A 68146-nucleotide genomic window follows, 5' to 3' on the forward strand; every position below is an offset into this window, starting at 1 on the left:
GGTCAGGAGTTCGAGACCAGCCTGGACAACATGATGAAACCTTGTCTCCACTAGAAATACAAAAATTAGCCCAGCATACTGGCGCACACCTGTAGTCCTATACTTGGGAGGCTGAGGCAGGAGAATTCCATGAGCCCAGGAAGCGGAAGTTGCAGTGAGCCAAGATCGCACCACTGCAACAGAGTGAGACTGGGTGACAGAGTGAGACTGTCTAAAAAACGGGGTGGGGGGGCGGGGCTCATGAATAAGAAAAGTCATTCCTATCAGTAGGAAATCCTAAAGGTTTGGGGTACTCTGTCAGGAACTAGGGACAAAGACCAAATATGTTTCTCATACTACAGATACCTTGTCAGTTTTATTCTGAATTTGGGGCCTGATCCTGAAAAAGAGCAACATTCTAAAGAGATGTCTGATCAGAATACAGTACCTGAGAACTCCAAGTAGCCATAGCCTTATCTATATTAATAACCAAAGTGACGATGCTTTCTGAAAACCACAAGATAAGGTAACATAACCTTAAGGATTTTAGCTCCTCTAGAAGTTAGGAGCCCTTACTATTGTTTTGTTTGCTGATTCTTCTATAGTTGTCTATAGCAGAAGCACTCAAATGCAGCATGTAAACATGAAAACTAGCAGAATTTTTTTTTTTTTTTACTTTTTAAGGTTTTAGATTTTTCTTTTTCCCTAGACTTCTCGGCAGAATGCAGACCTTTTAAAGAGTACACATTTAAGTTATGGGAGGTAAAACCTCTCAGCTTTCTACGTGGAAAGTGAATTCTGTTGGGGGTGGGTAGTGTGCCCCTGTAGTCCAAGCTACTTAGAAGGCTGAGGTGGGAGGATGGCTTGAGCCAAGGAGTTTGAGACCAGCATGGGCAACACAGCAAGGCCCTGCCTCCAAAGGAAAAAAAAAAAAAAAGACAGTAATTTTTTTTTTTTTTTTTTTTTTAAGGATTGACTAATTGACAGAGTCTCACTCTGTCACCCAGGCTGGAGTACAGTGGTGTAGTCATAGCTCACTGCAGCCTCGACATCCTGGACTCAAGCAATTTTCCTGACTCAGCCTACCAAGTAACTGGGACTATAGGCGTGCACCACCATGCTTCACTAATTTAAAAAAAAAACAATTGTTTTGTAGTGACAGGGTCTCTCTATGTTGCCCAGGCTGGTCTGAACTCCTGGCCTCAAGCGATCTTCTGGCCTCAGCCTCCCAAAGTACTAGGATTACAAGCATGAGCCACTGCACCGGACCAGGAATTTTTTAAATTGATACATAATAGAGGTACATATTTTCGGGGTACATGTCATAATTTTTTTTGTTGTTTTTGAGATAGAGTCTCACTCTGTTGACTAGGCTGGAGTACAGTGGCAGGATCATAGCTCACTGCAGCCTCAACCTCCTGAGTTCAAGTGATCCTTCTGCCTGAGCCACCCAAGCAGCTGGGACCACAGGTGCCCACCACCACGCCCGGCTAATTCGTTATTTTCTGCAGAGATGATGTCTTGCTATGTTTCCCAGGCTGCTCTCAAACTCCTGGGCTCAAGCAGTCCTCCCACCTCAGCCTTCGAAAGTGCTGGGATTACAGGTGTGAGCCACTGTGCCTGGCCTTCATGTGATAATTTAATGCATTCATATAATTTGTTTTCTTTGGAGGGTTTTTTTTTTGGTGGAGTTTTCGCTCTTGTCACCCAGGCTGGAGTGCAATGGGGCAATCTCGGCTCACTGCAACCTCTGCCTCCCAGGTTCAAGCGATTCTCATGCCTCAGCCTCCCGAGTAGCTGGGATTACAGGTACCCACCACCACGCCCAGCTAATTTTTTGTATTTTGAGACGGGGTTTCACCGTGTTGGCCAAGCTGGTCTCGAACTCCTGACCTCAGGTGATCCACCCACCTCAGCCTCCCAAAGTGCTGGGATTTCAGGCGTGAGCCACCGTGCCTGGCCCATTCATATAATTTGTAAAGATCAAATCAGTGTAATTGGTATATCCACCACCTTAGAAAGTAAATTCTTTATTGTCTTACATTGAGAAAAAACTGTATATTCAATGCAGTCTCAATATTTTTATTGATGAGCTACTAGTTTTCTTTATTGTACATATGTTTCTCTTTTTCTAAAAGGATTTATTTAATATACCTCAATATATACACATTTAAATATACGAATTTCAACATACACATACTAAATAATGATAGGGTGCATTAATTAAGCTTTTAACCTTAGTTTTAAAAATACAGTTACTCTTAAAAAGCTTATTATAAGACACTGTTAATTTTTACATCATAATTTAAATCTTATAACTACTGCCCAGAGCTTGGTTTCTAATAATACCATTCTCCAATATAAGAAACCAGAGGTCCTGGTGCAGCATCTACTCTGGCCCCTGGTCCCCTTGCTCCCTGCCCACCCAGGCCGCTTCCTCTGGTGCACACCTGGGGCCTCCATCCCAGAAGCGCAGGGCTTATTTTTCTGATTAAAGAAAATAAAAAGTGCGTGCCACCATTTTTTATAATAGCATCAGTGTTTATAATTTAAACAGAAAAAAAAAAAAAAACAAAAACAAAAAACCCAGAGCTCTTTGTAAAAATGACTGATTCCAAGGCTAGGGCAGGAAAAGTAAAAGATGAGCCTGGAATATCTTGTGGTGCCAGAAATTAAGTGCTCAAAGAGTGATGAGGACATATTGAAAGGATACAGGAGCCAACATGAAGGGACTCCCAGTAGCCAAATATTGGACAACGTGGGCAACAATGTATTAAGTACTACTAATGGATCATTCCCTATAGGATAAAATCAGAATCGCTGAGTTCATGATGATGTAAATAATTTCATAAAAACATAAATGAGGCCTGTAATCCCAGCACTTTGGGAGGCCGAGGCAGGCAGATCACGAGGTCAGGAGTTCGAGACCAGCCTGGCCAACATGGTGACACCCCATCTCTACTAAAATTATAAAAATTAGCCGGGCATGGTGGTGCATGCCTGTAATCCCAGCTACTCGGGAGGCTGAGGCAGGAGAATAGCTTGAACCCAGGAGACCGAGGTTGCAGTGAGCCGAGATTGCACCACTGCACTTGAGTCTGGACAACAAGAACGAGACTCCATCTCAAAAATGAATAAATAAATAAATACATGGGGAGAAGGGAATTCGCTTCATTGCAGTAACATCCCATCTAATAAATGAAGAAAGAATGATGATAATGGAAAAATCAACATTCAACAAACACTTCGGTAATAGTTATTTCAGGCAAGAATCATCAATGGAAATGATAAGCATGTGAGTTGATCGATTTGTTAGACTGGTTTAATCATTCCATGATGTAAATATGTATCAAAACATCACATTGCACCCCATAAATATATATACAATGATTTGTCAAAATAAAATTGAAAAAAATGAATTTTCATGGAAAATAACAGTGAACATAGATATAAAGATTAGGGAGTAACTTCTGGCTTCAAATATTAAAAATACGAGTGCAAAAGACTTATGGGAAAATAAAAAATAAAAGTAAAAAAATATTTAAAATACTTTCTAGTAAACTACCTGGTACACAGTAGAGTTCTAAATGTAGAAAGGATTCTACATGTAATTGGGATTACAGGTGTAAAGGATTCTAAATGTAATGATTAAAGGTGCATTCCAAAAAATACAAAACAACAAAAACAAAAATGGCCCATTCCATTGTTTCTCAATTTCTCCTCTCAAATGCATGACCTCAGCTTCAGAATTCAACTTTGTTATAATTCACTTCTTCCTTTTTTTTTTTTTTTTTTTTTTTTTGAAACAGAGTCTCACTCTGTCGCCCAGGCTGGAGTGCAGTCGTGCAGTGGTGCGATCTCAGCTCACTGCAACCTCTGCCTCCCGGGTTCAAACAATTCTCCTGCCTCAGCCTCCCAAGTAGCTGGGATTACAGACATGTGCCACCATGCCTGGCTAATTTTTTGTATTTTTAGTAGAGACGGAGCATTACCATGTTGGCCAGGCTGGTCTCAAACTCCTGAGCTAAGATGATCTGCCTGCCTTGGCCTCCCAAAGTGCTAGGATTACAGGAATGAGCCACTGTGCCCGGCCTATAATTCACTTCTTAAATTGAAAAGTATACACACAAAAAGACTCATCAATGGATGCGAAAATTAGTGGGTCAAAGTTTGATGAGGAACAGAATATTTATACAGTTTCAAACTGTCATTCCTCATATTAATTACAAAGGGAAAAATAGTATGTTTATAGTGAAGAGATCTGGCAGAGGCTGTCTTGAGAAAGTAATCCAGATTAACATCATCATTAATGAAATAAATTGACATCTTGGGCCTCCTAATATGAAGCACTGTGAAGGACAGGCGCACCATTACTACTGTTGTATTTCTGGCCCAAAATGAAACACATGAAATTTTGTTTTGTTTGTTTGTTTGTTTGTTTTGTTTTCTTTTTTAGACAGAGTCTCTCTCTGTCACCCAGGTTGGAGTGCAGTGGCACGATCTCGGCTCACTGCAACCTCCATCTCCTGGGTTCAAGCAATTCTCCTGCCTCAGCCTCCTGAGTAGCTGGGATTACAGACATGTGCCACCATGCCTGGCTAATTTTTTGTATTTTTAGTAGAGATGGGGCTTTACCATGTTGGCCAGGCTGGTCTCGAACTCCTGACCTCAGTTTATCTTCCTGCCTCGGCCTCCCAAAGTGCTGGGATTACAGGCATGAGCCACCGCACCCGGCCCATTTACACTGGATGTTAACAACACTGAAGAAGGATAAACTGAAAAGTCTGAGAGCGAGCGAGCGTGAGAACTCATGAGCAAGAAGAAATAGGGAAGTTCAGAAGGAGGATCAGGAAGGTGGCGTTCCAGAAGCCAAAGAAACAGATTCAAGATCAAAGTGGTAAATTATATCAAATGCAATAGAAAGGACAGTTATATAAGGCCAAAAAAATGTCCACTAGATTTGGCAAGAAAGCAGTCACGCAGTCAATGGTGTCTTTTGCCAACAGTTTTTGTACAATGGTGGGTGCAGAAGACAGATCCCAGATAGTTTGAGGAGAAAATGGAAAATGAGGAATTGGATAGAGCAAGTAAGTATGGACAACTCAAAAAGCTAGCTGTAACCAGAGGAAGATGCATCATCAAGGGAGGGCTTTAAACATGTTCATTTATTCAATTATTTGTTTACTTATTTATTTTTAGGATAGGAAAAACTTGAGTCTGTTTACAAGCCTAAGGGGAAAAGAAGGAAGGATAAACAAAAGCTATGGGAGAATAAAAGCAGCATTTGATAGAGGCAAGTACCAAAGGTGATGGAATGCAGGGCACAGATGGATCTCCTGGCCAGAGAAGGGACTCCTCACCCCTGGGCCTGGAGGAAAGCGGGGAAGAAGCAGTGTAGATGTGGATGGAAAGAAATGGATGTGGTTCATAATTGAATCCTTCAATCTCTTCATAAACTAATGGGTCAAGTCTATTTTTCTACAGTGAGGATGGTGGAGGTTGAATGGGGATGCATGTTTACATTACTTTTTAAAAAGTCCTCATACCTGTAATCCCAGCACTTTGGGAGACTGAGGCAGGAGGATCACTTGAGCCCAGGAGTTCAAGACCAGCTTGGGTAACACAGTGAGAACCCTGTCTCTATAATTTTTTTTTTTTTTTTGAGATGGAGTTTCCCTCTTGTTGCCCAGGCTGGCGTGCAATGGTGCAATCTTGGCTCACTGCAACCTCTGCCTCCCGGGTTCAAGCAATTCTCCTGCCTCAGCCTCCCGAGTAGCTGGGATTACAGGCATGCGCCATCACGCCTGGCTAATTTTGTATTTTTAGTAGAGACAGGGTTTCTCCACGCTCGGCCTCCCAAAGTGCTGGGATTACAGGCATGAGCCACTGCGCCTGGCCCTCTATAAAAATTTTTTAAAAACTTAGCCAGGCATGGTGGCACCCTCCTATAGTTTCAGCCACTCAGGAGGCTGAGGTGGGAGGCACATGAGCCCAGGAGGTTGAGGCTGCAGTGAGCTATGATTGTTCCACTGTACTCCAGCCTGGGCGACCGAGCAAGACCATGTCTTGAAAGAAAGAGAGAGGGGAGGTGGGGGGAGGGAGGGGGGAGGGGGAGGGAGGGAGAAAGGGGAAAAAGGGAGGGAGAGAGGGAGGAAAGGAAAGAGGGAGGGAGGGAGGAAGGAAGGAAGGGAGGGAGGGAGGGAGGGAGGGAGGGAGGGAAGGTCATGGTTTGGTCCAGGCATGGTGATTCACACCTGGTAATCCCAACACGTTTGGAGGCCAAGGTGGAAGGATCCCTTGAGGCCAGGAGTACAAGACCAGCCTGGGCAACATAGCAAGACCCTGTCTCCAAAAAAAAAAAAAAATTAGCTGGGCTAATTGGGATCACTTGAGCCCAGGATGTCGAGGCTGCAGTGAAGTGAGCTATCATGCCCACTGCACTCCAGCCTGGGTAACAGAGCAAGACCCTGTCTCAAAACATTTTTGCCTTTTTTAACCTTTTTTTTTTTCCTTCAGGGAGGTATGGCCTTAGACTGTTCAGAACATTACTGGTGGGAATAACAAAGGGAGGTGACCAAGGATTTATACAGGACCGTGGAGGGGCGTTTAGAGCCAAGTTGAGATCTGAGCCCATGAATCTGTACCAGTCTCCATGGTTGTGGGGTTTTCTCCAGCAGTACTCAGCAGCCTAGTATATGGATAGAGAAAACGGGGTGTGTTTTGAGCCAGGGTATGGCTTAGCCATCTTGGCAGAGCTGAATCGTAGGGTTACAAACGGCTTCCAGGAGTCGGGGAGAGTGATTCAGGTGGGATTCAAACAGAGCTGGTAAGTAAAGGAAGCCAGGAACAGGGTGGGAGACCATAGAATTGGAGATCTCCTTGAATCTGAAACACAATTAGGGTGGCTAGAGGGAACCGGAGAGGAAGCAAATTGCAGTCAGAGATTAGGATACTACAGTTAAAGGGCTGCCATGAGCAGCACTGGAAAGCATCCCTGTACCTTATACAACTGTAGGAGGCTATACAGTCTAGTTTCCCTGAGACAGTCCCAGTTTACATGTTGTTCTAACATTTTGTCTAATTTAGCATTTGTCCCAAACTTCATTTTCTAACAAAGTTTAAGTATTAATAGTTGCATTTAAATAAGCCAGGATGAGTCTATTGGGCCACCATATTTTTATTTTTAGAGACAGCGTCTTGCTCTGTTGCCCAAGCTAGAGTGCAGTGGTGCAATCACTGTAACCTAGAATTCCTGGGCTCAAGCAATCCTCCCACCTCAACCTCCCAAGCAGCTAAGACTACAGGCACGCACCACCATGCGTGGCTATTTTTTAATGTTTTGTAGAGACAAGGTCTTGCCATGTTGCCCACTCTGGTCTGGAATTCCTGGCCTCAAGCGATCCTCTCACCTCGGCCTCCCAAAGTGTTGGGATTACAGGGGTGAGCCACCTTGCCTAGCCTAGGACCACAACTTTTTAATTCCAACTTCTGCCTTGGTCTCATCTACTAGCTTGTGAGATGCATATACAGAGAACCAAGTTCTCACTTTAACACAGGGTTAAACCTAAAAGACAACCAGTGATAACCCTTCTCCCTTTTTCTAATCTTTTCCAAATACAATATAACTAACTCGCTCAAGGATAGCATGTAGGGTGTCCACTGATAACAAAGCAAGTGCAATCAGGCAGTAGGGGTTAGGGACAACGAACTCATTTTATTCCCAGGTGGGAGTAAGAGGAATATTCACCATTGTGCGCCTTGCTGAATAAGTGGTGTACCAGCCAGCTGTCCCCATGCCAAAGCCTGCAAGATACAGGAAGCTGCCAGGCCACCAGTTAGTAGGTCAGTAGATGCAGGAAATTATACATTTACATGTCTGTAAAATATATTCAGGAAATAAAGGCAGAGGAGTCCTGCCTTAGAACATATATTGAGTAGTCTGAATACTTTTGGTATAATGGTTATTCATTATACAGTGTGTATCTACAACTCATGTTTTTTATTATTATTATTATTATTTTTCTAAGATGGGATTTCACTCTCCACCCAGGGTGGAATGCAATGGTATCATCTCAACTCACTGCAACCTCTGCCTCCTGAGTTTAAGTTATTCTCCTGTCTCAGCCTCCCGAGTAGCTGGGATTACAGGTGCCCGCCACCACGCCCAGCTAATTTTCATATTTTTAGTAGAGACGGGGTTTCACCATGTTGGCCAGGCTGATCTCAAACTCCTGACCTCAGGTGATCCGCCCACCTTGGCCTCCCAAAGTGCTGGGATTATAGGCGCGAGCCACCAGGCCCAGCCCAACTCATGTTTATAATAATGTTTTTGGTTTTTTTTTCTAGAAACAGAGTCTCACGTTGTTGCCCAGGCTGGTCTCGAACTCCTGGCCTCAAGGGATCCTACTGCCTTGGCCTCCCAACGCTGGGATTACAGGTGTGAGCCACTGTGCCTGGCCTATTTTATTGTTTGGTAATGCTTTTGTAAATTTTGCAATCAATTTCTCCAGCATATAAGTTCGAAAACTAAAGTGCGTAATTAATGAAAAAGTAAATACTGAATCTGTTTCTCAAGAAAGTTGATGATAAATGTATAACATGCATAAATCATTTGTCCACATTTATCAACCACTCACAGGGCACAATGATGTCACTGACCACATGAAAATCAGAAGACATAAATCTGCAGAGAAAGCATCAGCATCTACCTCAAAGGTTTGTAGTTCGTTGTTTTTTGTTGTTATTGTTTGTTTGTTTTGTTTTTTTGAGACAGAGTCTCCTACTGTCGCCCAGGCTGGAGTGCAGTGGCACGATCCCAGCTCACTGCAACCTCTGCCTCCCAGATTCAAGCGATTCTCCTGCCCCAGCCTCCCAAGTACCTGGGATTACAGGTGCCTGCCACCATGCCAAGCTAATTTTTTGTATTTTTAGTAGAGATGGGGTTTCACCATGTTGGCCAGGCTGGTCTCAAACTCCTGACCTCGTGATTCACCCGCCTTGGCCTCCCAAAGTGCTGGGATTACAGGCGTGAGCCACCATGCCAGGCCAGTTTGTAGTTATTTTAAGACTGTGGCCAAAGATGATTTGACGAGGTACAGCCGCAGAGAGGTATTTACATACTGCTCTGTGAAGAACTTTTGTTTAGATCAAATGACTTATTTAGATCAAAATTCATTGGCTCATTTTCCATTTTATGTTGCCTTGTACATGACAAAAAGTGAAGCACTACTTGTAATGAGTAGCTCTATTAGCAGAACTTCACTATCTTTAGATGGTTCCAATAGAAAGTCAGTTGTATTAGTCGGGGTTCTCCACAAAAACAGAAGCAACAGGATGTACCTAGATCTATCTTGATCTATCTATATATCTATATGTGGGGTTGGGAGAGATTCATTTATTTTAAGGAATTGGCTCACGCAATTGTGGAGGCTTGCTGAGTCCAAAATCTGATGGTGTAGGCCTGCAGTCTGAAAACTCAGGGAGGAGTTGCAGTTCCAATCCAAAGGCAATGTGCTGGAGAATGCCTTCTTGATCAGGGGAGCATTCTTGATCAGGGGAGGTCAGTGTTTGTTCTATTAAAACCTTTAGCTGATGAGGCCCACTCACAATATGGAGGGTGACATGCTTTACTCAAAATCCACCGATTTAAATATTAATCTCATACAAAAAACACCTTCACAGAAACATCCAGAAGAATGTTTGACCAAATATATGGGCCAAGTTGACATATAAAATTAACCATCACGGCCAGTCGTGGTGGCTTACGCCTATAATCCCAGCACTTTGGGAGGCCGAGGCAGGCAGATCACGAGGTCAGGAGTTCAAGACCAGCCTGCCCAACACGGTGAAACCCCATCTCTACTGAAAATACAAAAATTAGCCCGACGTGGTGGCACGCACCTGTAATTCCAGCTACTCAGGAGGCTGAGGCAGGAGAATCGCTTGGACTCGGGAGGTGGAGGTGGCTGTGAACCAAGATCGTGCCATTGCACTCCAGCCTAGGTGACAGGGTGAGACTTTGTCTCAAAAAAAAAAAAAAAAGAAAAGAAAAAAATTAACCATCATGTTGGTTAATTCCAATTATGGTTCAATTTTACACCCCATTTATGGAATAAAAGTAAAGTTTATGGAGGCCAGGCACGGTGGCTCATGTCTGTAATCCCAGCACTTTGGGAGGCCGAGGCAGGCAGATCACCTGAGGTCAGGAGATCAAGACCATTCTGGCTAACCCGATGAAACCCCGTCTCTACTAAATACAAAAAAAATCAGCCAGGCGTGGTGGCAGGCACCTGTAGTCCCAGCTACTCAGGAGGCTGAGGCAGGAGAATGGCGTGAACCCAGGAGGCAGAGCTTTCAGTGAGCCAAGATCACACCACTGCACTCCAACCTGGGCGACGGAGTGAGACTCCGTATCAAAAAAAAAAAAAAAAAAAGAAAAAAAAAAAGAAAGTAAAGCTTATGGAAAGCTATTCTGATGAAAGTGAAACATCTGACATTATTGAGAAAACCATTATTAACTCATTAAAAAATTAAACATTTAGTATAAATATTTCTGTGATGATTTTTTTCATAGAAATACAAATTTTGGAGGAGAACAGCACCATGGTTAAAAACAGACATCTTAATAAATAAATTTCTAGAGAAGAAATATAGTTAGACTTGGTTGTGGCACACAAATAATTCATAATTGTGTTCAAACAAGTCGATTACAAAATTGTTTCTGGCCAGGTGCAGTGGTTCATGCCTGTAATTCCAGCACTTTGGGAGGCCAAGGCAGGCAGATCACCTGAGGTCAGGAGTTCGAGACTAGCCTGACCAATATGGTGAAACCCTGTCTCTACTAAAGATACAAAAATTAGCCGGGCGTGGTGGCATGCAACTGTAGTCCCAGCTACTTGGGAGGCTGAGAAAGGAGAATTGCTTGAACCCAGAAGGCAGAGGTTGCAGTGAGCTGAGATCACACCACTGGACTCCAGCCTGTGTGACAGAGCTAGACTCCGTCTCAGAAAAAAAAAAAAAAATTGTTTCTGGAAAGGCATCGGGAAGAGGAATCTTAGGTTACACTCATGCTTTCCTTATTTCTTCCTGCATGCAGATATTCCAGTAAAGAACAGTGACATACCTAGCATATAGGACGTCCAGAGTAGATAATTTTTTAACATTTTTCACCTCTATGACAAAATTGTTTTCAGTAATAATCATATAATAATTAGGAATAATTATTTTCTTGCTTTTGTCTGTAGTGGGAAAACAATATTTTAAAAGAATACATTTCCACTTTAAATATAGTGTCCAAATTCAGTAAACCATTTCATATGTGAACCAGATTTTCACTTACCAAGAAAAAGTCTTACATCTTGCAGATTGCAGTGTTTGCTGTTTTCCATTTTAAATACAAAAAAAAAGTCCAAATTGTCACATGGAACGACAAGATTGAAAGAACAGTACTGTTTGTCTGTACAATCATCTGGCTATCATTATTTGTTTCAAATCCACTGTTAAAATACAGGAGTATCTGGTACTGGAGGGTTTGGAGAAAGGAACTGCAAGCCAGAGGCAAGCTGGAAGGATTCTGAATTGTTGGGTACCTAATTTAGAAACAAATTTGAGTAGCTGAGTCCACGTGTGTCAGGGGCCGAATATATAACTGGAAGTTCTCTGAATTAACTTCTTGGTAGAACACAATGTTTGTTAAAAGGGTAAGGAAAATGTTCTAATATGATTTTCAAGTTCTATGCCAAATAGAAATACATTCATATATTCACCAAAAGATATGTACAAAATGTTCATAGTAGCATTATTTCTAATAGCCCGAACCTGGAAACTGCCCAAATGTCCATCAACAGGGTAATGGATAAGAAGTCTTAGAGGCAGGCTGGGCATGGTGGCTCACATCTGTAATCCCACCAATTTGGGAAGCCAAGATGGGCGGATCACCTGAGGTCAGGGGTTCGAGACCAGCCTAGCCAACATGGTGAAACCCCATATTCTACTAAAAATACAAACGTTAGCCAGGTCTGGTGGCACACGCCTGTAGTCCCAGCTACTCGGGAAGCTGAGGCAGGAGAATTGCTTGAACCTGGGAGGTGGAGGTTGCAGTGAGCTGAGAACATGCAACTGCACTCCAGCCTGGGCAGCAGAGCAAGACTCCATCTCAAAAAAAAAAAAAAAAAGTCTTTGAGGCTAGAAGAAAGTGAAGAACTGTTTAAGGCAAAATTATTGTGGAACACATAACATTGGTATCATCATGTATTGAGCCAAGCTCTATGCTAGGCACTTTTGCATATATTATTTTGTTCAATCTTCACCACACTCTGTGACAAAGATATTAACCTCATTTGACATATAAGAAACCAAGCACGCAGTGACCAAGGATCTTGCCCAAAGTCATAATGCTATAGTAGTTAGTGGGGAACCCAGGATTTGAACTCAGTCCAAAGCCCATATGCACCTTTTCCATTACAGCCTCCTGCCTCTCCAGGATAAAGAGGGAAGGCAGGGAAAGTAGGGAAGTATGGACTTCACAAATTCATACATGCTAAAATTGTAACAGCTACTGTTTCTTGAGCACCTATTATGTGGCAAATACCATATGAGATACTTTACATAAATGATTTTTACAATTCTCGTAAAACTATTCATGGCAGTAGTTATTATTCTCTCTCTCTCTCTTTTTTTTTTTTTTTTTTTTTTTTTTTGAGACAGGGTATTTCTCTGTTGCCCAGGCTGGAGTGCAGTGGCACGATCTTGGCTCACTGCAGCCTCGACCTTCTGGGCTCAAGCCATCCTCCCACCTCAGCCTCCCGAGTAGCTGGGGCTACAGGCACATGGCCACCAGGCCCAGCTAATTTTTCATTTCTGTGGAGACTGAGTCTCACCATGTTACCAAGGCTTATTATTCTCATTTTTTAGATGAAGAGACTGAGGTCCAGAGAAGCTCGATGACTTGCCTAGTTTTACAAATCTCCTGCCATCACATCCCCCTCAGCGTCCTTAATAAGAGGGAGGCCACCGACTATGTGCTGGGCACTGTGGTGGATGCTGGAGCTATAGGGTTGAGTATATAAGAAATGGTGTTGCCGGAGCAACGGTTGCTTGCTTACCTGACCTATCTGAGAATTAATTAGCAGGGGAACATATTTTTGTTTTCAGATTCAATATAGGAAATTGTGTAGGCAAAAATAAAGATCAGTAGTAGTAGCAGTAGTTCCAATTTGCTGACTGTGTACTGTCCTAAGTGCATATATATATACACACACACACGCATACCTATATTCCTCTAATACTCAAAATGATCCTGTTTATGTATTGTTAATATGCTCATTTTATTTTTAATTTTTATTTATTTTAAATTTATTTTTATTTTTATTTGTTTATTTTTGAGACGGAGTCTCATTCTGTCGCGGAGGCTGAAGTGCAGTGGCGCAATCTCGGCTCACTGCGACCTCCGCCTACCGGGTTCAAGTGATTCTCCTGCCTCAGCCTCCCGAGTAGCTGGGATTACAGGCGCCCGCCTCCTCGCCCAGCTAATTTTTGTATTTTTAGTAGAGATGGGGTTTCGCCATGTTGGCCAGGCTGGTCTCGTACTCCTGACCTCAGGTGATCCACCTGCCTCGGCCTCCCAAAGTGCTGGGATTACAGGCGTGAGCCACCGTGCCCGGCCAATATACTCATTTTAGTGAGGCAAAAATAGAGGCTCAGAGTCTGATTTGTACAAAGCTACAGAGCAGTTAAGTGTCCTCTCAGATGTGTACCCTGATATGGGTGACTAGGGCTCTAGGTCTCAACTGTCACAACCAGTTAAGAGTTTGGGGAAGCACTGGGCGAAGAGTCAGGAAAATGGAAGCCACAGGTAGTGCAAGGTCTTGGGAATGGGACGTCTGGTCCAAGGAGTCACGCGGTGACTGGAACCCGAAGAGCCGGCGCCCGGTTTATGGCCGCCATGAAGCAACGCGGACGGCGGTAGGTTTGGGAATCTGGGAGCCTTCTGCGTAGGAGACTGAGTGGGGAGGGAAGGGGGCTTCGCTGGGGGAGCCTCCGCTTCTTCTGGGAGAAAATTCCCACGGCTACCTAGGGAGCCTACAAACGGGTAGGCGCTGGCGTAGGCGCGTGGGCGGGGCCGGCGGGGCCGGGGGCGGGGCCTGCGGGGCTGGGCTGGGCGGGGCGAGGGCGGGGCCTGCTTCTCCTCAGCTTCAAGCGGCTGCGACGAGCCCTCGGGCGAACCTCTAGGCTTTCCCGCGCGGCGCCGCCTCTTGCTGAGCCTGCACCTCCTCTGCTCCGCCACCGGCTTCCTCCTCCTGAGCAGTCAGCCCGCGCGCCGGCCGGCTCCGTTATGGCGACCCGCAGCCCTGGCGTCGTGGTGAGCAGCTCGGCCCGCCGGCCCTGGCCGGTTCGGGCCCACGCGGCAGGTGGCGGCCGGGCCCTGAGGCGTGGGGTCCGCAGTGCGGGCTCGGGCTGCCGGGCCCAGGGAACCACGGAGGCGGGGGCGGCCACAGTTTCCCGGGTTCGGCTTCACGTCACGCGAGGGCGGCAGGGAGGACGGAATGGCGGGGTTTGGGGTGGGTCCCTCCTCGGGGGAGCCCTGGGAAAAGAGGGCTGCGTGTGGGAAGAGAAGGTGGAAATGGCGTTTTGGTTGACATGTGCCGCCTGCGAGCGTGCTGCGGGGAGGGGCCGAGGGCAGATTCGGGAATGATGGCGCGGGGTGGGGGCGTGGGGGCTTTCACGGGAGAGGCCCTTCCCTGGAAGTTTGGGGTGCGATGGTGAGGTTCTCGGAGGCGCCTCTGGAGGGGCCTCGGCACGGAAAGCGACCACCTGGGTGGGCGTGTGGGGACCGGGCTTTGCCTTTAGTTTTGCACACACTGTAGTTCATCTTTATGGAGATGCGCATGGCCTCATTGAAGCCCCACTACAGCTCTGGTAGCGGTAACCATGCGTATTTGACACACACGAAGGAACTAGGGAAAAGGCATTAGGTCATTTCAAGCCAAAATTCACGTGTACTGGAATCCGGATTCCAGGCTGACCAATGCCCCAGGATATAGAAAATGAGAATCTGGTCCTTACCTTCAAGAACATTCTTAATTGTAATCAGCCTCTGGTATCTTGGCTCCACCCTCACTGGTTTTTTCTTGTTTGTTGAACCGGCCAAGCTGCTGGCCACCCTCCCCAACCGTTCTGATCATGCTTGCTAAAGTAGTCAAAACCCCTGCCAGTTAAATGCTTTAACCTGCTTTATTATGATTATTTTTGTTGTTTTGGCAATGACCTGGTTACCTGTTGATTGTTTCTCCTACTAAAACTTTTTAAGGGCAGGAATCACCACTGTAACTCTAGCACATAGTACAGTACTTGGCTTGTAAGAGGTCCTCGATGATGGTTTGTTGAATGAATACATTCAATGATTACCCACTTGAGCCCTAAGAAAGAAGCGATTCTATTTCATATTAGGCGTTGTAATGACTTAAGGTAAAGAGCAGTGCTATTAACGGAGTCTGACTGGGAATCCAGCTTGTTTGGGCTATTTACTAGTTGTGTGGCTGTGGGCAACTTACTTCACTTCTCTGGGCTTAAGTCATTTGATGTATATCTGAGGTGCTGGCTACCTCCTGGAGTTATTGAGAGGATTATAAGACAGTCTATGTGAATAAACAACCCTTGCATGGTCCCTGGCTGGGAATAGTAATAATAGCCATCATCATGTATACATACGTAGTCCTAATTAGTCTTCAAAACAGTCCTGTAGCAATGGTATGATTATTACCATTTTACAGATGAGGAACCTTTGAAGCCTCAGAGAGGCTAACAGACATACTGTAGGTCATACAGTTATTAAGGGAAGGAGCTCTGACTCGAACCTAGCTCTCTCTGGAGTAATACCAGTTAAAAACTAGGCTAATAATAGGTACTCAAAAAAATGGTAGTGGCTGTTGTTTTTATTCAGTTGCTGAGGAAAAAATGTTGATTTTTCGTCTCTAAGCATCAGCTTACTTAATTCTGCCAATTTCCTTTTTTTTGAGACAGGGTCTCACTCTGTCACCCAGGATGGAGTGCAGTGGCGCAATCACTGCTCACTGTAGCCTCGACTTCCTGGGCTCAGGTGATTCTCCCCGGGCTCAGGGGATTCTCCCACTTCAGCCTCCTGAGAAACTGGGACTACAGGTGTGCACCACCATCCCTGGTTAATATTTGTATTTTATTTTATTTATTTATTTATTTATTTATTTATTTATTTATTTATTTATTTATTTTGAGATGGAGTTTCGCTGTTGTTGCCCAGGCTGGAGTGCAGTGGCTTGATCTTGGCTCACTACAACCTCTGCCTCCCGGGTTCAAGCGATTCTCCTGCCTCATCCTCCTGAGTAGCTGGGATTACAGGTGCCTGCCACCATGCCTGGCTAATTTTTTGTATTTTTAATAGAGACGAGGTTTCACCATATTGGCCAGGCTAGTCTCGAACTCCTGATCTCAGGTGATCCACCTGCCTCGGCCTCCCAAAGTGCTGGGATTACAGGTGTGAGCCACCGCGCCCAGCCTAATATTTGTATTTTTTGTAGAGATGGTGTTTTGCCATGTTGTCCAGGCTGGTCTCAAACCCCTGATTTCAAGCTATCTGCCTGCCTCTGCTTCCCAAAGTGCTGGGATTACAGGCATGAGCCACCATGCCTGGCCTAGGTAGATGCTTTTAGCTTTGGGGTGTGATGCCTGCCCCAGTATACAGTGAATTTAATTATTGCTAGAGCTGGCTGTTAGTTTTCTTTGAACATAAGATACTCATTGTTTTTAGTTTGCAAATCCCTCTTCCTTTTTAAAAAATTTCCTTCCCTTAAATTGTTTGCATGTTAGCAATAACAAATGCTTAAATGGTGTTATGTGCTAGATACTCTTCTAAGCCCTATTACGTATATTAACTAATTTTTTAAATTATGCAAATCAGAGAGGTTAAGTAACTTGCCCAAGATTACCCAACAATACTAGGATTTGAACCTAAGTTTGTCTTACCCCAGATTCTGCTCTTACAATCTCTAAACTTTTAAGTTAGTAGTGATAATAGTAGATATTTATTGAATACTTAACTATGTTTTAGGCGTTGAAGTGAATATTTTGCAGGCATTATCTAATGTAAACACCCTAAAGTTACATAACAGGTACCCTTTAGGTAAATAAACACTAGTATGACCTTGGAGGCACAGATAGATGAAGTAACTTGCCCAATATCACTTACATGAAATTGGCCCTCAAATGTGTCTGATACAACCCATGCTGCTTGTAACTGTCATTTTAAACTGCCAGGGTAAACTTGGACACACTTGAGCTAAGAAAAAGCTTCTAGATTTTTGCAAATTAATGTAAAATATACTGTATGTGGATATAGTATCTTCTAAATTTCAGGGATGGTAGTCCTAGAAATGTAATCCCGCCCTAGCCGAGCTTACCCTGCCAATAATTTTTTACAGAATTGGTAAAATGGAGCACTTTTTTTTTGTCCTTGGCCACACTGTTATCAATAGGGTGTAGACTGACATCAGTCTGTAGGTGTAAACCAGAATTATTCTTTGTGACCACCAAGAAATAAAGCAGTTCAGTTCAGAGATTTCTTTCTGTGAATTTAGCACTGTGACCTGCATACTACAGGTCTACTTTGTTTTCTATCCAATGTTTATATCTGGGTATTGCAAAAGGTAGGAAAAGGACCAACCAGATCAGCAGAGAAGAGGTGCCTTGGAGTTCTCTTTTAGTTTTCTGCAATTCATTAGATAGTAACTAGTCTATGTCATTTTACTCCCCTGTAGTGAAGATATGTTGAAGATGTACTAGTATATTCTTCTACCTTTCTGTAATTTTATATTGTGTAGATTTGATAAAATTTATGTGTCAATCACCACCAGTAATATCAATATTGAGCCTCAATTCTTATTTTCCTGCCCAGTGGCTGCCAAATTACTAACATTTACAATAATTCACTACTACTGAGATAATTTACTTGTGATTCAATCACATACTTCAGATTGTTAGGGAACTACTGTCTTCTGCATTGTGCTTCTGATAACTGATAAGTATAATTTTTTTTTTATCCAGAGTGAGCATGTCTATTCTTCTGTGCACACTAATAAAAGGAAAAATTGTAATATTGAGTAAATTCATGTCCTTACACATATAGTAGTTATGAGCCCATGTCCCTAGAATGGGTAATAATTTTTCCCTCTCTTGGTTGAGTAGTCAGTAATGCTGATTTAATTCTTATAACAGCTTTATCCCTCAGAAGGGAAGGCAAGCAAGTTATATATGTAGTTTATTTGTAAGACTGATATGAAATTGGAAGATGAATCTACTATTAGCTTAAATTATTTTTACATTTAGGCTTATTGCATCAGCAACTCATAATTTTGGTTTTTTGTTATCCTGAGTTAACACAAATTATCCAAGGAGATGGCAGATCATCTGCTTTGAGGGTTTTTTTTTTTTATGAATTTTAATGTATCTGAATATAAAAGGTAAAAATATGCCAACTAGCAATTTCTGCCCATTCCAGAAGTTTGGAAATGTTATTGATTACTAGGAATAAAATAAAATGTGGTTTATCTATTGTTGTACCTCTTTTAATTCACATAGCTCATTTTTTTTTTTTTTTTTTTTTTTTTTTTTTTTTTTTTTTTGAGACGGAGTCTCGCTCTGTCGCCAGGCAGAAGTACAGTGGTGTGATCTCGGCTCACTCCAGCCACCAACTCCCTGGTTCAAGTGATTCTCCTGCCTCAGCCTCCCGAGTAGCCGGGATTACAGGCATGCGCCACCACGCCCAGCTAATTTTTGTAGAGACAGGGTTTCACCATATTGGCCAGGATGGTCTCCATCTCCTGACCTCGTCATATGCCTGCTTTGGCCTCCCAAAGTGCTGGGATTACAGATGTGAGCCACCGCGGCCAGCCCACATAGCTCGTTTTTAGACTCACTTCCATTAACTTTTGTTTGGACCCACGAACATTGTGTTTTTTTTTTTTTTTTTTTTTTGGAGATGGAGTTTCACTTTTGTTGCGCAGACTGTAGTGCAGTGGCGCAATCTCAGCTCACTGCAATCTCTGCCTCCCGGGTTCTAGCAATTCTCCCGCCTTAGCCTCCTGATAGCTGGAATTAAAGGCGCCCACCACCACACCCAGCTAATTTTTGTATTTTTAAGTAAAGACAGGGTTTTGCCATGTTGGGCAGGCCAGGGGTGATCTGCCCACCTCAGCCTCCCAAAGTGCTGGGATTACATGTGTGAGCCACCGCATCCAGCCAACATGTCTTTTTTTTTTTCTTTTTAACCACAAAGAGACGTAAGCAATCCTTGTCACAGATGATGAATTGATATTGCAAGTATTGTCTTAGCTTGGATTAATTTTTTTGCTTACTGTAATTTTAGATAATATAGCTTTGTAATTAGAAATTTTATGTGTAAACCACAAAAATGTTTACGTGAAGGCCATTATTACAGATGTGACATGCATAGTTATTAAGAATTTGTATGCTTACATGGGTCAGTCTGGCAAAAAATTACGAAGTTTTAAAAATTAAAAAAAAATTTGTAATGCCAGTTTTACTGGAAAGTAAAATTATTTCAGTAATTGATTATAGCAAAAGTATTGATTTTCATTCTAGACAAAAGTTAGAATGAAAGGTAATTTCTCAATACTCTTTCATATTAATAAAAGTACCTGTAGCAATTTTTATCATTCACAAGTATATCACAAGTAAGTTAGAATTTGAGAACTGTGTTCCAGATCTCTGAGGAGATGCAGTCAGATTTCTGAACTGTCTCGGCAAATGGTAAGCAACTTAGAGCTAGTAATTAATAACCTGTCCTTTGATTTCTAGTTCAGCCAGAAATGGCCATAATTGAGAAAGGCAGATCTGGAGAGTAACCACATTTTCATTCGCTTACCACTTCTAGGCCCCTCCAGAGCTCTCAAATATTTTGGGGTTGAGCCCTTCCCCAAAGCCATACAGGACCTTTTTTTGTGATCTGTTCTAGTCGTTTTTATGTTGGGTGCTTGTTATGGACTGAGCATTTATGTCCTCCCCCACCCCCCATATCTTTTTTGAAGTCCTAATCCCCCAGTGTGATGGTATTTGAAGACGGGGCCTTTGGAAGGTAATTACAGTTAGAAGTCAGGAGGGTCAGGCCCAGGTCTGATTGGGTTAGTGCCCTTATAAGAAAAGACACCAGACCGGGCGTGGTGGCTCACACCTGTAATCCCAGCACTTTGGGAGGCCAAGGTGGATGGATCATGAGGTCATGAGTTCGAGACCAGCCTGGCCAACATAGTGAAACCCTGTCTCTACTAAAAATATAAAAATTAGCTGGGTGTGGTAGCGGGCTCCTGTAATCCAAGGTACTCAGGAGGGTGAGGCACGAGAATCACTCGAACCTGGGAGGTGGAGGTTGCAGTGAGCCTAGATTGTGCTACTGCACTCCAGCCTGGGTGACAGAGCGAGACTCTGTCTCAAAAAAAAAAAAAAAAAAAGAAGAAGGAGAGACACCAGAGAGCTTACTAGAAGAGGTTGTGTGAGCACACAGTTAGAAGACCTACAAGCCAAAGAAGAGGCCTCAGATTGAAACTTACCTTGCAGGTACCTTAATTTTGGACTTCCCAGCCTCCAAAACTGTGAGAAATAAGTTTCTGTTAAGTCACTCAGTCTATGGTACTTTGTTATGGCAGCCTGAACAGGTAATAGTTCTTTCAGAAAGTGTTGATAATGACCACATGCAACACCAAGTCACAAATAAAAAAGAGATGTGACTTATATTCATACAGAAAGTTGGGCACTGCCGTTGCCTTGTTGGTTTAGAAGGCTGTGCTAGTTCAGTGGCAGAGAGGTGCTGGTCTCCTTTACTCAGTTTACAATCTAGGCAGTAGAATGTAATCACTGCTTTAAACTTGATATTGCTTATGGAGAGAATCATTGGTGCTGGGTAACTTTGGGTTCTAGGTTTACTTTTTGTGTATATATAACTGTGTTTGGTAAATCACAAGTTTGTGGGCTTGTCAAATTAGATTTTGGTACAGATGATGAGCTTTATTATGCTATACAGTTCTATGTATATATGCCTTTACCACTAGATTATAAGCTTTTTTTTTTTTTTTTTTTTTTTGAGATGGAGTCTCGCTCTGTCCCCTAGGCTGGAGTGGAGTGCAGTGGCACATTCTCGGCTCACTGCAGCCTCCACCTCCCAGGTTTAAGCGATTCTCCTGCCTCAGCCTCCCAAATAACTGGAACTATAGACGCGTGCCACCACACCCGGCTAATTTTTGTATTTTTTGTAGAGACAGAGTTTTGCCATGTTGGCCAGGCTGGTCTCGAACCTCTGGTCTCAGGTGATCCACCTGCCTCAGCCTCCCAAAGTGCTGGGATTTACAGGCACGAGCCACCACACCCAGCTATAAGCTCTTCAAGGGTTGTAAATTTATAATCATCCTTGTGCCCTCCTGCAAATTCTGTTGCACAGTGCCTTAATCAAGGTAGATGCTGAATGCATTTTTGTATAATTGAGTATGTTGCAATCCCCAACTCTTTCCAACTGTTCCTGTCAAAGCAGCCATTGGATTGTTAACTAATCCATATTAGATGGGGTTAATTAATATCAGATGGGACAAGTAAGGGCTAATAAGATTATAGGCCACCAAGTAGATTTATGTCTAGCTCTTATAGAGAGTGAGTTTATTGGACCTGTTTAATAGGAAGTTTTGGTGTTTGGGATGATTAAAACTGAAGTTCCTGTTTATTATACCTCTTTATATTATTTCATATCAGTGGTCCACATGCAAGTGAAGCTTCTGAGTCAGAGTTTGAGTTCTCTCTTAAACTACCATAACACTTTACCTGTATCTTTTTTTTTTTTTTTTTTTTTTTAAAAAACAGTGTCTCGCTCTGTCACTCAGGCTGGAGTGTAGTGGTATGATCTCGGCTCACGGCAGCTTCTGCCTCCTGGATTCAAGCAATTCTCCTGTCTCAGCCTCCCTAGTAGCTGGGATTACAGGCCTGTGCCACCATGCCTGGCTAATTTTTTTTTTTGTATTTTAAGTAGAGACGGGATTTTACCATGTTGGCCAGGCTGGTCTCGAACTTTTGACCTCAAGCAATCAACTCGCCTCGGCCTCCCAAAGTGCTGGGATTACAGGCATGAGCCACAGCGCCCAGCTGTCTTTTTTTTAAATAGCAGTTTAACACTGTTCACAGTTACTCATGTATATGTCATGCCATCTAGTACACTGTAAGTTCTATGAGGGTAGCTGTATCAAATTTATCTAACTTTCTCTTTATGCATGACATACTAAGTATTCAATAAATATTTGCATGTTAGTGATAAGGATATAGGTTCTGAATAGTGGGTCCTTACCATTTAAGAATTAGTATTTGATGGCCAGGCATGGTGGCTCACGCCTGTAATCCCAGCACTTCGGGAGGCCGAGGCGGGTGGATTATGAGGTCAGGAGATTGAGACCATCCTGGTTAACATGGTGAAACCCCGTCTTTACTAAAAAAATACAAAAAAAGTAGCCAGGCGTGGTGGCAAGCACCTGTAGTCCCAACTACTCAGGAGGCTGAGGCAGGAGAATGGTGTGAACCCAGGAGGCGGAGCTTGCAGTGAGCCGAGATTGCGCCACTGCACTCTAGCCTGGGCGACAGAGCGAGACTCTGTCTCAAAAAAAAACAAAGAATTAGTATTTGATATTTGATCATTAAATATGAATTAAGAGGACTTAGACTTTTTGTTAAATGTCAAGCTGGGAAAAGTTGTCATTTTAATGAATTGCCTCTTATTTAATTTCGTCTGATGATACATTTTGTTTTTATTTTGTAAAAAACTATTTTTTTTCATTTTAGAGACAGAGTCTTGCTGTGTTGCCCAGACTGGTCTGGAACTCCTGACCTCAAGCAATCCTCCTGCCTTAGCCTCCCAAAATGCTGGGATTACAGGCATGAGCCACCTCGCCCAGCCTTGTATTATGATACATTTTGAACAGCTACAAGTAGACGTAGTATAATGAACCTGCATGTACCCATTGCCAAGTTCTGACAACTGTCTGTCTATAGCCAGTTATGCATTTCTTAAATTAGAACCCTCAATATACCCAAATATTATATATATTTTATATATATATATTTTTTATATATATAATATTTTATATATATATATTTTTTATATATATATTTTATATATAATATATTTTTTATATATATATTTTATATATATATCTTTTTATATATATATATATATTTTATATATATATCTATTTTTATATATATAGATATATATCTTATATATTCTTTATATATATATTTTTTACTCTATATATAATATTTATCTATATAATCTCTTTTTTTTCTCTCTCTCTTTTCTCTCTCTCTCTTTTTTCTCTCTCTCTATTCTCTCTCTCTCTCTTTTTCTCTCTCTCTGCCGTTGTGCCTTCCTCCCCCCGTCTCTCAGTGCTGCAGTTTTCTGCTTTTTGTTTATGCCTTTTGGGAATGTTGTATTGACAATTTTTTTATGCTTAAAGTAAACCATAAATAAATCTTCCAAAAAAAAATCTAGGATGCAATAAAACAAACAAAACAACTTCTTGACATAAATGTGGTATGTAAATCTATTTTGATTGGAAATCAATTTGTTATATTGACAGAGATAGAATTCCTATTTTAGAATACATCTCTGCTGATCTGTCTGTATTCTTAGACTGCATATCTGGGATGAACTCTGGGCAGAATTCACATTGGCTTCGTTTGAAACAAACAAGACTTTTGAAATTCTTAGTCCATCTGCAGAACCTGTAGCCAGGCACTGAACCATTCTGATAGATGCAGTAGTCATTACAAGTGTATATTTCAAGGAGTTCTGGCTGGGTCCTAGTTTGTGCTTGTGGCAGAAGCAGTGAGTGACTGGGAGGAAGTTGGTGAGTAAGCTTCAAGGAAGAAGTCATTTTTAGTACTCTGGATCTTGCTGATTTTAAAGCACTACAAAATGGTGCATTTTCATTCTTGTCAAGTGATAACAGATACATTCTGATGAGCCTGAAATGAATACCTATTGTATCATTTTTATAATATCTAGCAAAGTTTGTATTTTCCCAAAACTTGAACTAAATTTCAGTTCATAAAATTTATTTAATTTATTTTATTTTATTTTATTATTTTTTTTGAGATGGAGTCTCGCTCTGTTGCCCAGGCTGGAGTGCAGTGGCATGATCTCGGCTCACTGCAAGCTCCGCCTCCCAGGTTCATGCCATTCTCCTGCCTCAACCTCCCAAGTAGCTGGGACTACAGGCGCCTGCCATCACGCCCGGCTAATTTTTTGTATTTTTAGTACAGATGGGGTTTCACCGTGTTGGCCAAGATGGTCTCGATCTCCTGACCTCATGATCCGCCCACCTCGGCCTCCCAAAGTGCTGGGATTACAGGCGTGAGCCACCGCGCCCGGCCAGTTCATAAAATTTATCAAATACTTACTTGTTGTAAAGTATTTCTGGAATGTTCATATAGGTGACACACAATTGTCCCATTTTCATTCTTTCTATAGTAAATATGTTCTGATATAATGTGAAGGTTTAGCAGATGCATCAGCATTTAATCCTAGAGGATCTGGCATAATCTTTTCCCCCAAGAATAGAAATTTTTTCTGCTTATGAAAGTAGTACGTTTGTTTAAAAACAAATCAATATTGACTTCTGCCCGCCGTGTAGCACTACGCCCCCACCTGGCCATGACCAGGGGCATGTCCTGGTCCACCTACCTGAAAATGTTTGAAGCCAGCCTCCTGGCCATGTGCACAGGGGCTGAAGTTGTCTCACAGGTATTACGGGCCAACCTGGCAATACATGAAGTTCCACCAAAGTCTGAGAACTCAGAACTGAGCTTTGGGGACTGAAAGAGAGACAACACAAACCTCAGACTTCTCAGCACTGGAAACCTCAAAATATAACTGAATTCCATAAATAAGATTTTAAGTCTTAAATATGTATTTTTAAATGTATTAAAAGTCAAGCTGCTTGTACTTAAGCACCTAATACAATGCTTAGGTTGTAAAAGGATGCTAAATAGGTACTAACTGATATGTTGAGATTTAATTACGGTTTGACCAGTATTTCTTGGAAATTGCCAAAGCTTATATCATCAGCTTCTTGAATGTGATTTGAAAGGTAATTTAGTGTTGAATATCAAGTGAGCTAGAGTATTTCATTCTTTCTGGTTTATTTATTCAAATAGACTTTGAATATAATTGTGAATGGGCATTATAAATTAATAAAAATGACATTGAAAATGAAAAAAAAAACAAATATTAAAGTGTAGAAAGTGACCAGGCGTGGTGGCTCACACCTGTAATCCAAGCACCTTGGGAGGCTGGGGCAGGAGGATCGCTTGATCCCAGGAGTTCGAGACCAGCCTGGGCAACATAGGGAGACTTCATCTCTAAAAAAAAAAAGAAAGATTTTTTTCAATTAAAGAATTTTAAAAAAGTGTAGAAAGTGTCAGGACCCCACTTCTTACCATTATTTGGTATATTTCTCTATACTCACCCACCCTTCCTCCTTTTTCCCTTCCTCCCTTCCCAATCTTTTTATCTTTGTATTCTGATTTTTTGTTTGTATATTTTGCTTTAATGTATCTGTTAAAAATTTCCCATACATTTTATATCTGTATATAAAAATGCATGCTGCCAAAGATAATTTATAAGAAAGTCCATTGAATTTTTTTTAAAAAGTAGTATATATTCATTGAAGAAAATGTAGAATATATAGCAAAGTAATAAAGAAGTAAATAAAATTGCTGTAACTCCTCTTTCAAAGATAATTGCTTTTATGATTTTGTTATATTTTTTTCTGTATATAGGTACATATATAGTATTTATAAAGCTGTAATCATAGTACATTTTCACATCACAGGTACCACATCAGTGTTACTAAATATTTTGTATGCCAGGGGCTAGACATACCAAGACAACCAATATGTGGTTCTACTTAAACAATATTAGAGTATCTTTTATGATGGTACTTCATGAGTTGACTGTAACAATCTTAGACTTCTAAGAGTTTGGGTTTTCAAATGATCACTTAGCTTTTTTGGGTGATTTTTCCCCCCTACTGTGAGATGAGAGAGGCTGTTTGGATTTGGGATTGGAGTAGGGGGGACAGCAGTTTTTCTTTTCTTTTTCCAGGTAGGGTATTGCTGTGTCACCCAGGCTGGAGTGCAGTGGTGTGATCTCAGCTCACTGCAACCTCCACCTCCTGGGCTCAGGTGATCCTCCTGCTTCAGCCTCCCCAGGCACGTGCCACATGCCTGGCTAGTTTTTGTATTTTTGGTAGAGATGGGGTTTCACCATGTTGGCCAGGCTGGTCTCTAACTCCTGACCTCAGATGATCCACCTACCAGGGTCTCCCAAAATACTGGGATTACAGGCATGAGCCACTGCATCAGCCAGCAGTTTTTCTTGTTTTGTTTTGTTTTGTTTTGTTTTTTGAGGTAGGGTCTTTGTTGCCCACGCTGGAGTGCAGTGTTGTGATCATAGCTCACTGCATTCTCAAACTCCTGGGCTCAAGTGATTCCTTCTGCCTCAGCCTCCCGAGTAGCTGGGACAACAGGTGTGCACCACCATGCCTGGCAAATTTTTAAAAAGTTTTTTGTAGGGATGGGGTCTTCCTACATTCCCCATGTCGGTCTCGAACTCCTGGCCTCAAGCAACTCTCCTGTCTCAGCCACCCAAAGCACTGGGATTACAAGTGTGAGCCACCACGCCACGCCAGTTTTTCCTGTTCTGTGTGATATTTTATCTTGTTAGACTGCAGTGTGTTAAAATTTTGTTTTACTAAATTTTCAAACATACTCAAAAGTGGAGAGAATAGTATAATGAATACCCATATATCATCACCCATGTTTAGAATATTATTAAATATTAAGATTTTGCTGCATTTGTCTTAGCTCTTTAAAATTTTTCTTTTTCTCTTTGTGACCTAAAGGAAATTCCATATCATATCACTTGACTTCTATATTCTTGACTAAGATGACTAAGACATATAGTTATGTGGTGGGTTTTTGTTTTTTTCTTTTTTTTTTTTTTTTTGAGACGAAATCTCACTCTTGTCCCCCAGGCCGGAGTGCAATGGCGTGATCTCAGCTCACTGCAACCTCTGCCTCCCGGGTACAAGCGATTCTCCTGCCTCAGCTTCCCAAGTAGCTGAGATTACAGGCGCCTGCCACCATGCCCGGCTAATTTTTGTATTTTTAGTAGAGACGGGGGTGTTCACCATGTTGGCCAGGCTGGTCTCAAACTCCTGACCTCAGGTGATCTGCCCGCCTCGGCCTCCCGAAGTGCTGGGATTACAGGCCTGAGCCACTGCGCCCGGCCTGTTTTTTTTGTTTGTTTGTTTTTGAGACAGAGTCTTGCTCTGTTTCCCAGGCTGGAGTGAAGTGATGCGTTATTCTTGGCTCACTGCAACCTTCATCTCCCAGGTTCAAGTGATTCTCCTGCCTCAGCCTCCCAAGTAGCTGGGACTTCAGGCATGTGTCACCACACCCGGCTAGGTTTTTTGTATTTTTAGTAAAGATGGGATTTTGCCATGTTGCCAAGGCTGGTCTCGAACTCCTGAGCTCAGGCAGTCTTGCCTGCCTCAGCCTCCCAAAGTGCTGGGATTACAGGTGCGAACCAACGTGCCTGGCCTGTTGTTTTCTTATATAATTCATTATCATACCTACAAAGTTAACAGTTACTAATACCATCTTATACCCAGATTTCTCTGATAGACTAAGGTTATTTTTTAACATCTAAATCCAATCAAATGTTTGTATCCCGTAATGCTCTCATTGAAACAGCTATATTTCTTTTTCAGATTAGTGATGATGAACCAGGTTATGACCTTGATTTATTTTGCATACCTAATCATTATGCTGAGGATTTGGAAAGGGTGTTTATTCCTCATGGACTAATTATGGACAGGTAAGTAAGATCTTAAAATGAGGTTTTTTACTTTTTCTTATGTTAATTTCGAATGTCAGCAACTGTTCTGAGTACTTGCTATTTGAACATAAACTAGGCCAACTTATTAAATAATAGATGCTTTCTATTGTTAAAATATTCTTTATTAAAAAAAGAGAGGAGGGCCTTACTAATTACTTAGTATCAGTTGTGGTATAGTGGGACTCTGTAGGGACCAGAACAAAGTAAACATTGAAGGGAGATGGAAGAAGGAACTCTAGCCAGAGTCTTGCATTTCTCAGTTCTAAACAGGATAATGGGCTGGGGCTGAATCACATGAAGGCAAGGTCAGATTTTTATTATCATGCACATCTAGCTTGAAAATTTTCCGTTAAGTCAATTAACAGTGAAAAACCTTACCTGGTATTGAATGCTTGCCTTGTATGTCTGGCTATTCTGTGTTTTTATTTTAAAATTATAATATCAAAATATTTGTGTTATATATTCTAACTATGCATATATACATTTATATTTTAACATATGAGTATAGTTTTAAATGTTATTGGACACTTTTAATATTAGTGCATCTAGAGCTATCTAATATATTTTAAAGGTTGCATAGCATTCCATCTTATGGAGATACCATAACTGATTTAACCAGTTCACTATTGATAGACACTATCTTGTTCTTACAGACTGTACTAGAGGAAACATTCTTTTACATGTTTGGTATTTGTTCAGCTTTATTCAAGTGAAAATTCTGGTCAAGGGGAAAGAGTTCATTGAATATTTCGGTATTGCCAAATTATCCTCTAAGAAATTGAATCATTTTATACTCCTGATGTTATATGAGAGTGCCTTTTTCCTCACAATTTGTCTTTTTTTTTTTTTTTTTTTTTAAAGACAAGGTCTCTGTTGCCCAGGCTGGAGTGCAGCAGAATGATCACAGCTCACTGCAGTCTCAACCTCCTGGGTTCAAGCGATCCTCCCACCTCAGCCTCCTGAGTAGCTGGGACTATAGGTGTGCGCCACCACTGCCAGCTACTACTTTTATTTTGTAGACACAGGGTTCGCCTTGTTATCCAGGCTGGTCTTGAACTCCTGGGTTCAAGTGATCTGGCCCACCTCAGCCTCCCAAAGTGCTGGGATTATAGGTGTGAGCCACTGGCCCAGTTTCTACAGTCTGTTTTAATATTGTATATTATCCAAGAAATTTCATTTAATCAGAACCTGCCAGTCTAATGGGTGAAAATGATATCTTCTTTTTATTTGTGTTAAAAAAAATTATGATAGTGGTATGCTTGGTTTTTTTGAAGGTATCAAATTTTTTACCTTATGAAACATGGGGGCAAAGGATGTGTTACTTGGAAGATTTTTTAAAATTTTTTAATGCATTTTTTTGAGACAAGGTCTTCCTTTGTTGTCCAGGCTGGAATGCAGTGGCACAATCACAGTTCACTCCAGCCTCAACATCCTGCAATAAAGTGATTTTCCCACCTCACCTCTCGAGTAGCTGGGACTGCAAGTACATGCTACCATGCCTGGCTAATTTCCAGGCTGGTGTGGAAGTTTAATGACTAAGAGGTGTTTGTTATAAAGTTTAATGTATGAAACTTTCTATTAAATTCCCGATTTTATTTCTGTAGGACTGAACGTCTTGCTCGAGATGTGATGAAGGAGATGGGAGGCCATCACATTGTAGCCCTCTGTGTGCTCAAGGGGGGCTATAAATTCTTTGCTGACCTGCTGGATTACATCAAAGCACTGAATAGAAATAGTGATAGATCCATTCCTATGACTGTAGATTTTATCAGACTGAAGAGCTATTGTGTGAGTATATTTAATATATGATTCTTTTTAATGGCAACAGTAGGTTTTCTTATATTTTCTTTGAATCTCTGCAAACCATACTGGCATTCATTTCACTTGGTTACAGTGAGATTTTTCTAACATATTCACTAGTAGTTTACATCAAAGCCAATACTGTCTTTTTTAAACTAGTCACCTTGGAGGATATGTACTTATTTTACAGGTATGTGTGTGTTTTTTTAATAAACTTCTTTTAGGAATTGCTGTTGGGACTTGGGATGCTGTTTTCACTATACATACTCACTAGTGGCAGATATCCACTCTTGAGCTACGTTGGTTTGGGGCGAGTCAAAAGTCCTTTGGAGCTAGGTTTGACAAATAAGGTGGGTCAACACTTGTTTCCTAGAAAGCACGTGGAGAGCTAGAGCATTGGCAAATTGAAGAAACCACTTTTTTTTTTTAAACACACTTAAGAAAGGGGAGTGCAGGTATACCCGAGAGAGTATGGGTATACCAGAAACCACTTTTGATCCACAGTCACTCTGCCTGTGTCACACAATTGAAATGCATCACAACATTGACACTGTGGATGAAACAAAATCAGTGTGATCTTTACAAGTGAATTTCATTCATAATTTGATAGTGCAGATGTTTGATTTTTATTAGATTATTGTTTCTGATTTTATGTTGGGTTGGTATTTTCTGTGAGTTACTGTTTTCCTTTAAAATAGGAATTTTTCATACTCTTCAAAGATTAGAACAAATGTCCAGCTTTTGCTGTTTCATGAATGAGTCTTGTCCATCTTTGTAGAAACTCGCCTTATGTTCACATTTTTACTGAGAATAAGACCATTTATCTACATTTAACCTTCAACCTCATCCTCTCCATTAATCATCTGTTTGAGTGACCCAAGTTTTTGACCTTTTCCATGTTTACATCAGTCCTGTAGGTGATTGGGCAGCCATTTAAGTATTATTATAGACATTTTCCCTATCCCATTAAAACCCTTTATGCCCATATATCATAACATGACTTCCTACCCATAAGCTCCTTTTAACTTGTTAAAGTCTTGCTTGAATTACTTGTTTAAACACAAAATTTAGACTTTTACTCAACAAAAGTTATTGATTGATTGGTTAATTGATGTTTTACACTAGGACTTCATTCTAGTCAGTATAGTTGCTGGAAGTATAACTGGCCAGCCTTTAATACATTGCTGCTTAGAGTCAAAGTGTGTTCATGGTATGATTTATCTTTTTGGTCTTCTATAGCCTCCTTCCCCATCCCCATCAGTCTTAATCAGTCTTGTTATGTTATGACTAATCTTTGGGGATTTGTGTAGAATGTTATTTTAGATAAGCAAAAACGAGCAAAAAAATTAGGGGAGTTTAACTTTAATATTTTCTTTTAAAAATCATTTTATAGTTATAAGAGCAATTTTGAGTGGTAGAAGCACTTTGACATTTTATTTCCATTTTCTACTTTTACTTTTTTTCCTGTTTTAGATCTTAGAGGATTATTAAGCAGAACTCCTCAATTGATAAAAAGCATGACATCTTAAACATAAGCAAAGCATATCTTTGGGTTAATTTTCACATAGAAAACAATTTATTTTATGTGAAATTCTATGTAGATATACTTTTTTTTAGTATTTATTCACATATTTATTTAATTAATTTATTTATTTATTTTATTTTATTTTTTGAAATGGAGTCTTGGTCCATCACCCAGGTTGGAGTGAAGTGGCATGATCTCGGCTCACTGCAAGCTCCGTCTCCTGGTTTCACGCCGTTCTCCTGCCTCAGCCTCCCACATAGCTGGGACTACAGGCGCCCGCCACCACGCCCAGCTAATTTTTTGTATTTTTAGTAGAGACGGGGTTTCACTGTGTTAGCCGGGATGGTCTTGATCTCCTGACCTCGTGATCCACCCTCCTTGGCCTCCCAAAGTGCTGGGATTACAGGCGTGAGCCACCGTGCCCGGCATTTTATTTTATTTTATTTTATTTTATTTATTTATTTATTTATTTATTTTTTGAGATGGAGTCTCGCTCCATTGCCCAGACTGGAGTGCAGTGGCGCAATCGTAGCTCACTGCAACCTCTGCCTCCCGGGTTCAAGCGATTCTCCTGTCTCAACCTCCTGAGTAGGTGGGACTACAGGTGCCTGCCACCATGCCTGGGTAATTTTTGTATTTTTAGTAGAGACGGAGTTTCACCTTGTTGGTCAGGCTGGTCTCGAACCCCTGACCTCAGGTGATCCACCCACCTCGGCCTCCCAAAGTGCTGGGATTATAGGGGTGAGCCACCGAGCCTGGCCGACATGTTAATTTTTTTAAAAAGGCTTTATTGGGGTATATTTTATATGATATAATAATCACATGTTTTAACGGTACAATTCCAAGCTTTTTAGTATATTTATAAGGCTATGCAAGGAAGATATACTATTAAACAGTAGAAATTGAGAAAACTCTTCTAATAATACCTCTTGATTTGGTGATGGCTCATGCCTGTAATCTCAGTGCTTTGGAAGGCCAAGACAGCAGAATTACAGGAGGCCAGGGGTTTGAGACCAGCCTGGGTATCAACACAGTGATACACTATCTCTACAAATAATAAAAATAAAAATATCTGTTGGTTTGAAGTAACTTTTTTTTTTTTTTTTAAAAAAAGACAAGATCTCATTCTGTCACCCAGGCTGGAATGCAGTAGCAAGATCACAGCTCACTGTGGCTTTGACCTTCTGGACTCAAGTGATTTTCCCACCTTAGCCTCCCGAGTAGCTGGGACTACAGGTGTGCACCACCATGACTGGCTAATTTTTTTTATGTTTGTAGAGATTGGGTCTTACTATGTTGCACAGACTGATCCCAAACTCCTGGGCTTAAGCAGTCTTCCCACCTCAGCCTCTAAAAGTGCTGGGATTACAGGCTTGAGTCACCATGCCCAGCTTGAAGTAACATTTCTACCCTGTTTAATAATTCAGCAGCTTGTCATGTAAGATATTCATATATGCATATAAAACATTAGGCAGCTTAATTTGGTAAAACTGTAAAATGGAAATTTTAAATTGTTTGCAGCATCAATAACATTGATGTTAGTATGATTTTTACATGCTGATCTTGACCGATTTGAAACAGTGAGTTAAAATCTGCTGATCCATACTAAATCCTAAAGAAATATTCTATGAACTATTAAATGTTTCCAGACTATATAAAGAAGCATTATGACATAAACACACCCATCTTTTTTTTTTTTTTGGAAATAAAAACTCCATTTTTCTTATTAAAGAAAACATGCTTATTAGAAAACATACGGCTGGGTACAGTGGCACACGTAATTCCAGTGCTTTGGGAGATCGAGGTGGGAGCGTCACTCAAGGCCAGGAGTTTGAGACCAGCCTAGGCAACATAATGAGACCTCATCTCTACACAAAAAGAATTAGTTGCGCATGGTGGCGTGTACCTGTAGTCCCAGCTACTTGGGAGGTAGAGGCAGGAGCATCCCTTGAGCCCAGGAGTCTGAGACTGCAGGAGTTTGAGACAGAGGGAGACCCTGTCTTAAAAAAATAAGAAAGAAAATACAACTGCAGAAAATTATAAAGGATTTCAGTCATTCCAAATATCACTGCCACTTTTTATTTAGAATATTCTAAAGAATTCTCTGTGTACACACACACATGCGTACTCTTTTTTTTTTTTTTTTTTTTTTTTTTTTTTTTTTTTTTTTTTTTAAACATCGTAATGTTTTTATTTCAAAAGTGTATAAAAATACCCAATACTAATGAGCATTTAGCATAAGTAAAACACAATTGTAAGGACTTTACATATGTTAACCTACATGATTCTTGCAAGAATTTTAGAAGATAGATACTATTATTTTCCACATTTTATAGATAAAGAAACTGACACCAAGCATGTAATATGCCTAAGATCATACAGCCAGTAAGTGAGAAAGCCAGAATTTGAGTCCAGGTATTTCACTCCAAAGCACACACTCCACCCCACTAAATACATGGCATCTATAGTGATGGGTATTTAACTTTCCCAGCTGGAAATAGCATAAAGTGTTTCAAATATCCAAGGAACCATGTTTTTTTTTTTTTTTTTTTTCCGGTTGAAAATACAACTGGTTATAACATTCGTTTTTTTCTGGAAGCAGATAGCCTTTGCCATGCCTTCCAGTTGGCACCTTGCCCCTTGCTAATGTGCATGGATGGGTGCCTTTTGCTTTGCAGCCTGCCAGTAGAACGTGACCTTGGCAGCCCGGTGTGCCAGCCAAGATTCCAGAAGAGCGAAAGTAGCTCTTAACTTCCTGAAGAAACTCTTTGAATCACCAACTATGCCTTGCCATATCCACATGGCACTATTTCACAAGGGGCACATAAGCTAATGACTCTAATTGGGACTCAGTTGTCTCTCTAATAAATTCTTTCCTTAATTTTGTGTTTTTCTATGGTTGGAATTTCCTAATGTCTAAAATATTCTTTTTTTTTTTTTTTTTTTTTTTTTTTTTTATTATACTTTAAGTTCTAGGGTACATGTGCATAACGTGCAGGTTTGTTACATATGTATACTTATGCCATGTTGGTGTGCTGCACCCATCAACTCGTCAGCACCCATCAATTCATCATTTATATCATGTATAACTCCCCAATGCAATCCCTCCCTCCTCCCCCCTCCCCCCTCCCCATGATAGACCCCAGTGTGTGATGTTCCCCTTCCCGAGTCCAAGTGATCTCATTGTTCAGTTCCCACCTATGAGTGAGAACATGCGGTGTTTGGTTTTCTCTTCTTGTGATAGTTTGCTAAGAATGATGGTTTCCAGCTGCATCCATGTCCCTACAAAGGACGCAAACTCATCCTTTTTTATGGCTGCATAGTATTCCATGGTGTATATGTGCCACATTTTCTTAATCCAGTCTGTCACAGATGGACATTTGGGTTGATTCCAAGTCTTTGCTATTGTGAATAGTGCCGCAATAAACATACGTGTACATGTGTCTTTGTAGTAGACTAATTTATAATCCTTTGGGTATATACCCAGTAGTGGGATGGCTGGGTCATATGGTACATCTAGTTCTAGATCCTTGAGGAATTGCCATACTGTTTTCCATAATGGTTGAACTAGTTTACAATCCCACCAACAGTGTAAAAGTGTTCCTATTTCTCCACATCCTCTCCAGCACCTGTTGTTTCCTGACTTCTTAATGATTGCCATTCTAACTGGTGTGAGATGGTATCTCATTGTGGTTTTGATTTGCATTTCTCTGATGGCCAGTGATGATGAGCATTTTTTCATGTGTCTGTTGGCTGTATGAATATCTTCTTTTGAGAAATGTCTGTTCATATCCTTTCCCCACTTTTTGATGGGGTTGTTTGTTTTTTTCTCGTATATTTGTTTGAGTTCTTTGTAGATTCTGGATATTAGCCCTTTGTCAGATGAGTAGGTTGCAAAAATTTTCTCCCATTCTGTAGGTTGCCTGTTCACTCTGATGGTAGTTTCTTTTGCTGTGCAAAAGCTCTTTAGTTTAATGAGATCCCATTTGTCAATTATGGCTTTTGCTGCCGTTGCTTTTGGTGTTTTAGACATGAAGTCCTTGCCCATGCCTATGTCCTGAATGGTACTACCTAGATTTTCTTCTAGGGTTTTTATGGTATTAGGTCTAACATTTAAGTCTCTAATCCATCTTGAATTAATCTTCGTATAAGGGGTAAGGAAAGGATCCAGTTTCAGCTTTCTACTTATGGCTAGCCAATTTTCCCAGCACCATTTATTAAATAGGGAATCCTTTCCCCATTTCTTGTTTCTCTCAGGTTTGTCAAAGATCAGATGGCTGTAGATGTGCGGTATTATTTCTGAGGACTCTGTTCTGTTCCATTGGTCTATATCTCTGTTTTGGTACCAGTACCATGCTGTTTTGGTTACTGTAGCCTTGTAGTATAGTTTGAAGTCAGGTAGCGTGATGCCTCCAGCTTTGTCCTTTTGACTTAGGATTGTCTTGGCAATGCGGGCTCTTTTTTGGTTCCATATGAACTTTAAAGCAGTTTTTTCCAATTCTGTGAAGAAAGTCATTGGTAGCTTGATGGGGATGGCATTGAATCTATAAATAACCTTGGGGAGTATGGCCATTTTCACGATATTGATTCTTCCTATCCATGAGCATGGTATGTTCTTCCATTTGTTTGTGTCCTCTTTGATTTCACTGAGCAGTGGTTTGTAGTTCTCCTTGAAGAGGTCCTTTACATCCCTTGTAAGCTTTAATAGCCTACCCACCAAAAAAAGTCCAGGACCAGATGGATTCACAGCTGAATTCTACCAGAGGTACAAGGAGGAGCTGGTACCATTCCTTCTGAAACTATTCCAATCAATAGAAAAAGAGGGAATCCTCCCTAACTCATTTTATGAGGCCAACATCATCCTGATACCAAAGCCTGGCAGAGACACAACAAAAAAAGAGAATTTTAGACCAATATCCCTGATGAACATTGATGCAAAAATCCTCAATAAAATACTGGCAAACCGGATTCAGCAGCACATCAAAAAGCTTATCCACCATGATCAAGTGGGCTTCATCCCTGGGATGCAAGGCTGGTTCAACATTCGCAAATCAATAAACGTAATCCAGCATATAAACAGAACCAAAGACAAGAACCACATGATTGTCTCAATAGATGCAGAAAAGGCTTTTGACAAAATTCAACAGCCCTTCATGCTAAAAACGCTCAATAAATTCGGTATTGATGGAACGTACCTCAAAATAATAAGAGCTATTTATGACAAACCCACAGCTAATATCATACTGAATGGGCAAAAACTGGAAAAATTCCCTTTGAAAACTGGCACAAGACAGGGATGCCCTCTCTCACCACTCCTATTCAACATAGTGTTGGAAGTTCTGGCTAGGGCAATCAGGCAAGAGAAAGAAATCAAGGGTATCCAGTTAGGAAAAGAAGAAGTCAAATTGTCCCTGTTTGCAGATGACATGATTGTATATTTAGAAAACCCCATCGTCTCAGCCCAAAATCTCCTTAAGCTGATAAGCAACTTCAGCAAAGTCTCAGGATACAAAATTAATGTGCAAAAATCACAAGCATTCTTATACACCAGCAACAGACAAGCAGAGAGCCAAATCAGGAATGAACTTCCATTCACAATTGCTTCAAAGAGAATCAAATACATGCGTACTCTTAATCCAAGTAGCTAGGTAGGATTTTATTTACCTATTGTCTAGATGGGAAATTGCCTGGGGATTCCAAATACCTATTTCATTAAATTAAAGATGCCGCTGATTTTAAGACTTAACACTATTTTTCATACTGCCAGGAAAGAAACACTACCAGTTTTAATTGTAAATTGTCATCAATTGTAATACATCAGGTTAGAGCTATTATTAATAAAGTGTGAATGTGAATCTTAGAGCAATGAAATATAGTACTATATATTTGATGACTTTTTCTGTCCTATGATATTCAGAAAGTGAAAGTTAAATATGGGCTGGGCATGGTGGCTCACACCTGTAATCCCAGTACTTTGGGAAGTCAAGATGGGAGGATGGCTTGAACCCAGGAGTTCAAGACCAGCCTAGGCAACGTAGCGAGATGCCATCTCAAAATATTAAAAATAAGTAAATAAATAAAAAGAAGGTTAAGTATGCAAATGTATTTCCTTTGTTGTGAATTTATTTCAATTTTATAGTGATTTTTTTTTTTTTTTTGAGACAAAGTCTCGCTCTTGACCCCCAGGCTGGAGTGTGATGGCATGATCTCAGCTCACTGCAACCTCTGCCTCCCAGGTTCAAGCTATTCTCCTGCCGTGGCTCCCCAAGTAGCTGGGATTACAGGAACCTGCCGCCATTCCTGACTAATTTTTGTATTTTTAGTTGAGATGGGGTTTCACCATGTTGGCCAGACTGGTCTAGAACTCCTGACCTCAGGTGATCCACCCGCCTCGGCTTCCCAAAGTGCTGGGATTACAGCCGTGAGCCACCGTGCCTGGTCAGTGATTTCTTTTTTTTTCTTTTTTTTTTGAGACAGGATCTTGCTCTGTCACCCAGGCTGGAGTGCAGTGGTGCCATCTTGGTTCACTGCAACCTCTGCTTGGGCTCAAGCAATCTTCCCACCTCACTCTCGAGTAGTGGGAACCACAGGTGTGTGCCACCACACCTGACTAATTTTTGTATTTTTTTGTAGAAACAGGGTTTTGCCATGTTGCCCAGGTTGATCTCAAACTCCTGGGCTCAAACAATCCAACTGCCTTGGCTTCCCTAATTGAGATTACAGGCATGGGCCACTGTACCCAATCTAGTGGTTTTTAAATTTTTATTTATTTTTTTTTTTTACCAAAGCCTCAGGAGGAAAACTTGATACACAAGTAAATTTTATTGGAAATGTTTTTGTGTGGACCTTAAGCAGAGGGAAAATTAGTCTGCATTATGGTGTATTCAGACTAAATGACTGATATTAAAATGAAATTATCCTTAGGATTTGCAATCTTAGAGAAAACTTTTTCATTTTTATTTTTTTTGAGTTACAAATTATCTCCATTTACATTTGAGAAGAGTGAGTCACAGAGGAATTAAGTAACTTAATCAAGATCTTACAAGTCTTTGATTTGAACCCAATCTTTTAACTCTGTAGAACTCAGAATCACTCTTATCTGGAAAAACTTTTTAACTGATGTGGATCCTCTAATGTGGGCTTCCTATTATTCATTCTCTATTGGTCAGAAGTTTTGTAAGCAGACAGAATTCATTTTGCCAATTATGGGATTTTTCCTCAGTTGCAGTCAAGGTTCATAAAACTATAACTCTTTATCTTTAATTAGAATTTTTTTTGAGACAAGGTCTTGCTCTGTTGCCCAGACTGGAATGCTCATTGCAGCTTTGAACTCCTGGGCTCAAGGGATCCTCTGCCTCAGCCTCCCAAGTATCTGGGACTACAAGCACATGCCATTACCCCTGACTAATTTTTTTTTTTTTTTAATTTGTAGAGATAGGGTCTTGCTATGCTGGTCTCAAATTCCTGGTCTCAAGCAATCCTTCTGCCTTGGTCTCCCAGAGTGCTGAGATTACAGACGTCAGCCGTTGCACCTGGCCAAAACGATAACTTAAAATACACACACACACACACACACACACACACACACACGTGTATCTCAAAAGCATCAAAAGAGGAAAGCTGTAGCTTTAGTCTTGATCTTGATAGTGACTTGATTAGGCTATCTGTTTAACATCAAAGATGCAAATTAATACTTTCTTTGAGTGAGAATATTAAAAATGCAGAAAACATGGAAGTAGTTTTTTATTTTAAATTGTAGTCTGTATGTTTAAGGTGTACAACATGATGTTATGGGATTCATATAGGTGGTTAAAAGATTACTGCAGTGAAGCAAATTAACATATCCTTCAACTCACATAGTTACCCATTTTTTTTTTGTTTGGTGGCAAGAGGAGCTTAAAATCTCATTTAGCGTGAATCCCAAATACAGCACAATTTTATTACCTGTATTTCTCATGTTGTACATTATATTTCTAGACTTGTTCATCCTACATATCTGCTACTTTGTATCCTCTGAGCTGCATCTCCCCATTTTCTCACTTGCCCCCCAAGTAGTTTCTTAAAGTGTCTCATATAAGAGGGCAGTAGCTTTCAGCTTAAACTTTTTCTCTGTATGTATTTAGTCAATTTCTTTGAGGTATACTTTTTTCTCCAGCATAGTTAGATGTAGGTATACCACTTTGATGTTGACACTAATTTACCTAGAACTTATCTTCTGCAAATCTGTCTCTATTTCCATCTCTGTCTCCATCTTTGTCTCTGTCTCTATCTATCTGTCTGTCTGTCTGCCTGCCTGCCTGCCTGCCTGCCTGCCTGCCTGCCTGCCTACCTACCTACCAACCTACCTACTAACCAAAGCAAATTCATGTCCTTCTCCTATTTATTGAATTGAGACCATAGACAGGGGTGAGAGAAAAAATTTGGCAGGAATGGGGATGTGTATTATCTGTGGCATAAGGAAACTTTACAGAAGTAGGGTCAAAAGTATACTTTCTAGTTTTTTCCCATGACTTTTCACTTTGATGTAGCCCTTATCAGGCAACTGAGGTTTTATATAAGTCCCCTGATTCTTAGAACATGAAGGCGCAGTATTCAAGTTTGGTCCCTTGAAACCACAAATTTTGTGCAAAAAATTAAGAAAATTGAATAATTTCCTCATCAAATATGTATTGATCATCTGTTATACAGCCATGAGAAGTGGTTCTGTTGAACACGTTTATTTTATCAGATCCCAATTCTAAACCAGGCATAGAATGGAAACCATGAAGATAGGATGGAATAACTTCTGAATGTTTGAAAATAGTGTACTTAAAAATACCAGGTGATTTTTGTTTGTTTGTTTTTTGTTTGTTTGTTTGTTTTTGAGACAAGGTCTCACTCTGTCACCCAGGCTGGAGTGTGGTGGTGCAATCTCACCTCATTGCAGACTTGACCTCCCAGGCTCAGGTGATCTTCCACCTCAGCTTCCCAAGTAGCTGGGACTACAGGACCACTTGTCACCATGCCAAGCTAATTTTTTATATTTTTTGTAGAGACACGGTTTCACCATGTTGCCCAGGCTGGTCTAGAATTCCTGTGCTTAAGCGATCCTCCCACCACAGCCTCCCAAAGTGCTAGGATTACAGGCATGAGCCACCACGCCTGGCTGAAAATACCAGGTTTTTAAGTATCAGCACTACCTCTTCAGTCTTTTCTATTACTATGTTGTGCTCAGTGGTATTTTTTATTTAATTAGAGCAGTGCTGTTCAATAGAACTTTCTTTGAGGATGGAAATCTTTTGTGTCCCTGCTGTGTGGTACAGAGCCACTAGTGACATGTGGCTTTTGAGCACTTGACACATCTTGTGCAGCACAGGAACTGCATTTTTAAGGAATTGATACGCCACACGTGGCTACCGTATGGGCCAGGGTCGGACTGGATGATTTGTAAGGATTCTGCTTCATCAGTGTCATTTTTTAACTGACAGAAACCTTTAGTTTTTTTTTTTTTTTTTTAAAAAAGTAATGTGTTTATTTAAAAGAATTCATAAAATACAAGTAAATAAATTAACTTATTACCTAGGCATATATCCTTCCATACTTATTTTTTCTGCATACGCATTTTGGAAAATGGAATATCTGCCATTGTTTAAATCTGAGGTATGGTCTACCTCTAAAAATATATGATTCTAACATTCTCACTTTTGTTGGCATCTGATCAGGGTATAGAAAAACAGTTAAAGGACAGAGGATAGTTAAGGGATTATATGAAGAGAAAATATGATTGAGTGTGGTAGACTTGGGCCTACCTGAATGTCGAGAGAACAACTGTTTTCCAATAAGAAAATTCCATTCGAGGATCCTAGCAGGAAGGTCTGAAGTTCACTGCAGAAAGCAAGCTACATAGTACTAAGCCACTAAGGGGACATGGAGCCAGGACTTCCTACTTTGGTAATATTCTCATCACGCCCTTTTGGGATCCCAGCCTTGCTGATTAGCCTCTCTGCTTTCTCTCCTTATAGTTCAATCTGCCTGTTTGTTCCCAGCAGTTCTTTTCCAGCCCATTTATTATGCATTTCTGTACAGCTTTTCCTCCTCTTTTCTTATACCATGCTGCAGTTCTTATTGCTACCTAGAGGTTTTCAAAATTCCTAGGGGCGGACACGTAGGCATAAACAAAGTTCTTCCCTGTTATCCTTATTTTTTCACCTAGACTGAAGAGGTAGACAAAATAGAAATAAAGACATTAAGGGTATGTGTGTGTAGTCCCAAAGAGCTTGTCTGGCCGTTTTATGACGTTGACGGTGACATTCTGAGTTCAGGACAGATTGGACTCCCTGGCTGACAGGAGTGAGGAGATAGGATGGTAGAGGAGAGGGTAGAACGACTCTGGAGGAAGCTTTCCCCTCCCCTGTGCCAATCCTGTTATCCCAGACTTCACCATAATTAAAGATGAGGGAGGCACTCAGTAAAGGGACCTAGTGGGAAGCTTGATCCAGACAACCAAGGAGGAAGGTTTGCGCAGTTCCTTTGGCCACCCAGGTGGTGTAATTGATCCATGTATGCCATCCATATACAATGTAGGCACTTATACCTGTATTCCAATGTAGTGAACTATACCATTACTCTTAAATTAATATTCTTTATTAGCTTCCATGGTGGCTATAGGCCAGGCGAGAGAGTTAAGAAAAAATAAATAGCTAGGTATGATGACTCAAGCCTGTAATCTCCGTGTTTTAGGAGGCTGAGGCAGGAGGATCGCTTGAGTCCAGGAGTTTAAGACCAGCCAGCCTGGGCAAAATAGTGAGATCCTGTCTCTATTTTTAAAAAAAGCCTTGGGGCAGACAGGAGTATGGAGGTTTGGATGCTAATAGAACAGCAGTGGCTTGCTGCTTGGAGTTCTCTTGTTTCTTGTCCTATGACCATAGGCTTTGCATCACAGCAATTTTTCCATGACTCCATACTTTTCACTTCTTAAATATTTTTTCCTTTGTTCCTCGTCTCTGTAAAAAGCGATCAACTGGAGTTGGACTGTAATACCAAGTATCTCCAGAAGATGTCACTATTTAACAGGCTTTACAGTGTAACTAATTTGGTGTGAGTCACTGTCATCTGAAGCTTGTTGTCTTTTCTTTCTTTTTTATTTCTTTTTCTTTTTTTTTTTCCATCAACTCTGTATGTTTGAAATGCTGAGTTTTAAGTTAGTTGGAATAAGGGATGTCTGTAATTTCCCTAAAATGAGAAGTAATATGCAAAAGTTGATATCAGAAGCTATACTCTCGCTTTGCAACACCAAACAATACTGGCCCATTTGTGTTTTTCAAAAATAATACTCCATAATAAATGGATGTATATACAGAAGCATAACAAAAATAGAAGCACATAAAAATGAAAAGTCTCATAAATCCCATTCTCACTGCTCATATAAGTGCTGTTATAAATTTGTTTAAATGTTGAATAAAAATGGTGTCGTAGGCAACACAGTGTTCTACTACTTGCTGTTTCTAATAGCATTATTCTATCTCAGCGTGTATTGGTTTACCACGTGCTTTTTAATAGTTGCATGGTATTACGTTGTGTAGATGAACTTGATTAAATGGTTCCCTGTTAATGGACATGTTAGTTCGTTTTTGTGAACAACTGGTACAGTGAACATTTTTTTTTTTAATAATAATAATAATAAAAAGAGAGACAGAGTCTTGCTGTGTTTATCAGGCTAGCCTTGAATTCCTGGGGTCAAGGATTCCTCTCGCTTCCACCTCCCCAAGTGCTGGGATTACAGGCGTGAAGCCACCGCACCTGGCCCAGTGAACACTCTTTAATGTATCTTTGTATACTTGTCAGTGTTTTTGTAGCATTGATTTGCAGAAGTGGGATTACTGGGTTAAGTGACATGTGTATTGCAATTTTAACAAAAGAGGCTATGCCAATTAATACTCTCACCAACAAGAGTGCTTATTTCCCCTCAGCATATTATCTATCAGGCTTAAGTTTTGCCAGTATGGGTGGGTGAACAGTAGAATCTCATTGTTTTAGTGTTTGTTTCTCAGATAGATATAATTTTACACCTTATGGCCTTCTCTTCTATAAATTGTCTATTTGTGTTCATTCTCCATTTTCCTATGGGTTCTTATTGTTGGAGCCCAATATATAAAAGGGGGTATTCGTTACAGAACTTTTTCAGTTTTGATTCATGTCATGCCTGGGTTTTTAACCCTTTCTATGGATGTTAAAAAAAATTCTTCTATATTTTCTTCCAGTCCACTTATGGCTTTATTTTTTACATTTAGATTTTAATCCATCTGGAATTTATTTTTGTGTATGCTGTGAGGTAGGGACCATACTTTTATTTTTTCCCAAATGGGTAACTAGTTGACCAAACATCATTTATTGAATAATTCATCTTTTCCCTACTGACTCGAAATACCATCTTTATTGTATACTAAATCCTCATATATTTCTGGGTCTGTTTCTGGGCTCTACTTTGTTCATTTACTGTGCTGGTACTGCACCGTTGTAATTGCTGTGGCTTTATGGTATGGTATGGCTTGCTCTCTGCAAGGGCAAGTCGAAGCTCTTTTGTTCACCTGCTCTTTCACCCAAATTTTCTGTCCTGAATCCAGCACAGCCAAATTATGGTCATTGTCACCACCAACTGCAGTGGGTGTTGAGCATTTCCCATTGAATCTCCTGTAAGGGTTTTGTTGGATTCTGTGGTAGCAGGAAAATGGGAGCCTAAGGTATTCCTTAAAGGACTACTAATCAGACCTGGTTTCCCAGACAATGCTGAAAATGACTGGGCCTGGGCTAGACTTTTGAGGGACATATCCTTGGGGTTGGGTGTGATATAGACCAACCCTTACAATTTGCTTGACTCATGGGAATCATACAGGGCCAGAACCAGACACCTGTCATGCTAATAACTTCCCTCACAATTCAGAAATCACTGTGATTGAAGATGGGTGGCTGTTATAATACTGCCCACTTAAAAATGAATGTAACCTATATTTTAGGACTCTTAAAAACATCAAATCAGTAATGCCCAATTAGGACTTTTTAATTTTTACTAATCTCTACTTGAAAGTTTTCTAGTCATTCATTTCAGGAAACCTAATTCTTATAATTCATGTCATTTAGAATATCATAATGCTATGAACATTAGATAGCTAACTTCTCAAATCTTCTAGTTCTCATTTAATTTGAAGTTTGTGTGTGTACATAAGGATATACATATACGTGTGTGTGTGTGTGTGCATATATATATATATAGTTGTTTGTTTGTTTGTTTGTTTGTTTTTTTACTAGAATGACCAGTCAACAGGGGACATAAAAGTAATCGGAGGAGATGATCTCTCAACTTTAACTGGAAAGGTATGTATCTTGAAGGGGAAGAAAGAAAAGCACTTCTTATCAAGAGTCAATTAGTAACAGTGTGCTTTCAATCACTAAGAGATAGTTTACATAGTATAACTAAATGGGTTATTTAACCCTTGGAAGCAATCTAGGTTAATTATCTTTCCCTAGGTCATGTAGCAAAAAGACAGTAGAATCCAACATTAACCTTAAACGTCCCTATTGTGAAGTACTGCTGTCTGCCTCTGTGGGACTCTAATTTGGGATCCTTCAAAAAACATTGATGGGGGAAAAGAGCCTTTTTTAAAAAAAAAGAAAGAAAGAAAACTATGTGAGTCTTCCTGAGATAGACTAACATAGTTTCCTAAAAGATAGCAAAGCAGTGTCATGTAATGGCTGAAAGTGTGAGTTCCGGAGCCTGACAACTGATTGAAAGCCTGGCTTAGTACTTCCTAACTGTGACCTTGGGCAAGTTACTTAACCTCTTTTTGTCCCATATGTGATTAGGGTGAGGTTGATAATGGCAGCCATAGAGTTAAGAGGATTAAGTGTTATAATGCAAGTAGAGCTCTTACAACAGTTTCTGGTAAATAAATGCACTCAATAAATTCAGACATACTATTATTTTAAGAAATCTCAAAGAGTTATCTTAGTACATTAAAATCCTCCTGGTGTGGACCATTGGTTTTGGTATATTGTGCTTCCATGTAGTTTATCTCAAGATGTTTTTAGATTTCCCTTTTGAATTCTTTGATGACCCATTGGTTGTTCAGGAGCATGCTGCTTACCTGAAAATAATGGAGATATTAAGATATTTGAATATTTATCTTCTAGTACATTGAAAAACTTTTTGAGAGTAACCAATAATGATGGAATGCTACTGCTTTTTTTTTTTTGAAGCTGCAAGTTATTGTTTACTTACACTGTGCCAAATATAAAGGCATTAATCTCATAGAAGTTTCACAACAATCCTGTGAGGGAGACAATATCCCCATTTTACAGATCAGGAAATTAAGGCTCAGTAAGGTTAAAAGACATGACCAAAGTCACAGAACCAGTAAGTGGTAGAGCTTGAATTTGAATGCAGACCTGACTCTAAAACTCTTTTTTTTCTTTAGATTTTAGTGTTCATTGCTTACGTGAATGAGTATCTATAAGAAAACTTTAACATGTAAAACTTGTGTGAAATTCTCTTGTCCTGTATCAGGGTCATGTCAAACTAATGTCCTCCTCAGCATATTTGGAAAACTTCAGAGGAGAAATTAGCTTTGCCCCTCCTGTTCATTTCATATACCACTGCTAGACCTGTCCTTCCCTTTCAGCATGCTTTGTCCATATTTAGAAGCTGTTGAAGCCATTACTCGTCTAATCAGTTTTTAGTGCTGGAATAGACCTAGCCTTTTAGGCCTTCTGTGATTTAGCTTGATCTCATCTTTCCTACCTAATGGCTCTGTTCTACTACATAGATCTGATCTGAAACAGTTCTCTGTTTCTAAAATAACTTTATTTTCATGATAGTCACAGTAAAGTACATTTATTATGGAAAAATCAGTAAGTATGAATTGAGTGAAAGTTATTTCTTGGTGGTAAGATTATGGGATTATTTGAACTTTCTGTTTCATTTTATTTTATTTATTTATTTATTTATTTTTGTGATGGAGTCTCGCTCTGCTGCCCAGGCTGGAGTGCAGTGGTACAATATTGGCTCACTGCAACCTCCCCTTCCCAGTTCAAGTGATTCTCCTGCCTCAGACTCCCAAGTAGCTGGGATTACAGGCGCACGCCACCATGTGCGGCTAATTTTTGTATCTTTAGTAGAGACAGGTTTTCACCATGTTGACCAGGCTGGTCTCCAACTGCTAATCTCAGGTATCCGCCTGCCTCAGCCTCCCAAAGTACTGTGATTACAGGAGTGAAACACCGTGCCTGGCCTCATTTTGTCTTTTGGGAGCACTTTTGTGCACAGATATATATGTATATAAATATTTTTCCTTTTTTTCCCCAGTTAGTACTTGAGCAGATGAACTTTGGACCCTGAATACCTGTATTCAAGTCTCTAATACCACTTCTTGGCTATTTTCATTTTATCAAATGGCCTCTTTCCTCATTTTTCTCATTTATTAAGTAGAGATTTAACTACTTGATATAATTCAAAAACTCTCAATAATGGCATTCTTTTATTTTTTAGACTCTAGTGTCTGTACTCCTTGTACCATGCTGGGATTCATTTGAACAATTACATGGCTTTTTTTAGTGTATTATTAAATTTGCAATTTACTTAAAATTTACTGTGATCTCGTACAAATGGGAAAAAAACATAATTGTGTTACTCATTTGCTGTGTGCCTTTGGATTGACCCTATTTTTTGTATTCATTTTCTCACCATATCCTGAGTTCCACTTTGAATAAAAAGTAATTTTTTCCTGCCTGTAAAATAGGCTATCAATGGGCTGCAGTTGTCTATAGTAGCTGCTTCACTGAGGATAGCTCAGCATGAGAGAAGTAGTATGAATTGCTTGCCACAAATTATGGGCTAGCCTTACTTCATTCTGTACTTGGACCTGTTTAGGCTTCTTAGAGATCTTACCTCCAACAATAAACTGCTTTGAGACAGGAAAAGGTAGAAGCTTTACTTGGTTATAACTTTACTTTTAATACCTAGAACAGTGAGTCTTCAAACTTGTATTTGCATGCCCAATTTATAAAAAGTTTTCTGAGCATTTACCGCTAATATATGCATTTTAAATTATATATGATTTATGGTAATAATATTATATATGTTACAAAATACATACAAAAACATAGATTAAACAAGGTGAGGTAAAAAATTAAAAAGTTCTAATCTTTCTTGCAAACCAGTGACTCTTTTGTGCCCTACTCTGGTAAACACTATCTTAGAAGAATATATAGAACATTAAAATCTGTATGCTATAGTTATATGACAGAGTATGATGAGAGCTACAGATAAACAATACATCATGAATCTTCTTGTGGCAATGTTTATAACCAAAATGCTGCCTCATTCTTATAACTAGCGTAAGAACAGATAGGACTTTCTTGATTTTGAGGGGTAATTATTAGATGGTATTTTCTCTTAAGGACTCTTCCGGCTATAAAATTCTTAAATGTAGAAAGCGAAGTGAGGGTTTATGGTGAGAGGAAGCATTGGTATCATTTTTTAGTGTAGTCTAAGAATATGGACACATCCAGAAAATGCAGATCAATTTTAGCCTAATGAGAAAATATATTTTGAATTGGAGTCCATATGATTTTTGAGTTATTGTACAAATATAATTCTTAGAATGTTAGAGTCAGGAAACTATAAGAAACCAACTAGTTCAAGTTTCTCATTTAACACATGGGAAACTGAGGCCAGAGAAATTTCAAGACTTGCCCAAGATTAGACCTCTTGTTAAGTAATGAAAGTATTTTAAAAACAAATGGGTCAAATTCTGTTTTTAAAATTTCCATTACGATGAAAATTTCAGTATTACAGGCTTCCAGATCCCAGCAGATGGCCCATTTGTTTAAAGGAGAGTTTGATGTAATAAAGTATCTAAAAACAAGAGTGTGAATAATTCCTTAGGGTTGTTATGATGTGATTTGACTTATAATTGGAAATACCGTCTTATTCATTGTACTGATTTTCATTTCTTTTTCTTCTAGAATGTCTTGATTGTGGAAGTAAGTTCACATTTACTTTTAATATAACATTTATGATTTTTCTAATTTAGTATGCACCATCCTAAAGGTAAGCCAGGGAAAGAAATTCCTCTGCATCAGTTTTAATGGTGGGCTTGTGTTCTAAAGGAGTAAGACTGGTTTTTTGTAAAGACTACTTAGTAATTTGTTTTTACCAGTAATGGAATGGTATACTTCCTACCTCACTTTTTTTAGTTTGAAATATTTTCTTTCTAAACATAACTCTCTCTCTATTTATCTATATATAATATATGCATATATATCTTGTATTTTATGTATATATATATATCTTGCTTAGATTTTGTCTTATGTGATATTTGGTACATAAAAAGTAATATTTATAATTTATAGACTATTTTCCATTTGTCATTATGTCCTAAAATATTTTGTATCTTAGCACGGAGAGGCTAAGCAGTTTCCTAGGGTTACCCGCTAGTAAGCTAAGGGAAACCTTTACTTCCTTTAGCTCAGTGGTTCTCAAAATGTGGTTCCCTAGACCAAAAGTATTAATATCAGACAAGAACCTACCTAATCAAAATATCTGTGATGAGGCCAAGCAAGCTATGCTTTAACAAGTCTCTGAGTGATTCTGATGCATGCTAAGGTTTAGGGGCCCTTGTTTTTACTCATAAGTCATTTTCTCATTTAGGCCTTCTCTGGCCATCCTATCTAAAATCTCACTTTTTCATGCTGTCAACTTCCTATTTCTCCTCAATACTTTTATTTTCTTGATCACTTATCACTGTCTAACAGCCTCTTTCTCTCTCTCTATAGATAGATAGATAGATAGATAGATAGATAGATAGATAGATAGATATAGATATATCAATATATACATCTATGTAGATATAAATATATCTATATCTTTATTTTTATCTGTGGTCATCTATTGAAACCTTTCTATCTTACTGAATCCTACAAACATCTAAAGCACAGCTTGTGATCCCATCTCCTACTCAGACCCCATTCTCCCATTCTTTAGTCTTTAGGCTACATTCTTTAGAGTTTTTCAGTGTGACCCCAATATACATTACCAACCTTATTTTCCAGCTTCCTTTCATTTTCTCTATACTTTTTACTGTTTCCCAGAGCTTGTACCTTTACTTTTCTGCCCCTGTTGTTTGCTCCTTATTTCTTTTCTTAAAATAATAGCTTTATTGAGATATAACTCACATATCATACCATTCGCCCATTTAAAGTGTACAATTCAATTTTTTGTTGTTGTTAAAACGGAGTCTCGCTCTGTCGCCCAGGCTGGAGTGCAGTGGCGTGATCTCAGCTCACTGCAAGCTCCGCCTCCTGGGTTCATGCCATTCTCCTGCCTCAGCCTCCTGAGTAGCTGGAACTACAGGTGCCTGCCACCACGCGCGGCTAATTCTTTGTATTTTTAGTAGAGACGGGATTTCACTATTTACCAGGATGGTCTTGATCTCCTGACCTCGTGGTCCGCCCGCCTCAGCCTCCCAAAGTGCTGGGATTACAGGCATGGGTCACCACGCCCGGCCAATTCAAAATTTTTTATTATATTCTTAGCATTGTGCAATCATTATCACGTTCAATTTTAAAACATTTTCATTGCCCCACAAAGAAACCCAATCCCCTTAGCCATCACTCCCCATTTTCCCTTCCCCCAGCACGTAGCAAACTGATCATCTACCTACTTGCTATCTATAAGATTTGCCTATTCTGGACATTTTGTATAAATAGAATCATACGATATGTGGCCTTTTGTATCTGGCTTCTCTCACTTAGCTTAATGTTTTCAAGGTTCATTCACATTGTGGAGTATATCTGCACTCATTCCTTTTTACTGACAAATTTTATGGATAGACAGGTGTTCCTCAACTGTGTCGTGATAAACCCATCTGAAGTTGAAAATATCATAGTTGAAAATGGATTTACTACCTTGATAAATCTATCCTAAAGTCAAAAAAATCTCATGTCGAACCATCATAAGTTGGATACCATCTGAATTACATTTTTGTTATCCATTAATTGGTTGACAGACGTTAGGTTGTTTCCACTGTTTGCTCCTTATTTCTTGTACCTGAAATGTCCTTATTCCCTCCCTTCTTATCCCATGTTTTAGTCACTTAAGACCCAGCTCAAACGTCACCTCCACAAAACCTTCCTTGATACCTCTTTCCTCCTCAATTCAGTTGGACCTTTTGCATTTAATTTTTTTTTTTTTTTTTTTTTAAGACAGAGTCTCACTCTGTTACCAGGCTGGAGTGCAGTGGTATGATCTCAGCTCACTGTAACCTCTGCCTCCCAGGTTCAAGCAATTCTCATGCCTTAGCCTCCCAAGTAGCTGGGACTACAGGTGCACGCTGCCATGCCTGGCTAAGTGTGTGTGTGTGTGTGTCTATATATATATAGATATAGATTTTGTTGTTGTTGTTGTTAGTAGAGACGGGGTTTTGCCATATTGGCCAGGCTGGTCTAGCCTCAAGCCATCCTCCCACCTCAACCTCCCAAAGTGCTCGGAATAATTATAGACATGAGCCACTGCACCTGGCCTGCATTTAATTTTAATTATAAAATATTTTGAACTCAGAAAAGAAGGTATGCTCAATACCTACGTACCCACCACAAAGTATTAACATTTTGCCATATTTGCTTCTGATCTTTTTTTTTTAAAGAAATTAAAGGTCATAATACAACTAAAGCCCCATTTTTTCCCTTCATTCCCAGAAGTGTGACAATTATCCTTAAAGTTGATATATATCATTCCCATGCATGCTTTTTATACTTCCCTAGTACAAGTTAACTGTATCCTCTGCTCAGGGGCTCATCAAGCTGAATCAAGGGACTCACAATCCTCTTCGAAGTTCCTTCAGGTTGTTGGCAGAGTTTAGTTCCTTGTGATTGTAGGACTGAGGGCCCGTTTTCTCACTGGCTGCTGGCCAGGGGTTGCTGTCAGCTATTTAAAGGCTCATGCCCTAGCCCATTACGTTCTCACAACATGGCAGCTGACTTCTTCAAAACCAGCAGGAGAATCTTGCTCTAGTCTGCCACATAACCTAATCACAGGAGCGGCTATCCTGTTAGTTTCACAGATCCTGGTCACATTCAACGGGAGGGAACTCTTCCGGGTGTGTACACCAAGAGGCAGGATTTTTTTTTTCTTTTTCTTTTTCTTTTTTCTTAAAAAGTCTTAAAGTCTTTTATCCCTAAAGGAGGCAGGAATTTTGAGAGCCATCAGAATTCTGCCTACCACAGCCCAGAAATCTACATTTTTCACAAGTCTCCAGCCATGATGTTTCTGATGGCTTACACTGCTTTATTCCATTTTTAAAGAGTATTTTTATTGAAAAGCATTAGGGTTATGGTTTAAAAAATATTTTCCCTAACAAAGATGGGTTTGTTTAGAGTCCTACTTTTGACTAAATAGCTGGGATTCACTTTTATGTAAAGTCATTTTATAGCCTTATTAATTTGGGTGCCTTTAAAAATGGTATAAAGCAGTGTTTCTTAAAGTGTAGTCTGTTAGCCACCTATATTGGAGAGTTGGGAGGAGAGAGTCTCTATCTTGCATTTATGGGAAAAATTCTAAAATACTTTTTATAATGAAGGACAACATCATAACTCCCTAATAAAATGTGCATGTATATATTTAAATTTGCTGTCATTGACCCTGCGCCTACAAAATCCAGGCCTGGGGGCTGGCCTTCTTACTGCTTGCTGAGGGCCAGATGATTTATAGATTCCAGAATATCTCCATGTGAATTTTAGTGACAATTACTGCACTGAAAAGAATGGCAGTATTGCAGTTATACATGGGGGTTTTGGTACTTTATGTTTATATAGTGACTCTGAATTTAAAGCTATGCAATGTCTTCTTTTTTGAAAGGATATAATTGACACTGGCAAAACGATGCAGACTTTGCTTTCCTTGGTCAGGCAGTATAATCCAAAGATGGTTAAGGTCGCAAGGTATGTATGACATTTTGACATAGAATATTTTCCTCATTTGAAGGGGGATTAAGTGATTGCTTCTTTCTAAGGATAAATGTTTTCAACTGTCATTTTATCTTTAAAAAGTAATGTACTCTCATATAAGACTTAAGATATAATCCTTTTAAATAATTTTGTCATGTGTCAATAAAGCTCATAGTTACAATCACTTCCTTGCCTAATATTAACATTTGGTTTTTCAGCATGCTAATTATATCAGTTTGTCCTGAGTAGCATGGCAGAGGATTTTGAGCCCCCTTACAAAATTAAGAATAAGGATTCCAAAGGGGGTGAGGAAGTGATAGGAAGGGGTGGGCCCTGAAGATCTGGACCTCCTGGAATTGAGTGATGTATGCTGCATCTTCTTTGTGTCTGTAGTGAAATTTTATAATGCCCGCTTCCTTTTTTATTAAGTCAGCCTCACCTCCTCACCTTACCTATGCTGTTTGACTTTTGCTTTTATAGTTCTACCTGTGTTTATTTCTCATTTTAGTTTCATCCGTCAACAATTCTGGGGTGGCATTGTTATTCCCACTTTTCAGATAAGGATACTGAGGCATAGGGAATTGCCCAAAGGTACAGAGCTAGTCAGCTATAGAGATGAGATTTGAACCCAGGGAACCTGGCTCACAGTTTATGCTTTTGCTACCTTAAGTTTTTAATAGAGTGACATCAAACAAACATTTAAGAATATGTTTTTCTTTTCCTTTTACAATTTCATTTAAAAAAATTAAGTCTCTGATCAATCTGCAGTTTTTATGTAGGGGTCAGGTAATGATCTAACTTCTGTTTTTTTCCTAAGTGATTAACAGGTTTTTATAAACCCTTTTAAAAAATAACTATCTGTCGAGCATCTTTGAATCAGAGTAAGCCTTCTAGTGAGTCATATGTCAGCAGTTTAACTGTATGGGCTTTTCTAATATCCAGTCCAAGTGTTTATCAGTGAGTTTTTCTTTTAAATAGATTTGGGACAGGTACTATGAGAGTATATAAGTGATACATTATAGGATACTAAATAGTATCCTATAAAATGGCAAAAACCACAATCACTTTTGCACCAACCTAATGGAAATTAATCAGTGCACTTGCTTGTTTTTCTACATGCTCCTTAGGGTTTTAAATGTCAATCTACTGTGGCATAGACTTTAATCCTCCAGGTATTCTTTTGTTGTTCTTTCCTGGTATATGCTGTGGAATTGAGATAGACTGGTTCGTGAGAGAAAGATTTTGTGTTGCCACAGGTAGGACATGCTCAAAGAATACTTGGGTCATTTCTTGACCCAAGTCATCTATTCACCATAGTTTTGTAGCACTGATCTTACATACATTTCATGTATCTTCCATGAACTCCACGTCAGTGCTGCTTATGTGATACTCAGAAATTAAACACTAAGGAATAAGATTGTCAGGTAGGGTTGTTTTGGAGGGTCACAAATCTTGTAATGTCTAATATTTCCACTCTCCCTGCTGAGAATTAGTTTTGGCTTCCTTGGAGGTGATATCGCCTCTGTTGAGAATAAGTGGCCTACTGTGATCACACCACTGCACTCCAGCCTGGGTGACAGAGTGAGACCCTATCTCAAAAAAAAAAAAAAAAAAAAAAAAAATGCATGGCCTAGATGACTTCTAAGGTTCTTCTCACCCAGTTCCAGTTTTCATGTTCTAGGCAGAGCAGTAAAGTGAGAAAGACATGGACTTGGGAGTTTAGTCTGGCATTTCACTACCACTTAATCTGAGTAACTATTCCATATTTAATCTCTCTGAATGTATTTACTCATCTTTAAAGGGGAATGATTATTAACATCTTTTACTCAGGGAAACTATGTGAGTCAAGGAGATAATGTATTTGAAAGTCTTTTTAATTGCAAAGCACTGTTTCACTGTTGGTTATAATGTGATTGATCTCATTGAAGTGAGCAGCTGCTTAATTGTGCATTTTAGAATGTAGGGAAGATAGTAAGATTTTTCACATATTATATAGGTAGCTGGTTCTGGAACTGTAAACATACTCCTTTTTTATGGAGATCTGAGTCACATGCCATAAAATTCACTCTTTTAAAGTTGTACAATCCAGTGGTTTTTGATATATTCAGAGTTGTGCATCTGCTACCCCTATTTCATTTTAGAACCCAAAGAAACCCTATATCCATTAGCAGTCATTCTCCCTTCTCCCAGCCCCTGGTAACTACTAATCTACTTTCTACAGAAAGTCTGTACAGATTTGTGTATTATGGACATTCCATATAAATGGACTCTTGCAATATCCTGTCTTCTTTCACTTAGCATAGTGTTTTCAAGGTTCATCCAGGTTGGGGCATGTATCAGTACTTCATCCCTTGTTTTGGCTGAATAATATTTAGTTGTACATATATATCACATTTTGTTTATCTGCCTGTTCGCTTTTATGAATAATGTTGATTTGAATGTTTGTGTACAAGTTTGAATACTTGTTTTTAGGTCTCTTGAGTATATAATTGCTAGGTCATATGGTAATTCTATGTTTAACATTTTGATGAATTGCCAGACTGTTTAACAAGGTATATGTACTATTTTACACCAGTAACATATGAGGGTTCCAGTATCTCCACATCCTTGACAACACTTGTTACCGTCCTTTTTATTATAGCCATCCTAGTGGCTATGATGTGGTATCTCATTGTGGTTTTGATTTGTGTTTCTCTGATGCTAATGATGTTGAACATGTTTTCATCTGCTTATTGGCCATTTACATGTATCTTCTTAAGAGCAGTTACCCATTTACAGTATGGAAAATGCTTCAGATGCAACTCTAGTCATGCCTTAGAGATGGAGCTTTATTAAACATTCAGATCTGTAGGCATATGAAGTGCTGAGTTCTCCTGAACTCCTAATACAGATTGCACTGAGTTTAGTGATACCTTTTCTGGAGCATTCCTGAGTTCAGGTAGAGGGAAGGGTTTTTGCTGTGATTGGCTTGTTATGTTCTTTTTAAATGGAAATGGAATTGAAGTGTCTCCTCTATCCATTTATTGGAAGAGTCATGAGAGGCATGATTAGATGATATCCCTTGGAGTCTCCGGCTTAGGTTAGTGGTTATCTACTTAGGCTGCACATTGGAATCACCTGAGAGTTTAAAAAAAAACCCAGGACAACCTATGCTTGTGTCTCACCTCCAGCAATTCTGATGTAATTGGTCAGGGCTGTGGCCTGAGTATCTGAGTTTTGGCTCTTTAAAGCTGCCAGATGATTCTGATGTGCAGTCCAGGTTGAGATCACTTTGGGCCCTTTCCAGCTCTTTAAACATATGTATTTATCTAGAAAGGTATAAGTTTTCTTGAGACTGCCTTGTGTATATCTTGTATATATGTGGGAAAGCATAAGTTTTCTTGAGACTGCCTTGTATATATCTTGTATATATGTAGGAAAGCATAAGTTTTCTTGAACTGCCTTCAACATCTATAAAGGCTTTCAAAGCAGCTTCTATAGCTTTTTTTAATGGCTGAATATTTTTCATCAGGCAGCATTTGGGTTATAAAATTAGCTTTTGGTAGAGTTGACTTATACCACCTCCAGCTTTTGCTCTCAAAAATAAATACTGATTCTTTTGTCACACTAGTTGTTTTAGCCTAAAGTTCCTCTTTGTAAGCCAGTTATTAAAAGTTGTGATGCAGCCAGGGTAAAGTGGTACACATCTGTAGTCCCAGCTACCTGGAAGGCTGAGGTGGGAGGATCGCTAGAACCCAAGAAGTGAAGGCTGCAGTGAACTGTGATTATACCACTGCACTGCAGCCTGGGCCACAGAGCAAGACTCATCTCTTTTAAAAAAAGAATGTTGTGAGGCCAGGCATGGTGGCTCACGCCTGTAATCCCAGCACTTTGGGAGGCTGAGGTGGACGGATCACCTGAGGTCGGGAGTTCGAGACCAGCCTGGCCAACATGGAGAAACCCCGTCCCTACTAAAAGAATACAAAATTAGTGGTGGCGCATGCCTGTAATCCCAGCTACTCGGGAGGCTGAAGCAGGAGAATCACTTGAACCCGGGAGGTGGAGGCTGCAGTGAGCTGGGCGAGCCATTGCACTCCAGCCAACTCCATCTCAAAAAAGAGAAGAAAAGAATGTTGTGGCTGGGCGCAGTGGCTCACGTCTGTAAACCCAGCTTTTTGGGAGGCTGAGGCGGGTGGATCACAAGGTCAGGAGATGGAGACCATCCTGGCTAACACAGTGAAACCCCGTCTCTACTACAAATACAAAAAAAAAATAGCCGGGCGTGGTGGCGGGCGCCTGTAGTCCCAGCTACTCGGGAGGCTGAGGCAAGAGAATGGCGTGAACCCAGGAGGCAGAGCTTGCAGTGAGTGGAGATTGCGCCACTGCACTCCAGCCTGGGTGACAGAGCAAGACTCCGTGTCTGGAAAAAAAGAAAAGAAAAGAATGTTGTGATAAAAGGTGATGCTCACCTCTCCCACACCCTTTTACAGTTTAGGGATTGTATTTCCAAGGTTTTTGGACTGAGAGCCCTTATATTTTCATCTTTGCTCTTTAACACTCGATACCCATTCATCCTCCTTATTAGCTCCCCTTCAGTGGACACATGGGTAGTCAGGGTGCAGGTCTCAGAACTGTCCTTCAGGTTCCAGGTGATCAACCAAGGGCCTTGTCTGTAGTGTCAACTCATTGCTGCCCCGTCCTAGTAATTCCCATAATTTAGCTCTCCATTTCATAGTCTTTCCTTGGGTGTGTTAAAAGTGACCATGGTACACTCAGCACGGATGAAATGAGTGTTTAGAAACATTAGTCTTTTCTTTTGTAATGCCCTGTAGTCTCTCTGTATGTTATATGTCACATTTTGTAATTAACAGCTTGCTGGTGAAAAGGACCCCACGAAGTGTTGGATATAAGCCAGACTGTAAGTGAATTACTTTTTTTGTCAATCATTTAACCATCTTTAACCTAAAAGAGTTTTATGTGAAATGGCTTATAATTGCTTAGAGAATATTTGTAGAGAGGCACATTTGCCAGTATTAGATTTAAAAGTGATGTTTTCTTTATCTAAATGATGAATTATGTTTCTTTTTAGTTGTTGGATTTGAAATTCCAGACAAGTTTGTTGTAGGATATGCCCTTGACTATAATGAATACTTCAGGGATTTGAATGTAAGTAATTGCTTCTTTTTCTCACTCATTTTTCAAAACCCACATAAAAATTTAGGAAAGAGCATTGTTTTCTCCTTCCAGCACCTCATAATAACAGACTGATGGTTCCCATTAGTCACATAAAGCTGTAGTCTAGTACAGACGTCCTTAGAACTGGAACCTGGCCAGGCTAGGGTAACACTTCTTGTTGGCTGAAATAGTTGAACAGCTTTAATATACAATAACTGTTGCATTATTATTTCAGATGATAAATGTGGTCATAAGTAAGAAATAAATGATTGAGTTTAGTCTTTTATTTCACTGTCCTTTGGATACGTGCCTCTTATTCTGGAGGCAGGAGTCCCATGGATGTGATCATGAACATGGTTGAGGAAGATTTAGGAAGACTGCAACAGCACACTACCTAAAGCAGGTCTTTTACTCCATCTTTTTTTGCTACTTACCCTGGCCTCCCACTTTGATAAACTTAAAATTCCCTACTTGATTTGTCTTTCAAAACTACATATTGAGGCTGGTTGCGGTGGCTCACACCTGTAATCCTAGCACTTTGGGAGGCCAAGGCGGGCGAATCACCTGAGGTCAGGAGTTTGAAGCCACCCTGGCAAACATGGTGAAACCCCGCCTTTACTAAAAATACAAAAATTAGCTGGGTGTAGTGGTGTGTGCCTGCAATCCCAGCTACCTGGGAGGCTGAGGCAGGAGAATCACTGGAAACTGGGAGGCAGAGGCTACAGTGAGCCAAGATCACACCACTACACTCCAGCCTGGGTAACAGAGCAAGACTGTGTCTCAAAAAACCAAACCAAAACAAAAACAAAAAACTACGTGTTAAGACAAGAAACAGACTGGGCGTGGTGGCTCATGCCTATAATCCCAGCACTTTGGGCGGCTGAGGCGGGCGGATCACGAGGTCAGGAGATCAAGACCATTCTGGCTAACATGGTGAAACCCCGTCTCTACCAAAAAAATACAAAAAATTACCCGGGCATGGTGGCGGGTGCCTGTAGTCTCAGCTACTCGGGAGGCTGAGGCAGGAGAATGGGGTGAACCCAGAAAGCAGAGCTTGCAGTGAGCCGAGATCGTGCCACTGCACTCCAGTCTGGGCGACAGAGCAAGACTCCGTCTCAAAAAATTAAAAAAAAAAAAAAAAAAGACAGGAAGCAAATTAATGGGATAGATTACTGCTTTGTTTTCAAAAGATACACTCCCCAAAAGTTACTGGTCTAAAATATAGTAGTACTATCTCTGTTTGTTTAGTAAGAACCCTGCCAACTAATAGTGTTCTTATATGTAAAATGCTGTTCTTGCCTTTCATTTCAGAATATACTTTTTAAATGTGAATTTCTGGATTTTTTTTATAGCATGTTTGTGTCATTAGTGAAACTGGAAAAGCAAAATACAAAGCCTAAGATGAGAGTTCAAGTTGAGTTTGGAAACATCTGGAGTCCTATTGACATCGCCAGTAAAATTATCAATGTTCTAGTTCTGTGGCCATCTGCTTAGTAGAGCTTTTTGCATGTATCTTCTAAGAATTTTATCTGTTTTGTGCTTTAGAAATGTCAGTTGCTGCATTCCTAAACTGTTTATTTGCACTATGAGCCTATAGACTATCAGTTCCCTTTGGGTGGATTGTTGTTTAACTTGTAAATGAAAAAATTATCTTAAACCACACCACTATTGAGTGAAACATTGAATTCGTATCTGTAAGAAATAAAGAGAGGATATATTAGTTTTTTAATTGGTATTTTAATTTTTATATATGCAGGAAAGAACAGAAGTGATTGAATATTGTTAATTATACCACCATGTGTTTAGAAAAGTAAGAAGCAGTCAATTTTCACATCAAAGACAGCATCTAAGAAGTTTTGTTCTGTCCTGGAATTATTTTAGTAGTGTTTCAGTAGTGTTGACTGTATTTTCCAACTTGTTCAGATTATTACCAGTGAATCTTTGTCAGCAGTTCCTTTTAAATGCAAATCAATAAATTCCCAAAAATTTGCCGCTCTATGGATTCTTCAATTTAAAAATCCTTAAAATAAGGTCTGTCTCTTAAAAAAAAAAGCTATGCATAGTTATTTCTCTACAAATTAACTTAGTATAGTTTTCTGTTGGTTCCATTTTCCTTGTTTGTTAAGTTTTAGTAGCTAAATTGTAGTCTTAATGATTATGTAGTAGAATGGGTTGGTGGAGCTACAAAAATTCCTAGCTACTTTGGAGACATTAAATTTCAGACACATGGTACACTTTATATTACATTTTACTATGCTAAAATAACACGGCTTTCTTTAGGAATTCTGTTCAGTTTTGCAGATTGTAATCTCAGCTACATCTCAACAGATTGTTCTCAGCTATGTCGTATCACCTTCTTTGTGTAGATAGTGCTTTATTGACCAAGAACAATGACAACAACACCTTTTGTTTTCTGGGAGCAGGAGAAAAGTTTTAAGCCAAAACTCTTAAATGCTTATCTGCTCCATGTGAGGTATGAACTAGCAACCTTATGAGCCATCTAGCTTACACGTGTTCCTTAAAAAGTTTGCTGTAGGCCGGGCACAGTGGCTCATGCCTATAGTCCCAGCACTTTTGGGAGCCCAGGGTGGGGGATCACTTGAGCTCAGGAGTTCAAGACCAGCCTGGGCAACATGGCAAAATGCCATCTCTACAATACAAAAAAAAAAAAGCTGGGTATGGTGGCACACAACTGTAGTCCCAGCTACTCGGGAGGCTGAGGTGGGAGGATTGCTTGAGCTTGGGAGGTCAAGGCTGCAGTGAGCCTTGACAGTGCCACTACACTCCAGCCTGGGCGACAGAGTGAGACCCTGTCTCAAAAAAGAAGTTTGCTGTAATGCCCAGCAACAAAGTAGGAGACTCAAACTAATACTAAATAATTTTCTGTAGTTGTAGAACTTCTTAGTTTACAAAATATTTTTACTTCTGTTATCTCATTTGATCTTCATACCCATGTAAGGTTGAGGTAGATGTTACCACGTGTGAGTGCAATATCCAGAACTCCTGAATCCCCTTCTTCCCCTAAAATGTCAGCCCGCTGAGGTCCACTTGGCTACCCTCTTGAATACTGCATCCAGCTTCCCACTGCCAAACCTCTTTACTCTTTTTTTTTCAGTTGCACTTATTACCACCTTCTAGTAAGTTGAACCATATGAAATTACCATTTTTGTAGGTAAAAAATGGCCGGTGATAGGCAGTTTGGCGTCGGATAACCTAATAACATGTTATATAATTTACGTGAATGACACAAGTGGTGGGTTGCTATGTCCTGGAGGAGTTAGCTCCAGACTCTAGCTAAATGATTTTATAACCTTGCAGCTCTCCACTAAGTGAGGAGGCAATGTTGAAAGTCCCATGTCTTATCAGAACCAGGGAGGCGGATGAGAAACTGCCTTATGGCAGCTCCCACAACATAGGGAGGTGGGTGACAAATGGCCTTGGGACAGCTTCTTCCCAAGACTGGTTATGTTACAGTGTTCCTGGGAGGATCACATGGCATTCCTCCAAGATGGGTCAGACTGCTATTGACCTTGTCTATGTGGCCTATGTGGAGACATTCATGGCAGAGCTGTTCCCTTAGAAGCATCTACTAAGTTGATCTTTTCCTTTCTTACTTACTGTCTATCTCCCTTAGTAGGCTGTCAGATCCATGAGTGCAGGACCTTGCCAGTCCTAGTCACTGCTATATCCCCAGCACCTACAAGAGTGCCTGAAAAATTGTAGTGCTCAATAAATATTTGTTGGATAAATGATAGAATGATAGGAAGTTAAAAAGCAATTAAAATACTTGAAAATTATAATGTCTGTATTACCTAGAAAGAAGCAAAACATTTTTCAGGTTAAGCAAAAAAAAAAAAAAAATTTAAGAATAGCTAACATGTATTGAATTCTATATGCAATGGAATGATACTAAGTGCTTTTGAATCCTTGTGATAACCCTATAAGGTAGGTTGTTTGGGTTTTTTTAATTGTCCCAACTTTACAGATGAAGAAGTGCAGGTCCAAAGAGCCACATAATTTGCCCAGGATCACACAGCTAGTAAGTAACAGATGAGGAATTTGAACCCAGGCAGTTGTATTCCACCATCTGCCCTCTTAGTTCATTGCCACTTAACCTATAGTGGCCAGCTCTTGTGTAGAAATTAATACACTGATAACATAGAGGAAAACATTAAGCTCATTGAATGTAATAAGTCCGGATGACTTGTACATTAAACACAGCTTTTCGAGGTCACAGCTGATCTCTAAGAATGTAAACTGATTTCCTCTGGCACTAGAAAGCATTTTCAAAGACTGTTAGAGAGTTTCTCCAACATTCTCTTCAGATTTTTCTGCTGGCTTATTTTATGATCCTGTGGACAGCTTCAGACAAAATAACTTTCTAGTATGAAGGATTGTGTTTACTCTTTTTTTTTTTTTTTTTTTTTGAGACAGTGCCTTGCTCTGCTGCTGCCCAGGCTGAGTGCAATGGCATGATCTCGGCTCACTGTAACCTCTGCCTCCCTGGGCTCAGGCCAGGTGTATGCTACCACTCTCAGCTAATTTTTAATTTAATTTTTTAGAGATACAGTCCCACTCTGTTTCCCAGGCTGGTCTTGGAACTCCTGGACTCAGGCAGTCCTCCCGCCATGGCCTCCCAAAGTGCTGGGATTATAGGCATCAGCCACCATGCTCAGCTTGTTCTGCCATTTTCAAATGTGAATTTTATAGACACTTCAAACCACTTGAAAGAGTGATGATGTTTTAATGGTTTTCATTATTATTTATTTGCAACTTCAAGCATTAAACACTGCCAAATTAAGTTTCAAGTTTTCTCTTTACACAATATGGATGTACTTTATAATGGACTTCCTCATCATGATTAATGAGTGAAGTGACATTCAAACTTGGTAGCTTTTCAGTAGAACTTCCTTTCCCAACATTTTTTCTGTCCCTTTAATTATGGCAATATCTGAGAGCTCTGAACATAAGTCAAAGGTCTGATTATTTTTCATGTGGCTTCCTCTGCCTGGAACTTTTTGCCCCGCATCTTCCCGTTGCCCCCTGTGTCCTCTTGTCATGCCCCTACCCTTTTTTGAGTGTTTCTATTTTCTGGCACTGCAAGACATAACAGGCTCATCTTGTGTTTTCCCTACCCTGACCCAGAATCAGCCATTACTTCAAGGAGCCCTGGTTCCATTATTGGAGAATGCTATTAGAAACCAGGATCTGGTGCTAGGCATGCTCATTTCTATTGGAGTGTCATACAATTTGTGAATTGTTTGTAGGTCCTCCCAGTGGATAGGATTAGGAAATAAAACATGCATACTAACCACACATACACACACATCTACATCTCTTTCTGTATCTGTCTGTATACATATTAAACATGAGTTGATAACTAATGTTTCTGCTCTAATCCATAGCCTTCATCCTAGCCTCCCCCTCTTCTTCTTTTTCGCTTTTTCAACAGTGGGAAATGTGGCTCTTGTTATGTACACTTTATTTGTTTAACCCTAGTATCCTAAGGTAGTTCCGTATGCCTGTAACAGATTGACTAACTAGAGTTCATTATTTGTGGACAGATCTTTTTGTCCGAAGCCTTACAGCAGGGCTGTCCAATCTTTTGGCTTCCCTGGGTCACACTAGAAAAAGAAGGATTGTCTTGGGCCACACATAAAATACACTAACACTAACGGTAGCTGATAAACTAAAAAAAAAAAAATCACAAAAAAAATTTCATGATGTTTTAAGAAAGTTTACTAATTTGTGTTGGACCACGTTTAAAGCCATCCCGGACTGCAGGTTGGACAAGCTTGCCTTACAGTATCCAGTCAAAATAGTGTTTTCCAAAATTACTTATTTTCTTCTTCATCCCTTTCAGTGTGGCCATTATTAATAATGCAGTTTGGTTCATTAGTGTTTGTATTTCAAATACACCCTCAGCCTTCATATCCTAGTTTTAATCAATTATTAGGGTGAAACATAATAAGAGTCAGAGCTCTACAGAAAGGTCTACTCAGAGGTGCTTTGTTCCCTCCTATTCTGTTCCCACTACTACTTTCCACTGACCCTGTGAGCATCATACTTATTTTTAATGGCAGTTACATTTTTACCAAGTGCTTACTATCTGTAGGCACTTGGTGTGTATTGCTACTTTTGGTGTTCACAGCAACCTCTTGAGGTAAGCACTATTATTATCCCCCCTTTTTCTTTTTTCTTTTTTCCTTTTTTTTTTTTTTTTTTTTTTTTTTGAGACAAGAGTCTCACTCTGTTGCCCAGGCTGGAGTGCAGTGGCGTGATCTCGGCTCACTGCAACCTCTGCCTCCCAGGTTCAAGTGATTCTCCTGCCTCAGCCTCCCGAGTAGTTGCGAGTACAGGCACAAGCCACCACGACCTGGCTAATTTTTGTATTTTTAGTAGGGACGGGGTTTTGCTGTGTTGGCCAGGGTGGTCTTGAACTCCAGACCTCAGGTGATCCGCCCACCTCGACCTCCCAAAGTGCTGGGATTACAGGCATGAGCCACCACGCCCGGCTATTATCCCCATTTTTTAGATGAGAAAGCTGAATCCCAGAGAGCATAAGGAGCTTGTCCAGAGTGACATCTCTGATGCATAACCAGTACTCAAACCTATTTTTCTGACATCAAGGTGTGTGTAAACTGTAAAGGGGCTGTTTGGCACCTACTTTCCTAAAGTTGTCAGATCCCTTCTCTGTCTGGGTCTTCCTGAAGCTTGGCACTTCTGAAGTCACCTTTCTGAAAACATTCTGGTAACTGTTAAATCCCTTGTTCTAGCTATTCATGTGTTCTGTGTGGTTAAACAAGGTTCACAATGGGCCACCTGGCCTTTGGAACTTGGGTGAAGAGGCTGCCTTCAGTTGATTCTCCCCACCCCCACTTTCAAAACATGGGTTTACATGTGTTACTTGTAAATTAGGAAACATAACCATGTTTTGAGCCTTCATAGAAAAAAAATGTCTGGGGTCACACAGGTTAAAAGGAGCAACCAAATTCAGCACTCTCCTTGTTCTATTCAGTAGACAATTCTGGGACCTTCCTGTGTCTCAGATTCTGTACTAGCTGTTTCAGGACTTTGGGATAAATACAAACTATCCCTGCCCTCAGGGGGCTTAAGGTCAGGTGTACAAGTGACTCTAATGTGAGGCAAGGCTGGATTCAATGCTGGAAGAGGAGGGCATATCTAATGCTATGGGAATTCAAAGAAGAAATGATCAGAATGAGAAGGGAGAGATGAGTCATTCCAGGAGAAGCTTCAGGGAAAAGCAACATTTAAAATGAGACTTTGGAGAGTGAGGGAAATTTGGACAGATGGATATAGAGGATGCAAGGCTAGGGGAAAGGTTTTAGCCAGAAAGTCTGCTTGGGCAAATGCATGGGTAAAAAAAGAAAATCCACTTTGGGAGGACAAGGTGGGTGATCACCTGAGGTCAGGAGTTCGAGACCAGCCTGGCCAACGTGGTGAAACCCTGTCTCTACTAAAAATACAAAAATTAGCTGGGTGTGGTGGTGCCTGTAATCCCAGCCACTTGGAAGGCTGAGGCAGGAGAATCACTTGAACCCAGGAGGCAGAGGTTGCAGTGAGCTGAGATCACACGACTGCACTCCAGCCTGGGCAACAAGAGTGAAACTCCGTCTCAGGAAGGAAGGAAGGAAGGAAGGAAGGAAGGAAGGAAGGAAGGAAGGAAGGAAGGAAGGAAGGAAGGAAGGAAGGAGGGAAGGAGGGAAGGAGGGAAGGAGGGAAGGAGGGAAGGAGGGAAGGAGGGAAGGAGGGAAGGAGGAGGGAGGGAGGGAGGGAGGGAGGGAGGGAGGGAGGGAGGGAGGGTCTCAGGAAGGAAGGAAGGAAGGAAGGAAGGGAGGGAGGGAGGGAGGGAGGGAGGGAGGGTCTCAGGAAGGAAGGAAGGAAGGGAGGGAGGGAGGGAGGGAAATCCAAGGGCAGTGTGGCGAATGGTGATTATTCTAATTTGGTTAGGAAGGAAGGAAGGGAGGGAGGGAGGGAGGGAAGGAAGGGAAGGAGGGAAGGAAATCACAGGGCAGTGTGGCGAATGGTGATGATTCTAATTTGGTTGTGGCAGAGAGGATGTAGAAGGAAGTGATAAGAGAGAAAGCCAGACAGATGGATTGGGGTCATCTTAAGGGCCTTTGTGCCAGTTAGGATGTTCTAGACTCCAGTCAGATTGCCCAGCTCAAACTGGCTTAAACAATGGGGGTTTATTGGCTATGTAATTGGGAAGTCCAGAGGTAGCTCAGGCCAGATCAGTTTGATCCACTGCTCCATTATGATGTCAAAGACCCATGGGATTTCCACCCCATGATTCTGCTGTCCATAGAGCCAACTTCATCCTACCAGTCCTTGTGGTCAGACAAGGGCTGCCAATAGTAATCTGAGTGCAAGTTTCTTTGAGAAAGTCTTTCTGTGTCAACTCTCTTAAAAGGGGTGAAAAATCTCTCAAGTCACACTGACCACAATGGGCCCATGCACCCATTTCTTACCAGTCACTGGCAGCTGGGAGTGGGATTGCCCTTTGCTCAATCAGGTCCGTTTCTGGAGCTAAGATTAGACTCCTTTTCCCTTGGGACACATTGAACAGTATTAGGATTCAATGAAGAAGGAAGAAGTGGAGAATTGGTTTGGTGTTGGGTAGGCAACCAAAAATAACCTCTGTTGTCTCAAGTGCCAAGGAAGTGGTGTTTTGTGCTTGTTAAGGTAAAAATGGGGATCATGGAAAATGTTTTCAGTTTGATAGACCAAAAAATATTCCAGTGTTTCATCAAATCTAAGAGGCTATCAATTACAAGATATACCATTATTTTATGTACCACTAAGGAAGAAAAGATGCTGCCAATGAAGTTAGGATGTATTGCAGGTTGGGTTATCTGGGAAGCAGGCACAAAAGGAGGTGAGAATGCAGGATATTTATGGGAAAATGCCCTTGGGATCAGTACTGGAGGAGAACTGAGCATGGTTGGTGGGGCACAGGGAGAAGTTGGGATGCCATGCAGTCACAACAAAGGCCTCAGCCAACCCCGCAGTCACAACAAAGGCCTCAGCCAACCCCACAGGGAGCTCGAGAAGCTGAGATGGCCCTTCAGTGTTGTCCTGCCTTGTGGTGAGTGAATTGGGTCTTCATATCCCCATGTTGACTGGTCACTGGATGTGGGCTACCTTAGGAATGGGCATCTCTTCAGCAGAGGTAGCTTTCTTCAAACAAGGTGATTCCAAAAAGAGTCAGCCACTCACTGAGGGCTGTCTGCTGGCAGCATTCTCAGCCACTACTCAAAGGAGACCTTTTGTCCAGGAAGGGGAACCTAGGTGGCATGACACATTGTCTATTACAACATGCTACTGATTATAAGGGGTGGGGGGCAACCCAGTGTCTGAGATATTAAAATGTAAGTCTCTTAGAAGCAATGGATAATTCTATAATTATGGTTAATCAGGAAGGGGAAGGAGTGGGGAAATCGACCAAGGGCCTGAAAGAGAAAACAGCCACAACAGGCCACTAGAAAGAACACTGGAGGGTGGAAAGCCCTAGAAGTTTCTTCCAGGGTGGGCTGGGCGCGGTGGCTCATACCTGTAATCCCAGCACTTTGGGAGGCCGAGGCGGGCAGATCATTTGAGGTCAGGAGTTGGAGACCAGCCTGGCCAACATGGTGAAACCCTGTCTCTACCAAAAATATAAAAAATTAGCTGGGTGTGGTGGCATGCGCCTGTAATCTCAGCTACTTGGGAAGCTGAGGCAGGAGAATCGCTTGAATCCAGGAGGCGGAGGTTGCAGTGAGCCAAAATCGTGCCACTGGACTCCAGCCTGGGCAACAGAGTGAGACTCTGTCTCAAAAAAAAAAAAAAAAAAAAAAGTTTCTTCCAGGGTGGCTTCTGTGCCAGAGTCAGGTGCCCCAACTACCTCTAATTTATGGTCCTCCTGCACTGGGAAACAGATTTTCTACTTTTGTTTTCATGATAAATAACATTTCCCCCTGATTTTAAAAGTTGCAGATTTGGCTGGGCATGGTGGCTCACGCCTGTAATCCCAGCACTTTGGGAAGTCGAGGCGGGCAGATCATTTGAGGTCAGGAGTTCCAGACCAGACTGGGCAATATAGTGAAAACCCGTCACTACCAAAAAAAAATAAAAATAAAAATAAATTGCCAAGTGTGGTGGTACGCGCCAGTAGTCCTAGCTGCTCAGGAGACTGAGGTGGGAGGATTACTTGAGCCCAGGAGATCAGGGCTGCAGTGAGCTGTGATTGTGCAACTGCACTCCAGCCTGGGTGACAGAGTAAGACCCTGTCTCAAAAATAATAATAATAATAGGCTGGGCGCGGTGGCTCACGCCTGTAATGCCAACATTTTGGGAGGCCGAGGCGGGCGATCAATTGAGGTCAGGAATTCAAGACCAGCCTGGCCAAAATGGTGAAACTCCGTCTCTACCAAAAATACAAAAGTTAGCTGGGCATGGTGGCACATGCCTGTAATCCCAGCTACTCAGGAGGCTGAGGCAGGAGAATCACTTGAACTCAGGAGGCAGAGGTTGCAGTGAGCCGAGATTGCACCACTGCACTCTAGCCTGGGTGACAGAGTGCGACTCCATCTTAATAATAATAAAATTTTTAAAAAGTTATGGATCTGGATGGAGGGAAATGGAATGTATAAAAGAAGTAAACATGCACAAGAAGGTACAAATACAGAATAAAAGTAAAATGCAACCATCATCCCACTACCCTGATACCA

The 68146-nt window shown here is 40.5% G+C and overlaps 1 protein-coding gene across 1 annotated transcript; it reads left to right on the forward strand.

Annotated features, from left to right (window-relative positions):
- Positions 1 to 14148: 14148 nt before the first annotated feature.
- On the forward strand, positions 14149 to 59405 carry HPRT1 (hypoxanthine phosphoribosyltransferase 1). The gene is made up of 9 exons (XM_030934501.1): positions 14149 to 14338; positions 27834 to 27940; positions 29566 to 29749; positions 44571 to 44636; positions 48285 to 48302; positions 52174 to 52256; positions 57113 to 57159; positions 57331 to 57407; positions 58769 to 59405. Exons 1-9 carry the CDS (start codon positions 14312 to 14314, stop codon positions 58814 to 58816), a joined length of 657 nt encoding a protein of 218 aa, XP_030790361.1. The 5' UTR covers positions 14149 to 14311; the 3' UTR covers positions 58817 to 59405.
- The last annotated feature ends 8741 nt before the right edge of the window (positions 59406 to 68146 follow it).

Source organism: Rhinopithecus roxellana, chromosome 7 (assembly GCF_007565055.1).
Source record: "Rhinopithecus roxellana isolate Shanxi Qingling chromosome 7, ASM756505v1, whole genome shotgun sequence".
NCBI lineage: Eukaryota > Metazoa > Chordata > Mammalia > Primates > Cercopithecidae > Rhinopithecus > Rhinopithecus roxellana.

What these genes read in the sequence shown, in the direction of transcription:
- HPRT1 (XM_030934501.1), top strand. Translation starts at nt 14,312, where the DNA reads ATGGCGACCCGCAGCCCTGGCGTCGTG. An exon ending in CCCGCAGCCCTGGCGTCGTG is followed by an intron (nt 14,339 to 27,833) that starts GTGAGCAGCTCG and finishes TTTCTTTTTCAG; the next exon opens with ATTAGTGATGATGAACCAGG. An exon ending in CATGGACTAATTATGGACAG is followed by an intron (nt 27,941 to 29,565) that starts GTAAGTAAGATC and finishes TTATTTCTGTAG; the next exon opens with GACTGAACGTCTTGCTCGAG.